Source organism: Budorcas taxicolor, chromosome 8 (genome assembly GCF_023091745.1).
Source record: "Budorcas taxicolor isolate Tak-1 chromosome 8, Takin1.1, whole genome shotgun sequence".
Taxonomy (NCBI): domain Eukaryota; kingdom Metazoa; phylum Chordata; class Mammalia; order Artiodactyla; family Bovidae; genus Budorcas; species Budorcas taxicolor.
This window is the reverse complement of record NC_068917.1, coordinates 67,623,119-67,695,207: the sequence shown is the minus strand read 5'-3', so window position 1 is coordinate 67,695,207 and position 72,089 is coordinate 67,623,119. Positions and strand designations below refer to the sequence as shown.

At 43.0% G+C, this 72,089-nt stretch overlaps 1 protein-coding gene across 3 annotated transcripts; it reads right to left on the bottom strand.

Moving 5' to 3' along the window:
* Positions 1-30,314: 30,314 nt before the first annotated feature.
* NR4A3 (nuclear receptor subfamily 4 group A member 3) lies at positions 30,315-69,849 on the bottom strand. Of its 3 annotated transcripts, XM_052644649.1 has the most exons (9): positions 69,380-69,849; positions 68,642-68,720; positions 65,923-66,096; positions 62,094-63,079; positions 58,352-58,481; positions 57,718-57,890; positions 47,117-47,316; positions 44,313-44,491; positions 30,315-30,759 (listed from the first exon to the last, which is right to left on the bottom strand). In XM_052644649.1, exons 4-9 carry the CDS (start codon positions 63,075-63,077, stop codon positions 30,512-30,514), a joined length of 1,914 nt encoding a protein of 637 aa, XP_052500609.1. In that variant the 5' UTR covers positions 63,078-63,079; positions 65,923-66,096; positions 68,642-68,720; positions 69,380-69,849; the 3' UTR covers positions 30,315-30,511. The 3 variants fall into 3 exon arrangements, with proteins under 3 accessions (XP_052500609.1, XP_052500607.1, XP_052500610.1); XM_052644647.1 differs by lacking the exon at positions 68,642-68,720; XM_052644650.1 differs by lacking the exons at positions 68,642-68,720; positions 69,380-69,849 and adding an exon at positions 64,806-64,877 and having other exon boundaries at positions 65,923-66,091.
* Between the last annotated feature and the right edge of the window lie 2,240 nt (positions 69,850-72,089).

Genomic DNA, 72,089 nt, shown 5'->3' with positions numbered 1-72,089 from the left:
TCCATGATCCCTACTCAGGCCAAAAGGCAAGCTGGTTGTAAGGATACTTTAAAATTTTTTATATATACACTTTGTTAACTATAGAGCACTATACAAATGCAAAGTGTTATTACAGCTGCTACTGGTGATGGAGATGTTATCATTATTACTGACTTTGAAGCTATTGGTCAGCATTCAACAGGAAGAGGTGTCAGAAGGTCTTGCTGCTGCTGCTGCTGCTGCTGCTGCTGCTGCGTCGCTTCAGTTGTGTCCGACTCTGTGCGACCCCATAGACGGCAGCCCACCAGGCTCCCCCATCCCTGGGACTCTTCAGGCAAGAACACTGGAGTGGGTTGCCATTTCCTTCTCTAATGCATGAAAGTGAAAAGTGAAAGTGAAGTCGCTAAGTCGTGTCCAACTCTTAGTGACCCCATGGACTGCAGCTTACCAGGCCCCTCTGTCCATGGGATTTTCCAGGCAAGAGTACTGGAGTGGGATGCCATTGCCTTCTCCAATCAGAAGGTCTTATAAGTAGACAAATGAAGGTTGGAAAGGTTTCTGCCAACTTTTTTGGCTGATTGAGAATTCCTCTGTATAACATCTTTGAGAGTCTGTTGACACCTACTCAGTCACAAAATCCTGTGACAGTGTTGATTAACACGATATTGAATAAGAGATGTTGTCTGCCTTCAGACAGGTCACTTTGATTTGGCTTTGAAATTTGGGCTCAAATATTAGATGAAGACATTTATAGTGAATTTATAGGCAATGAGAGCTCCTGAACTTTTTAGAACAGAGGAGTGACGTGATCTGAATTGCTTTTCAGGCACCCCTGACAAAATATTCAATTTTCAATCACCATGAAATATTTCAGGTTAGCAGATGTTTGAGCTCCTCCACCCTCAGGATTCAGAATCTAGATTAGTGTCCCTCTCTAAACAGACCTTGTTCCTCCCCAAACTTTATGAATCATGGAACTGTTTCCTTCTTTGCAATGGCTTTTAAAAAGCCCAAGTCAAATTTAGCAAATAAATTAGACTTCAAATCATGAATGTGAATCTTCACTTCACCCCTTTCTTACTTTTCCCACATTCATTTTCTTTTTAACCCTTCCCTTGCTTTTAAATTTTTTTGTTGAGTTTAGAATGTATAAACAACAAAGTCCTACTATATCCAGTCTCCTGGGCTAAACCACAATGAAAAAGAATATCATAAAAGAATGTATATATGTATAAAACTGAGTCACTTTGCTATATAGCAGAAATTGGCACAACATTGAAAATCAACTATACTTCAATAAAAAAAATTTTTTTAAATAAAAGAAAATTTTGTTGAATTATATATAGTTTTGTAAATCATCTTTAATCCTTTTTGGAATAAGGGTAAGAAAAAAATAGTTGAAGATCATTTTTTATTTTTAATTTTTTTCTTAATCAACTTCTTGTGAAGAGTATTTAAAATGCCCCCAGGGGAAATTTGCATGGATGAGGCAGATTGGGAAAATAACTTTACAGACGTTACTCTCTGGTTATATTGCTGATCTCCTAACTTTTAAAAATTTGGTTAAAGTCCTGTATAACATAGCACTTGAACATAATGTGAATCTACTGGTAACTGAATATTTTTGCATTTAAAATTTGAATTTTGTTTTCAAAAGACTTTAAGAAAAGATACAAACTTAAGACTACCTAAATCTTTGCTCCTGTGTGTTTAAAAAATTCTATTTAAGTTTAAATAAAACAGCTGATTTACAGCCTATCAGAGCATTAGGAGATAAAATCTGTTATCCCGGGTTTTTTTTTCAAATCATACATATAAAACTGCATTTGAAATGGAATGTAACCTGTTCTGTTACTAAAAGATTTTTATAATGCTAAAATTGCATTGCTAGATCAGAAGAAAGGAAGACAGAAAAGTCTGTATGTCTTCCTGTATTCAATATCCCTTATCATTTTAAAGTTACATTTTAAAATATTTGAAAGCAAGACAATCTTTAAGAATTTGAAAGTATTAAGGATATTTCCTCCATTAAAAATAAATCCCTGTTTAGAGATTGCTTTCAGAGCCAATTTATAAGACCCCCCAACTAAATCAGTTTCCTTGGCTTTCTCACTTAATTCAATTGACTAGGTAATTAAAGTTCATGTTTTTTGTTTCTAGTAGACTTGACTATAGGGCTTCCCAGATGGCACTAGTAGTAAAGAACCTGCCTGCCAATGCAGAGACACACAGGTTTGATCTGTGGGTCGGGAAGATCCCTTGGAAGAGGGCATGGCAATCCACCCAGTATTCTTGCCTGGAGAATCCCATAGACAGAGGAGCCTGGTGGGCTACAGTCCATAGGGTCACAAAGAGTCAGAGACAACCCAAGTGAATTAGCACAGCACAGCACAGACGACTATTTATGAAAAAATTAAAAATCCATTCTCCTTAGGGCAATAACTTTCTACTTGTAAAGACAGAAAGTAAACTTCAGAAGAAAATTCTGAAAGTGGAACTAGAGATGTTCCATATGAAGGCAATATTATTGGAATGAAAACATTGCCTTCAGGGTGACTGCAGGAGCTAGAGTGGGCACTTGCTCAGGATGGACGCACTGCTGAGTTTTACCCAGACTTCTGAGGAACAAATAATTGCTGCTACATGAACTGACTTGGGACATAGAAACAAAATTAAATACCATCCAGTTGATTTTATTATTTAAATTTAGGTTTATTTTAAATCTGATAAACCAATAAATAAATGTGTCTGCTAATAATGCAGCCTAGAATGTAAATGATGAACTTGTTGAATGTCTGATGCATTTGTAGTAAACTCATGTTGCTTCCTGGTCATCCTTGCATTTTTTTCCTACACTCAATAATCTGCCTGAATTTTTCCAGAGGTTTGCATTAAACTTACTTTTCCTGTCTTTGCAGGATCAAATAATTTCCTTTTTCAAGAAGTCAGAACATACGCTTATTTTTAGTGTTCAAGCACCTCTTCTCATTTCTATGATGTCTCAAAATGGCTCAGAGGATGATAGTGTCTGTGTTTCTTGTACATTATGGAATAGAATTTATCTAGAGAGTTGAAGTCATGCAGACTATTTTGAGAGCTCTTTCTTACTCCTCATATATCTTGAGCCAAGGTTCTCTACTACTGTGGTTTGTCTTGACTCTTGATTTCCTATTATGTTTCCATTTGCACCAGAAGAAAACAGAAATCATATTGAAATTGAATATAAAATGTCAGAACTAGAAAATCTATTTGACCAAATTCAGGTAAAGAAACAAATGAGGGATTTGATCTGTCTTATTCCTTGTGGAGGCGAGTGCACTGGGCTTTATGAAAATTAATGCTAGTAAACATTTGAATCATGTGCCAATTCCCCTTACTCTGAATCGATGCTAATGTGCAACAGATTTTTGATAATAATTTGACTTTCTTTGTAGATCTGTTTATAGAGGACAGATAGAAATCAGAGGAGCCAAGTTCCTAATTATAAGTTAATAAACAAGTTTTTTGGTTTACATTTCAGAGTTTAATAGTAAGTGTTCATCTGAGAGAGAGAAAGACATAGAGAAATCCACTCTCACCGTGTTGTAAAATCAGGTTCCAAGATGTAACCCTGGAACATGGAGATACTGGCACTTTGAGGCCTCCCCAGGTACCTAGCAACTCTCTGCCATGGGGCACTTTGATTCCTTCTTGTTGCTAGCTGTCACAAACACCTGCTCTGTAAAGACAGTCCACCTCTTGGTTTGCAAGTTCAGAAATGAACACGGCTACTTCTTAAGAGACAATTTCTAACCATGATAGATCTTTTACTCTGAAGAGCAAACGCCTCCCATCTGTTAACACCTGTTAATCTTCTGAAATGCACCATGGAACAAAGACATTTGTTTTTCTTTAGACATATGATGTGAAAATCCGTTTTTACAGCCATGCAGTTGTGTGGGAAGCTTCAGAAATAAAGAAAAATGACAATAGAGTCACTTACAAACCTTTTAGAGATCCTTCAGATGATGAGTTTGATGCATGTTCCAAGGACTGAACTGTGAGCCTTTTCAACAAGTAGGAAAAAAGGATCAAAGATGCCTAAAAGCTCTAATACCCTTTTAAAAAAAACCCACAAAATATGATTATTGAAAAATGCTATTTGGAACTTTATCATGATTAAGGAAGCATCTGAAAGGAAAGTTGCTTGACAATTTTGGGTTACTCTCCAACTACAAAAATCTGTTTAATGGACTTTAAAATGATTTTGTGTTTGTGTTTAAGAAGTTTGCATTTCAAAAAAAAAAAAAAAGTATACATTTCTATCTGGTTTGACAGCTTAAGTACCAGACCCTAGCCAGATAAAATCTGAAGTGACGAAGGCAGTGCTTCTTAAATAAGAGCAGATTGGAGCTGCCATCCCAAATCACTGCCATCTCTTCTGGCAAGACTAGATTAGCACTAACTCTCATCTGATGAAGGAGTCACCTAAGCTTGGAAATAGCCAGTGTGAATCATCCAGCAAGTACAGGGTTAAACCAAAAGGAGATTCCAGAATCCTGCTCTTTGGTCAGTCCATAAAAAATGGAGAATTTTGTAGAGATGATGTCCTTAACACTTAGATACACTTAAGAAGAGAGCACGACTCTAGTTTCTTTTCTATCTCTGTGGATGAGCTCAAAACAGCCAAGCACTTGCCCTTGCTGACCTCTAAAGGTGAGTTGCTGTTAAGTTTCTTACTTGCTCTTGCTTTACACCTCCTCTTTGTTTTATTCAGCTACCTGACTTTGGTTCTGCTTCTAGTTTTTTGGAATTAATGTCTGAGCTTGGTCTCTGGTCCTTTAGACTCTGGATTTTCCTAACAGATTCCAGTTTATTCTGCTGGCTTTCTATGCTCTGGGCTATCCTAGTTCTTGCATTTCTGAAGCTAGTTTCCAGCACAGCCCACTTGGCAGGGTTACTGGCTATTTTCTCTGTGTCTTCAAGAGTACATGTGAGTGTATAGAGGGCAGTGGGTGGGTATGTGCACATTTTGGATAATCATTCAGTAAAATGAGAGAGAGAGAGATCTAAACAGAAACTAGGGAAGTGGGGGAAGTAATGCATTTGTTACACCTTATTAACTATCCTGAGGTTTGAGGCAAATTCTTAATTGTTTACTTTTATCTCAACTCTCAGATTTTGCTGCCACCTGGTGCTAAAATGTTCTAGGTAGTGGTGCCAAAATAGTTTGACAAACTCCAGAAGTATAACCTAGATTCAGAGATAACACAAGTTAGGATACAGGACACTTAACAAAATAAATAAAAGATATGACATTGAAAAATCCCTAATTTAATATCATACAATCACTTAAGAAATGAATATAGTAGCATACCTGTTAAAGCAAATTTATAAGAATCAATGATAATAAATTACTATGTAGTTCTGAGATGTCACCACCTCTTAGAAGTATGGTCCCCATTTGAGCTGTCACTCCTGAATATGACAGAATACTTAGTGTTATCACATTAACAACAAATAATTTCTCTCAGACAATGCCCCCCTCAACTAAAATGGGAGGGAGCACTTAACTTATACTCTTTGTAAGTCAGCTAAATTTTGAAGAGTCTCAGATTTTGTTCTGTTTTCATCCTTTTATTCCAGAAAGTTTTCATGAGAAGTTCGATGTGTTTGGTAAGAAATATCTAGCTCACTAGCTGGTGACTGAATATAAAAATTGTCCAGGACTTCCCTGGAGGTACAATGGATAAGAATCCACCTGCCAGTGCAGGGGGCACAGGTTCAATCCCTGGTCCAAGAAGATTCCACGTACCAAGGAGTAACAAAGCCTGTGCGGCCCAACTATGGAGCCTGCAGACTGCAAATGCTAAAGCCCACACACTCGGAGCCTGTGTGCCACGAGAGAAGCCACAAGAAGCCTATGAACTGCAGTGAAGAGTAGCCCCTGCTCACCATGCACAGCAAACAAAGACCCGGTGTGGCCAGAAATAAATAAATAGAATAAATTGTTCTAGAAAATTAAGAAGAAAGCAGCCTGTATCTAAATCCATAATGTAAAAAGCTACAGATGTTTCTGTTTCAGTATTTGACACCCTGCATTTTTAACAAGGCTTAATTTAGGGGGATATAAATTACTAAGATAATATAAAATGTAAGCCTTTATTAAACAAATGTGTAATTTGATCCTGAATTTATAAAATTTTATTTTATTTTTTGCCTTTCTCTTCAACTAGTTGGCTAGCTGTCCTTTGTGTACGTGTATGTTATATATGTGGAAGGTGAGAGAGAGCAAGATATGGCGTGGTGTTCACCTAATTTGATGATTATTATTTTGAAGTTGTAAGATTGTAGGTGATATATGTTCTCATCTTAACCTTGCATTGCTTAAAATTTTTTAAATGAGAATGAACCTTAATAGAATATTTTTAAAAGTAAAGAAAAAACGATCAGCTAAATTTTCCCAAGATTTATTTATGTTCCACAGAAACTATTCTTTCCCTTTATGACCTTCATCCATCTACTGTTTCTCCCCATTTTTCATCCTGCTGCTACTGTTCTCCATTGTTTCTCCAGGCAGGAGTTGCTGCTATTGCTCTATTGCTCCTGCGTGCGTTCTGAGTTGCTTCAGTCGTGTCCAGCTCTTTGCGACCCCATGGACTGTAGCCCACCAGGTTCCTCTGTCCATGAGGTTCTCCAGGCAAGAATACTGGATTGAATAGCCATGCCCTCCTCCAAGGGATCTTCCCGACCCAGGGATCGAACAGGTATCTCTTATATCTCCTGCATTTGCAGGCACGTTCTTTATCACTAGTGCCACCTGGGAAGCCCTCTATTGCTCCTATTTTTCCATAATTGTTTGTCCCTATTCTTCCACTCACTGTGTTCAAAGAGATTTTTTTCCTTCCAGCTGATAACATTTCGTTCAATCAACTTTTCCAATTCTACTTTTTAAAGGAAGGCTACCCTATTGGACTCCCAAATATAACTTTGCTCATTTAGCTTTTGAGTCCCAGGTGTGGAGGGATGTTAAAAGAATTCCCCCAAACCCAGGCAAGAGGGCAGTTTGGTAGTGCCATCCACCTGTGGCAGATTATATTTTCAGAACATGATCAAAAGAATAACTCCCACTTCACATGCTCTTACTTAAATGTGACTTTGACCATCCTCCCATAGAGAAGTGGAATCTATGTCCCCTGCCCTAAAAACAGGTGGATTTGTGGTTGAAAGAAGCTACACTATGTGACTTCCAAGGTTAAATTATAATAAGGAATGAAGCGTCTGCCTGGCTGTCTTATGAAGCTCACTTTTAGAACCCAGACACTAAGCAATGAGGAAGCCCGAACTCCCTGAAGTAGTGTGGCCTCAGCTACTGGTTCCTACAAAAAGAATTATAGCATTGATAGCCTAATATCAGTATTTCCTTGATTATTCTAAAATGTGTTGGGATATTGCTCTTTGCCAAACATTACGCTAAATGCTCTACATACTCATTTCAATCCTCTCAACAACTTTATAGAGGAACAATGATCGTCCCTCCAATTTTAAAATAAGGAAAGTAACAAAGAAGTTAGATAATTTGCTCAAGGCAAGACAGGCTATAGAGAGGGATTCAGATGAAGGCGATCTAAGCCCAGAGCCCATGCTCTTAACCACATGCCCCATGTGCAGGACACTAAACAGCTCCAGGCATCAGACCAAGCCCAGCTTTTAAAGACTATTCCAGGGTGAGTGAAGATCTTACTTACATGTTCCCCCTTTCTCTTCCTCACAGCTTCCTATTTCTTCACATAAGGGCACATGAATCTCTACCGCTTCCAGGTGAAGAACATCCAGTTTAACTTTCTACAGAGAAAATAAGCATTTCTCCCAGAATAAGCGACAAAGTATGGAGATGGACAATTTTGGCTGCTAAAACCTAGCCAGGACAATTTATATTATACCACAGTCGGGTTTTAGGCTAAAACACCTGTATTCCCATTACATCACAGCTCTTCTCAAGAACAGGGAGAAACTTGTTTTATATCTGGGTAACTAAAGGGCCAGTCCAGGGCTTTAGCCTCCTGAAATGAAGGGCAATCTGCCTCAAAGTATATTCTTGCAGGGTAGAAACTACTCACAGCAACTTAACAACAGTGCTTTGCATTGATTTTTGCCAATATGACAGGAGTACGGCAGGCTTCCTGGGAGCACCTACAACTCAAGCTCCAGGCCTACTGTTGAGACGGCACTGAGCATTTTGATGTATTCCCACTATAGGTCCACCTCTTCCAGCATGGATGAGAAATAGTTATTTTACTGAAAATCCCGTGGGACTAGGGGAGGAGGTTCTATATATATTGCAAAAGTGTATTTTAAACCTTAATAAAATCTGTTAAATATCTCTGTTCTTTCCCCAATGTTCCATTGTGGACAGCAGCTTTCTTTTCTCTTCAAATATTTCCCCCCTCCCTCCAGGGTTAGTTAGTCTCTAAGCTCACACATCTCTTCAGCCTCTCATTCCAAATCATCACCCAAAAGTACTGGCAGAAGTTGAAATGGGATGCCTGCAGCACTCTAGCTCCACTCAGGTGTGGCTATGAGGACAGTGTTGAGAAATCTTCCCAGTGGGCAAAACTCCAAGCAGTACACCTGGTTGGTTAATTTGCCTGGAAGAAGGGATGAACAAAGGTATTTCTCTACATTAACTCATGAGCAAGTCCCTAAGAGTTTGGACTTGGAAGGAAGATGACTGGAGAATTGGAGGCAGTAAGTTCTGGAGAAGTATGAGGATAGACCTCTTTGAAAGAGTACAGAATATGATATTTGTGTCCCAGATGAATGCTAACCAAACAGCAAGATCTGTTTTGTGGCTGTCAGTATATCTCTTTCCCCAGTCATTCCTGTCCTTGCCCAAGGCACTCATAAATAAAGGGGCCATTGGCTGCAGGGACAAAGGTTGCCCATGTTGCTGACTGATCTGGTTACCTCCGCTACTGGGTCCCTGACTGCCAACACCAAAGACCAACACCAATCAAAGATACGATACTATTTCTCAGGTCACCTGGCATCAGACTGATTATATTGAGCCATTTCCACCACAGATAGGAAAGTGCATTGTTCTTACTAGAATAGATCCTTATTTGGGGAATGGATTTGCTTTCCCTTCCTCACTGATTCTTCCAAAAACACCCATCTCTGGATGGACTTGCAGAATGCCCTCTGTACCATCATAATATCCCACAGAACCTTATTTCTGACCAAGGAACTCATTTTCCCATCACCTGGAAACAGCTTACCTGATTGAATTATGTAATAGCTTTTTTTTTATACAGTAAATCTTAGTTGTTTATGTTCTTTTTTTAATTTTATTCTACTTTACAATACTAGTGCCCAATGAATGGCAAAATTTTGCTCTTCAGGCTAGATGAAGTGTACTTTCGGTATCTTTTGATTAGGAGATGGTTAGCATGTTTTTCAGTTGTGTGAAGAATAATAATGCTTTACAGAAGCATGGTCTTAATGATTTTATTTGAAAATTACATACAGTTTAGGAAATGTGCATAGACACTAAGTTGACAAGAGATGTACTCTACTGGATTGTGATATGTCAATTTGGATAAACTGAGAACTTCATTTCCTAGAATCCCGTTTTTTTCTGTATGAGTTAGAGTTGGCCAAGAGAGGAATTTGTGCTAGATTTGAAAGCCTGAAGTCAACACTTTCTGAGGGTTGTTTTGATCAGATGTGATGATAAACAGATACAGAGGTGCCTTGCAGCCCCACCTTGTCCTTTCCATTAGCTTTTAAACATATTTTTCTGATCTTTAAAAATCTCTCCCTTGACCTCAGGTCCCTTTCCACACGATCCTCTCCTCTTTAAAGCTATGTCCATTTTCACCTTTCTTCTCAATCCTCTGCCACAGGCCTGTCACATTCTTCCCCTTAAAACTTCTCTCTTTGTTCTTCTCCCTAAACTGATTTCCCCTTCCTGGATTTCTGTTACTATTGTATGCTGATAGTGCTCAAGAATATATTCAGATGTCTCCTGAGTTTCATACCTGCTCCTTGCATATCCAATGATCTATTCAGCACAGCCACCTGGATGATAGACAGGCAGCTACAACTCAGTGTCCAGTTCAGTTCAGTCGCTCAGTTGTGTCCTACTCTTTGCAACCCCATGAACTTCAGTATGCCAGGCTTCCCTGTCCATCACCAACTCCTGGAGCTTACTCAAACTCATGTTCATTGAGTCGGTGATGCCATCCAACCATCTCATCCTCTGTCGTCTCTTTCTCTTCCACCTTCAATCATTACCAGCAACAGGGTCTTTTCCAATGAGTTGGTTTTTTGCATCAGGTGGCCAAAGTATTGAAGTTTCAGCTTCAGCATCAATCCTTCCAATGAATATTCAGTACTGATTTCCTTTAGGATGGACTGGTTGGGTCTCCTTGCTGTTCAAGGGACTCTCAAGAGTCTTCTCCAACACCACAGTTCAAAAGAATCAATTCTTCAGCTCTCAGCTTTCTTTATAGTCCAACTCTCACATCCATACATGACCACTGGAAAAGCCAAAGCTTTGACTAGATGGACCTTTGTTGGTAAAGTAATGTCTCTGCTTTTTAATATGCTGTCTAGGTCAGTCATAACTTTTCTTCCAAGGAGCAAGTGTCTTTTAATTTCATGGCTGCAGTCACTATCTGCAGTGATTTTGGAGTCCCCCCAAAATAAAGTTTGTCACTGTCTCTCAGCATGTCCACAACTAAATATGTCTTGCGTGTGTGCGTGCTAAGTTGGTTCAGGTGTGTCTGACTCTTTGCAACCCTATGGACTGCAGCCCACCAGCCTCCTCTATCCATGGAATTGTCCAGGCAAGAATAGTGGGGTGGGTAGCCATTCCTTCTCCAGAGGATCTTCCTGACCCAGGGATCAAACCTGTGTCTTATTGTGTTTCCTGCATTGGCAGGTGGGTTCTTTACCACTAGTGCCACCTGGGAAACCCCAGTACGCTTTACTGTTGCTACCGCTAAGTCGCTTCAGTCGTGTCTGACTCTGTGAGACCCCAGAGATGGCAGCCCACCAGGCTCCCCCTGTCCCTGGGATTCTCCAGGCAAGAACACTGGAATGGGTTGCCATTTCCGTCTCCAATGCAAGAAAGTGAAAAGTGAAAATGAAGATGCTCAGTTGTGTCTGACTCTTAGCAACCCCATGGATTGCAGCCTACCAGGCTCCTCCGTCCGTGGGATTTTCCAGGCAATATGCTTTATTTCCCCTCAAAACTATATCTCCTTCATATATCAGTGAATAGCACCATCATCAACTCAGAAACCAAGCTAGAAACCTGCTACTCAGGTTTCCTGTGTCTTTTTCCTGGATTATTACAGCATTCATTCTTCCTAAAGTTCCAAAGATCCAGCTCAATAATACAACTATAATGTACCACAAAAGTCTATGGTTAATCTTCAATGTAGATCCGTATTAACCCTGAGAATATGGGGCAATAGATCTCCATGTTATGGGAGAAGTTGCAGCTAATAATGGGCTAAGATGAACAGGGAAACACACTTGCACAATAGTGGACATTGTCAGTGTGTTAGACCTGATGACAATTTTATTCTTTCCACAAATATTTATTAATTTCCTACCATGAATAGGAACTATGCCTGCAAGAGATGCTTCCAGGGAATTGAGTCACTGTGTACTTTTTCTGGGTCCTGCATATATATGCAGGGCATACAAAGAGATAAAAAAGTCATTATCTCTATGCTTAAAGGGCTCTCAGCTCTCTTCATCCATGACCCATGTCAAATGATACCTCAAATGGCCCTATCTAATGCCGAGCTCCTCCCACAGACAGTAAAATTCCCTCCAGGGCCTATTATTTCAAAGAATAAATTAATCTCAGAGGAAAATAAAAGGTCAATCTAGAGACATAAGTAAGCTGTTGTCCAGATACAAGGATTCTGGAAAACCACTGTGATTTAAAAAGCTATATGTGTATGCTTAGTTGCTAAGTTGTGTCTGATTCTTTGTGATCCCATGGACTGTAGCCCACCAGGCTCCTCTGTCCATAGGGATTCTCCAGGCAAGAATACTGGAGTGGGTTGCCATGCCCTCCTCCAGGGGATCTTCCCAACCCAGGGATTGAGCCCAGGTCTCCCGCATTGTGGGCAGACTCTTTACTGTCTGAGCCATCAGGGAAGCCTGAGAATACTGGAGTGGGTAGCCTATCCCTCCTCCAGGGATCTTCCCGACCTAGAATTGGACTGAGGTCTCCTGCAGTGCAAGGGGATTCTTTACCAGCTGAGCTACCGGAGAAGCCCAAAAAGCTGTCTGCAAGGATACTTTTTTGATAACATAAAGACCACCTCCTTGGGACATAAGTTAAACTGCAAGCAATCTCAGTAATGAATTCAGCCTTGTACTCAGCCCATTTTCAGAACCTTTGGCATAATTATGAGAAAAAAACCTATTTATTCTGGGACATCACCACTTCGGGATAAATTCCTGGAAGCCATCAGAAAAGCAAATGGAAGATCTTTCTCAGAGTCTCTTCTCTGGATTTCTGAGAAAGAAGTGTTTCATGTTTAGCATGTCAACTTGCTTTTCATTTCAGTCCATGAATTTGCCCTGTATTGAATACTTAGTTCTCCCTGTCCATCCAGAGGCCTGGGTCTCCTATGAGAAGGTAATTCAACCTTTTCTTATGTCTTCCTCAGATATCATCTTTCTCTGAGCACATTCTTCATATTATTTGTCAAAAAAAATAATGATATTTATATAGTACCTTATATTTCACAAAGCTCTTTCCATGTGTTTTAGTTCATTTAATCCTAACAGCATCACAAAGAGGCAGAGCCATGAGGAACCTGAGGCTCAGAGAAAAGAAACCTAAGATCACACAGCTGTTGGATGACAGACCTCACCAAGAACCCAGATATTCTAACTCATATCTTCTTTCAGCTATTTCTCCCTATATTCATCCAGTGACCAAACTCATTTCTGGTCCTGATCCATTTCAAAAGTATTTTAAAATCTGAATACAGCTGTGTTCATGAACACTGATGTCTTTCCTGGGGACTAGCCTTATTGTAAGGACCAGGAAACCCCTCATGAGCCAGGACTCCCAGGACCTACTGAGGGCAAGAAAATACAGTTCTCCTGAGGCGGTGGTTCTCCATTTTGGCTACACACTGAACACACCTGGGGATATTTAAACATTACTGAAGCCTAGGTTCTAGCCCCAGAGATTTATATTTAATTGGTCTTGTGGACAGTCAGGTCATTAGATGTTTAAAAGATTCCCTAAGTGATACTAATTTGCAGCCAAGATTGGAAACATTGCCATAAGGCTTCCACAGGTTTACCTGTTCCTTGCAGGACTTATAGCCTCATTCTCTCTCTTTTCTAAATGCATATTACATCAATCGTGTATGTTGAATAAAATCAAGAACCTACAATAGATAGGATCAAAATGGAGGAGTAGGAAGACCCTGGACTGACCTTTCCATAATGAACTCATAAAAAACTACAACCACGTATAGAGCAACTATTACTGAAAATGACAGGAAAACTGGCAGAATGACTCTCCTGTGACCAAGGCTATAAAGAAGCCACAGAGTCTGGTAGGAGGGAAGGAAAAGTGATCTAGTCGGGACTCACACCCCTACCTGGTGATGCAGAACAGTACGGGATATCACAGGCTTGGGGATCCTCCCTATGGAGTGAGGGGTTAGAGCCCCATTTTAGGCACCACAGCCCTGGGGTTCAACACTGGGAAGATGAACCAGTTTGGAAACCAGTGGGGCTGCCTGAGGGCTGTAAGAAACTGAGACTCCACTCTTAAAGATCATGTGCACAGACTTGCTTGCTCCCAGTCCCAGTGTGGAGGCAGCAAATTGAAACCTGCCTGCCCCTCCAACCTGAGGGCCTGCCAACCGCCCCGCTCGCCCCCACCCTGCCCCTCACCCAACCCACGGCTTCTGCTCCAGCATTTCCTGCTCCACCGCAGCTCTCTGTTAAGGCTGAGGCCGCCACAGCTGGTGAGTGTGCCTGCACTTGGAGGGAGATGAATCAGCTCAGTCCCCTACACAGGCTGGAGACTGCCATTGCTGGCCTGCACTTATGCCAGGGAGAAAAAAACCAGCTCAGTAGCGTGGCTCCAAGCGCTTTGGCTCCAAACCCTCTGACCTCAACCCAGCCTCTAACCAAGCCCAAACACTGGGGACAAAGTGGAACCAGCTCAGTGTTAGTCACTCAGTTGTGTTCGTCTCTTTGTGACTCCATGGACTGTAGCCCGCCAGGCTCCTCTTTCCATGGAATTCTCCAGGGAAGAATGCTGGAGTGGGTAGCCATTCCCTTTTCCAGGGGAATCTTCCTAACCCAGGGATCGAACCCACATTTCTCACACTGCAGGCAGATGCTTAACTGTCTGAGCCACTGGCTCAGAAGTGCCGCCCCAAGCCCTCAGGCCCCGACCAGGCTCCCAGCCAGGGTGGAGATCTCCTTTTGGCTCTTGCTCCAGCCCCTCAGGCCTTGGCCCTGTCCATAATAGGGCCATAGGGCAGGGACTGCCACGGAGCCTGGAGAAACTCCTATTGACACTTGGCTCTGGCTCTAGAGCCTAGCGACTCCAGCCCTCCCTCCCACCAAGGTGGTGACTGCTGGTGCAACCTGGGGGAAGATATGGCCCACACTCTCACTTCAGGTCCAGCTTTCCCACTAAAGTCACTGGAGACCCTCAGATCACCTGGGGATACCCCCCACAAAAGGTCATGCCTTCAAGACCAGGATACGTAACTGTTCCACCTAATTTCATAGAGACAAACAAAGAAAGGTAAGCAAAATGAGAAAACATATGTTTTCATATGTTTCAAACAAAAGACCAAGATAAAGTCCTTGAAAAAATCCCTAATGGAAGAAGAGAGACAAATACTGATAAAGACTTTGAAGCAATAGTGATAAGAATACTAACTGAACTTGGGAAAAGTATAGATGGACACAATGAGGAATTCAGCAAAGTACTAGAGAATATAAACAAGAACCAGTCTGAGGCTAAATATAATAACTGAAAAGAAAAACATACTAGAAGGATTAAAGACAGATTAGGTGATACAAAAGAATGCATAAGTATCTGGAGGATGCCTGCGTGCTAAGTTGCTTTAGTTGTGCCCGACTCTTTGCGACCCTTTGGACTGTTGCCCACCAGGCTCCTCTGTCCATGGGATTCTCCAGGCAAGAACACTGGAATGGGTTGCCATGCCCTCCTCCAGGGGATCTTCCCTGGAGGTGGGATCGAACCCGCATCTCTTATGTCTCCTGTGTTGGCAGGTGAGTTCTTTACCACTAAGGCCTCCTGGGAATCCTGATCTGGAGGACAGATTAGTGGAAATCGCCTAATCATAACAGCGAAAGGGAAAACAAATTTTAAAAAATGAATCCCTCTGGGACATCAAGCATACTGACATTAACATTCAAAACAGCATAGTGCTGGCACAAAAACAGACACAGGGATATTTGGAACAGAAGAGAAAGCCTAGAAATAAACCCATGTACCTATGGTCAATTAATCCTCAACAATGAGGCAAGACTATGCAATGAGGAAAACAGTCTCTTCAATAAGTGGTATTGGAAAAACTGGACAACTACATGGGAAAGAATGAAGTTAGAATACTTTCTCATACCATCTACAAAAATAAATTCAAAATGAACTAAAGATGTGAATATAAGACTGGAAACCATAAAACCTTTAGAAGAAAACAGGTTGCAGTCTGACATCAGTCTTAGAAATATCTTTTTGGATTTGTCTCCTCAGGCAAGAGGTAAAAAAAGCAAAATTAAACAAATTGGACTTAATTCAACTTAAAAGCTGTTGCACAGCAAAGAAAACCATTGGCAAAATAAAAAACAACATACTGAATGGGAGAAGATGTTCTCAAATGATATGTCTGATAAGGGGTTAATATCTAAAATGTATAACAAGCTTGCACAGTTCAATATTTTTTAAAAAAACTGATTTAAAATTGGGCAGAGGACCTGAATAGGCATTTTTCCAAAGAAGATGTACAGATGGCGAACAGATACATGAAAAGATGCTCAACATCACTAATCATCAGAGAATGCAAATAAAATCACAATAAGCTACCACCTCACACGTCAGAATGGCTAATAAAAAAAAAAAACAACAAATAACTAGTGTTGGTGAGAATGTGGAGAAAAATGAACCAGAGTACACTGTTGGTGGGAATATAAACCATCATAGCCACTATGGAAAACAGTACAGAAGTTCCTCAATAAACTAAAAATAGAATTATTATATGACCCAGCAATTCCATTCCTGGGTATGTATCTGAAGAAAACAAAAGCATAAATTCAAAATGATATACACACCCTGCAGCTTTATTTCCAATAGTTAAATTTTCATCAACAGTGAATAGACAAAGAAGATATATTATGGATATATAGAGAGATATATATATAATACAATATGTGTACAGTATATATAGGGCTTCCCAGGTGGCTCAGTGTAAACAGCCTGCCTGCCAATGCAGGAGACATGGGTTTTGATCCCTGGGTCAGGAAGATTCCTTGGTGAGGGGGATGGCAACCCTCTCCAGTATTCTAGCCTGGGAAATTCCATGGATAGACGAGCCTGAGCAAACACACACACAGTCCATGAGGTTCACAAGAATCAGACATGACTTAGCAACTAAACCATCACCACCACCACAGTATATATAATGAAATATTAGCCGTGAAAAGGAAAGAAATTTTGCCATTTACAGAAACATGGATGATCCTGAGTATATTATGCTTAGGGAAATAAATTAGACAGAGAAAGCAAATACTGTATGTTTTCACTTGTATGTGGAGTCTAAAAATTAAAACAAATGACAGAATAACAACACATAGAGAACAAACTGGTGGTTACCCATAGTAAGAGGTGTGGAGTGAAGGGCAAGATACAGGAAAGGAACTGCTGCTGCTGCTGCTGCTGCTGCTGCTAAGTCGCTTCAGTTGTGTCCGACTCTGCGACCCCATGGACTGTAGCCTACCAGGCTCCTCTGTCCATGGGATTTTCCAGGCAAGAGTACTGGAGTGGGGTGCCATTGCCTTCTCTGGGGAAGCGGACTAGGCAGTATAAACTACTAGGTAAAAAATAAATAAGACACTGAATGTAATGCACAGCACAAAGAATATAGCCAATATTTTATAATAACTTTGTGTGCAGTATAAGCTATAAAAATATTGAATCACTATGTTGTACATCTAAACTAATGTGATATTGTAAGTCAACTATACTTCAGTTTTAAAAAAGCAAGAAAAAGCAAAAGAAGTAAAAAAAAAATCTAGAAGATACAGATTAATCTTTGGAGAGTAATCATAATCATTCCACAGAGAAATACTGTTAACAATTTGTTCGGAGAAGGCAATGGCACCCCACTCCAGTACTCTTGCCTGGAAAATCCCATGGACAGAGGAGCCTGGTGGGTTACAGTCCATGGGGTTGCACAGAGTCGGACACGACTGAGTGACTTCACTTTCACTTTTCACTTTCATGTACTGGAGAAGGAAATGGCAACCCACTCCAGTGTTCTTGCCTGGAGAATCCCAGGGACGGGGGAGCCTGGTGGGCTGCCGTCTATGGGGTCGCACAGAGTTGGACACGACTGAAGCGACTTAGCAGCAGCAGCAGCAGCAACAATTTGTTATATATCTTTCCAGAATTTTTCTGTTTATGTACATGTGTGCGTGTGTGTGGTTGCTCAGTCGCTTCAGTTGTGTCTGACTCTTTGCCACCTTATGGACTGTAGCCTTCTAGGCTCCTCTGTCCATGATATTCTCCAGGCAAGAGTACTGGAGTGCGTTGCCATGCCCTCTTCCATTTACATATATGCACATAATTAATAAACCAGTGCTCTTTTATAATCAAAATTATGCATATATACATATATATAGCCATCTTTGCCATTTTCCATATCAAAAGAGTCAAATCAATACTATTTTCAAAGCCTTTATAGCATTTATCTGTACCTCATTTAGCCTTTTGGGGCTTTCCAGGTGGCGCTAACAGTAAAGAATCCACCTGCCAATGCAGGGGACACAAGAGAGGATGGTTCTATCCTTATGTTGGGAGGAGGAAATGGAACCCACTCCAGTATTCTTGCCTGGAAAATTCCATGGACAGAGGAGCCTGGGCTACAGTCCATGGGGTGGCATGGGACATGACGGAGCATGCAAACAGCATTTAACGATAAATGAGTTATTAACAATAAGTCTTTGATGGGAAATAGGTGTTTTCTTTTTATCTCCACATCCACCTCCTTTCAGACAAGGTGACACTTGAAATTCTAGAATCTAGTAAGAATCATCAGATTTTTGTTGTTTCTCTTGGCTTCCACACCAGCTCCAATTTACCTGGACTTTCAGCTTTAGCATCATTCCTTCCAAAGAACACCCAGGACTGATCTCCTTTAGGATGGACTGGCTGGATCACCTTGCAGTCCAAGGGACGCTCAAGAGTCTTCTCCAACACCACAGTTCAAAAGCATCAGTTCTTCAGCACTCACATTTCTTCGCAGTCCAACTCTCACATCCATACATGACTACTGGAAAAACCATAGCCTTGACTAGACGGACCTTTGTTGGCAAAGTAATGTCTCTGCTTTTGAATATGCTATCTAGGTTGGTCATAACTTTCCTTCCCAGGAGTAAGCGTCTTTCAATTTCATGGCTGCAGTCACCATCTGCAGTGATTTTGGAGCCCAAAAAATTAAAGTCTGACACTGTTTCCACTGTTTCCTCATCTATTTCCCATGAAGTGATGGGACCAGATGCCATGATCTTCATTTTCTGAAAGCTGAGCTTTAAGCCAACTTTTTCACTCTCCTCTTTCACTTTCATCAAGAGGCTTTTTAGTTCCTCTTCACTTTCTGCCATAAGGGTGGTGTCATCTGCATATCTGAGGTGATTGATATTTCTCCCGGCAATCTTGATTCCAGCTTGTGCTTCTTCCAGCCCAGCATTTCTCATGATGTACTCTGCATATAAGTTAAATAAGCAGGGTGACAATACACAGCCTTGACGTACCCCTTTTCCTACTTGGAACCAGTCTGTTGTTCCATGTCCAGTTCTAACTGTTGCTTCCTGACCTGCATACAGGTTTCTCAAGAGGCAGGTCAGGTGGTCTGGTCTTCCCATGTCTTTCAGAATTTTCCATAGTTTATTGTGATCCACACCATCAAAGGCTTTGGCATAGTCAATAAAGCAGAAATAGATGTTTTTCTGGAACCCTCTTGCTTTTTCAATGATCCAGCAGACATGACTGAGCAACTTCACTTTCACTTTCACGCATTGGAGAAGGAAATGGCAACCCATTCCAGTGTTCTTGCCTGGAGAATCCCAGGGATGGGGGAGCCTGGTGAGCTGTTGTCTTTGGGTTTGCACAGAGTCAGACATGACTGAAGCAACTTAGCAGCAGCAGCAGCAGCAGCGGATGTTGGTAATTTGATCTCTAGTTCCTCTGCCTTTTCTAAAACCAGCTTAACATCTGGAAGTTCACCGTTCACATATTGCTAAAGCCTAGCTTGGAGATTTTTGAGCATTACTTTACTGGCACGTAAGATGAGTGCAATTGTGTGGTAGTTTGAGCATTCTTTGGCATTTTCCTTCTTTGGGATTGGAATGAAAACTGACCTTTTCCAGTCCTGGGGCCACTGCTGAGCTTTCCAAATTTGCTGGCATATTGAGTGCAGTACTTTCACAGCACCATCTTTCAGGATTTGAAATAGCTCAACTGGAATGCCATCAGCTCCACTAGCTTTGTTCATAGTGATGCTTCCTAAGGTCCACTTGACTTCACATTCCAGGATGTCTGGCTCTAGGTGAGTGATCACACCATTGTGATTATCTTGGTCGTGAAGATCTTTTTTGTACAGTTCTTCTGTACAAAAGAAGAACTTTTGTTCTTCTTGCCAAAGAGGTATTCTTGGTGTATTCTTGCCACCTCTTCTTAATATCTTCTAGTTACCAATTATTCATTATCCTTATTGAGAATCAATGCTCCAGGCACTGAACTAGGCACTTACTATAAGTCCTCTATTTGGTATCTCTCATAAAGCCTACACAATGGCATTATGATTCCCATTTTACAGTCTCAATAGAGTGCCTGAGTTCACTTGTTAAAACTTGGATTATGTCATGTTTTTATCCAGCGTTGTATAGCTCAGTGCCTTTTACTGTGCCGAGCAGAGAGTAGGCACTCAAAATATGGTTGATGAATGAAGGAATAATTAAATCTCATGCCATTTCATTAATTCATCTTATCTCTGGTTGATGCAGAGATTGTTTCTCCAGAGATTTACTTCCTGGGCCTTCATTCTTTGGCAATGATTGCTCACCAAGTAGGGATTTGACGGCTCACGGAAATGCGTCTATGTTTTTTTCATTATCTAGGGCAGTGGTTCTCAAACTGTGGACCCTGGCCCAACAGCCATGCTGTCACCTGTGAGCTTGTTAGAATTGCAGATTCATAGATCCCATTCCAGACCGTTGAATTAGAATTTCTGGGCATGAGTCTCAGGAAACTGTGCTTTAATTAGCTTTCCAGATGATTCCAATGAATGTTAAAGTTGGAGAACGATGGGAAATAAATGATTTTTTTCTATCCAGAGACTTGCAATAATAGTATGGCTTGGCTGATTGGGTGGATGGAGGAGCCATTTACGGAAATTGGGAAGACAGGAGGGAAACATTTGGATGCAGATTTGGGTTTCGTATGTTAAATTTGGAGTACCCATGGGTTATCCAGGTGAAGATACCTGGAGGCATCTGCAAGGACAGAGCAGAGATATAGATTCGGGAGTCGTGGTTGAAGCCACAAATAAGAGTGCTCAGGATAGTGCGAAGCACTGGAGAAGAGAAGAACCATCGACATACCTTAAGTAATAGCATTGCTTCCCAAGTGGCTCAGTGGTTAAGAATCTGCTTACCAATGCAGGAGACTCAGGAGACATGGATTTGATCCCTGGGTCAGGAAGATCCCCTGGAGGAGGAAATGGCAACCCACTCCAGTATTCTTGCTGGGATGATCCCATGGACCCAAGGAGCCTGGCAGGCTACAGTCCATGGGGTCGTGAAGAGTCAAACACAAATGAGGAACTGAGCTCACACACAAGCATTACTTAAGGAGAACAGGGAAGAGATGCTGAAAAAAAACAAGACTCTGAGGGCAGTCATTCTTCTTTGTGAGTGACTTGCATCGGAATGTTTGTCTCATCTTCCCCTCTGGATTATAAACTCTTTAAAGCCCGGGACTGTGTAAACTTTAATAGGTCCCTCAAACAAAAGTACATTGCTGCACAGCCTGTGAATAATCAATGAATTCCTACCAGGATTCTGCTTTGCAGAAATCCAATGTGATCAGAGCCATGAGCAAGATGTTTCCCCAAAAAACCACTTATATAATTTCCCAATGGACAGTGTGGCAGATTAAAAATAAGTGAATAAATAGAGGGCATCATGTGTAATCCACTGATATCTATGCTAATCACATTAATCAGAGTGAATTAATTACACCTGAAAACAGATGCAAAGTTAAATTCCTTAGAAAATCAATTCATTAAACTCACATTGGAATGCACAGTCAACAACCTCCATGTTTAGAAACTATCAGCATGATTTGTGACAACTTCTGATTTACTAACGAAACTGCTTTAAACATTTTTAAAGGCAATTACAATTACTGTCTGGCATTTGATGGAAAGAAATCTTGTCAGCATTGTCCCTCGTGTGTCAACTGTCACAATTTTCTAAAAATTTGGAGGTGAAAAATAGGCAGGCTCTACTATTTGCTAGCCTCGATTAGGGTTAATTCAATGTGTGTCTGCAAATAATAGTGTTTAATGTAATCTCTCTAATTACAGATAAAACGCATTTTCAGTCATGCTCATCACTGACAGTATTTTGGGATAAGTTAAACTGACAGCTGCTTTCTACAGGGAAAGGAAAAAAAAAAAAACCTTCCTTAGGGTTGTCTTGAATTTTTGCTTTACTTTCTCTCTCGGGCATTGAAATTCAGAAAAATATGAAACTAGACACTTCCGCTCTAGACACCAACTTTGAAAATCATGACAGAGTCCATCTCTTGAAAATTTGATATTGTTTCTATCTCCCACCTCCATCAGTGAATATCTAACTTGAATTCACTCAGTAAGCATTTACAAGGGTTTGTGCTGAACTGGGCATTGTGCTAGATACTCAGGATGATTCTACCAAGACTACCCTGCACAATGGCTTCATAAGCCAAGTCAAGCTTCCTACTGTACTGAATGTGATGGTTACAGTGCCACTATATTTACAGCTCTTTCAGATTTAAACTATTCAAGTCACAATACTTTCTGAAGGGTCAATGCATGTTCTTCAATACCAACAGTATAGTAAGACAGTGCTTTCCCCTTTGGTAACCATAAGCCTTTTTTTCTATGTCTCTGAGTCTGTTTCTGTGTCTCTGAGTCTGTTTCTGTTTTGTAAATATGTTCATTTTTATCATTTTATAGAATCCACATATAAGTTATATGATATTTGTCTTTCTCTATTTGACTTCCTTTACTTAGTATGACAATTTCTAGGCCTATGTATATTGTTGCAAATGACATTATTTCTTTCTTTTTATGGCTGAATAATATTCCATTGTGTGTGTGTGTATTATATATATATATATGCACATCTTATTTATCTATCTATTCATCTGTTGACAGATGGAAAAATACAATTTGAGCAAAGAGAAAACAAGTTGCAAAAGAATATATACATTATGATACAACTAATATAGAATTTTGAAAGTGTAACTCTAAACAATAAGTTGTTTACGCATATATATATATATATATATATATGCAATGATAAACCAAAATTCAGACTGTTGGCGAGAACTGAGGAATATTATTAGAGAATCATAGAGATTCCAATAGTTCTTGAATTGGGTGATAAGTTAATAGATGATTGTTATATTATTGTTTTGTATGTAAAAATAATTTTACAATTTTTTTTTAAATTAGTCTTATTTTGTGTATATATGAAATATTTTACTTTTTAAATCAGCTTTGTTTTTCCAGTTTTATATTACTTTAGTTTCATGTAGGTTCTTTTGGCAATGTAAGAAGCAAAAAAGCAAATATATAAGGATATACTCTTTATTTTTTTTAATAAAAAAACCTAAATATGTACATATGGACAGTGAAACATATGAAAGCAGCTATGAGAAGGCGATGGCACCCCACTCCAGTACTCTTGCCTGGAAAATCCCATGGACAGAGGAGCATGGTAGGCTGTGGTCCATGGGGTCGCGAAGAGTCGGACACGACTGAGCAACTCCCCTTTCATTTTTCACTTTCATGCATTGGAAAAGGAAATGACAACCGGCTCCAGTGTTCTTGCCTGGAGAATCCCAGGAACGGGGGAGCTTGGTGGGCTGTGGGAGCTTGGTGGGCTGCCGTCTCTGGGGTCACACAGAGTCGGACGCGGCTGAAGTGACTTAGCAGTAGCAGCAGCAGCAGCAGGATAGTATACTCACATGTCTTTTTAAATATATACTTAAAAACACCTTTGTAAAATTCTGAACAATTGATTAGAAACTAGCAGGAAAAAATGGGCAAGGGTGGAATAATCAGAGTGAAGAAATTAGGATTTTAGGAACAAAAGGTGGAAATTGTGTTAGGAACACATATATATTCAACGTGCAAAATGAAGGCCTGGCTTCTGGGAAGAGAACAACTCCGAGACTGTCAAGGACTGCCTGGTTCTCTGCTTGGTATAGCACCCCTCTTCAGGGACACAGAAAGTAGGTTCTGGGGATGAGGAGGCCGCTCTTTGTGCATTTAGTGATCATGGTCAGAAGGGGACAGAGAGGTGACTCTAGAATCTGAAGGAGGACAACTTTGAGGTCGTTGATGAGAGAGCCTGAGTGTGAGTTTTAAATCAACTGGAAATTGGGAAGTTGGCTGGGTGCAAAAGAGTTGTGAAGCGTTGAATAATTGAAGTCCACTCTGAGGACAGAGAATATTTGTATTTAGAGGGGGAAAGCACAAGAAAGGAACTCCAACAGTGGAGCAGAGCTTTCTTATTACAAGGCTCTGCAGTCTAAGGCTGCTGCTGTTGCTGCTGCTAAGTCGCTTCAGTCGTGTCCGACTCTGTGCGACCCCATAGACAGCAGCCCACCAGGCTCCCCAGTCCTTGGGATTCTCCAGGCAAGAACACTGGAGTGGGTTGCCATTTCCTTCTCCAATGCATGAAAGTGAAAAGTGAAAGTGAAAGTGAAGTCGCTCAGTCGTGTCTGACTCTTAGCAACCCCATGGACTGCCGCCTACCAGGCTCCTCCGTCCATGTGATTTTCCAGGCAAGAGTACTGGAGTGGGGTGCCATTGCCTTCTAGGCTAATGAGGGACAAAGTTCCTGGAGACCAAATGGTGGATACCTTGAGTCAAGGAGGCTGAAGAATTAGTAGGACAGGTGATAAGTTTGACAGAAAGAGAAAATGAGGTTGTGACAGAGTATAGGCTAGTAGCTCTGTGCTTGGGTAGAGTTTCTTACCACTTGCTGATGAGTGAGGAACTCGGGGTGAAAGATCTCTGTGCTCAGAGAGGAGGCACGGGTCTAAAGACTAAGCTCCAGGAAGGCTGCCAGAGGTTTTGGAGCCATAGAGACACTCATTCAAATCTCATGGGGTGTCAGGCAAGGTACTCAACCTCTCCTAGCTCCCTTCCCCATTTTCAGACAGGGGATAATGACACCTCAGAAGCAGTGAGCATTAAGTGATGTCATAGATGAGCATTTCTATCAGGATAGCTGGCACACATAATAGATGCCTAATAAGCATTGAGTCTCCTCTTCTCCTCAAATCAAATACCCTTAGAACCCCAGCCTGGAGGATGACCAGCATCATGGCAGGTGCTCAGGTTAAGGGACCAGTGATCCCTGGGCTCTCTGTTAGAGCCATGAAATAGGCTGAGATTTTAAAAAAATAAAACAAAAATCACAGTGTGCTTGCAAAACTAACTGAATAGAACACACAAAAGTATTGTTTATAGTAATGTCACAATGCAGTTCAGGATGACACTGAAGAATAATTTTCTGAAGTATCTTTTGAAGAATTTTGTTCATGGTGAGGGGTATCAGATAATAGATGGCACAAGAACCACCCTCTTTGAAACCTGATGAGATTTTCAACCTATTGGGCAAAGTATAGGCTTTTTCAAATATTTGGACAAGATGATGGACTATTTAATACTATCAGATTTTAGTATTCTGTTTTTTTATTTTGTTCTTTTCCATTTTTCTCCTGGTCTTAGAATAAAAGTTTATAAGTAGCTTGGTCATGAAACTACCTGATAGAAAAAAATGGGGGAGAGTCTGAAATCAGTGCCTAAGGCAAAAAAATCACATATAATCAAGATTATCTTTGAAAATAATTTGCATTTTGCTTTTTATAAGCTCAAAAGTCAACATTTAGTCAAAAGATTTGAAAGCAAAGTGTTGAAAAGATAATATTTGTACATGCATGTTCACATCAGTATTACTCACAATAGTCAAAAGGAGGAAGCAAATCAAGTGTCCATTGACACGTGACAAGGTGTGATATATTATTTGTTATGGAATATTATTTAGCCTTAAGAAGGAAGGAAACTCTGACACATGCTATAGCATGCCGAATCTTGAGAACATTATGCTAGGTAAAATAAGCTAGACACAAGAGGACAAACACTGTATGAGTTCACTCATATGAGGTACCTAAGTAGTCAAATTCATAGAAACAGGAAGAAGAATATTCGTTACCAGGGCTGTGGGAGGGAGGAATAGAGAGTTATTGTTTAATGGGAACAGAGCTTCAGTTCTTTAAGAAGAGTTCCGGGGATTGTTTAAACAATATGTGGTCTTAACATCACTGTACTTTTAAAAATGGTTAAAATGGTACATTTTATGTGTGTTTTACCACATTTTAAAAAATCAATTAAAATTGTGCACAAAAATAACAATTCTTGTGTTATCGTTGTGCATTTAACCTATGGAAATTCATCCATAGGCATATGCCCCTTATCTAAAACTAATCTTTCTTGCCTCCTTCCCCACTCAAACCAGACTTTTGCCCCTAGAGTCCCCAAAGAAAGAGCTTCTCCACTCCCCTTCTCTTTTATCCCTTTGGTCCAGGCATTGACATTTGAATTTGTATGCCAGATGGTGCCTTACTGTATCTTTCATTCTCTTCTTACAATATTTTATCGTTGAGGAATGAAGGTACTGGCAAGAAGCAGAGAGAGGTGTTTGGCTCGTAGACCACACACAGCACCTAGATGTCACAGAAAATATTTAATGTATGAACCAATAAAGAAAATCATGAGAACTCCCACATTTCTGTTTTTGAGCTATCCATGCATGAAAAAAATCCATATTTGGAACTGTGAGGTTAGGTTTGACATAAATACACTTCCATGTGTAAAACAGATAGCTAATGGGAATCTCCTGTAAAGCGAGCACAGGGAGCTCAGCTTGGTGCTCTGTGATGACCTAGAGGGGTGGGATGGGAGTAGGGAGGGAAAGCCAAGAGGGAAGGGATATATGTATACACATAGCTGATTCATTTCTTTGCATAGCAGAAACACAACATTGTAAAGCAGTTATATGCCAATTAAAAAAAATTTGTTCTCATTTGGAATATATATTTGGGATATGCTAAGTCATTTTAGTCATGTCCGACTCTTTGCAACCCTGTAGACTGCCAGGCTCCTCTGTCCATCAGATTCTCCAGGCAAGGATATGGAGTGGGTTGCCATGCCCTCCTCCAGGGGATCTTCCCCACTCAGGGATCGAATCCGTGTCTCTTAAGTCTCCTGCATTGGCAGTCGGGTTCTTAACCACTAGCGCCACCTGGGAAGCCCGTATGTTTGGGCCAGTGTTGAATAAAAGTTGTATTTGCATTGCCCACAGGGGCGTTTCTAAGCAATGTAGTAGGTAGTAATGGCTTCAGCAAAAATGCAGAGTACCAATCAATCTTTGAGAACTCTAACCCCGATTCTTATAAATTCTGGTTCACAAATGATTGATATCCCATTAATTTGAAACAGAAAGAAATCCTTTACATGCTTAAATGATATTTTTAGGCAACAAATTGTTAACTCCACTATATACAGTTGAAAGCAAAAGCTTCATACACTGCATGTTTGTATCTCCTCCAAGCACCCAATTGTGCTTTGCTTGCAGGAAGTAATCAATAGATAGTTATTGAATTTAGAATGTCCCTCTTCCCAATCAGTGAAGTTTAATATATTTCTGATTCAGAATGCCTATTAATTTTTCAGCACTAGTAAGCCTTTAAAAAATCCATTTGAGATATGTTTAAGAGTTCACATGGGGTTGCAAAGAGTTGGACATGACTGAGTTACTAACACTTTCACTTTCTTCACTTTAAGAGTTCACAGCAAATACCATTATATAAATGATTAAGAAAATACCGTTAAATGAAGCATGCTTATTCAACAGACCATAGCCATTGATAAAATGTAATTTAATTTAATCATTTAAATTTACATTGTTAATGTACAAGAGCATTTCTTTCAAACACAAGGTTAACACCCACTAAAGAGCAATGCTGTTAGAGGAGCAGAGACACTTTGGAAAACTCTGCTGTCTGAAATGGAAGCAAGGCACTCTCCATTAACAGCTGGTGGATTCCTGATTTCTGCCCACAGAAGGCATATTAGCACTGAGAGAGCTCTCCCACAAGGGAAGATCACCTGCTTTAATTCTTCGCTGTCCTCTTCTGAGCTAGTTCGGTCATCCACTCTGTATAAACTTGTGTGTCAACATTAAGACCAAAAAAAAAAAAAAGAGAGCTGAATTGATAGATGACTTGGTGGGCGTTTGGGGGGCTCTCATAGTTGTGCTAACTATGGAAGACAGAAGAACACTGGCTATAATCTTTATTTTCAGTACTAGTGTCTGGACCTATAACTAAAAACCTTCTTCATTCCTTCCAACCAATCAATATCGACTAAAAAGTCTTTTCCTTAAATCCAGTGGGTGTAAAAAGAAAAAGCGACAGCATTTCTCTAGGGCTCTGGTTTTTTGTTTTGTTTCTCCTTTACAGACATGACAAAAAACAAGGATTAACATTCTAAGACTAACAGTGCACAAAAGGGTTATATGTATGCACAGCATTTATAATTTATTCAAATTCAACTTGAATTTGGTCTGAAGCTACCTTGTATGAAATGTCAGCTTTCCTGATATTTAGTAATGTCTATTGTGTCTGCATATAAACTCAAACAATTACTGCAAAAGTACTACTTTATTCATGGTAAAATGTAAGTATTAGTGGTTATTTTTAAAAGCCTGTTTTCCTGTAGATGCAGTAAATTAAGTAAGAAGACCACGGAAAGAAGAATTAGGTCCTAGTCTTGATTTTGTTACCAGCTGTTTGATCTTGCATAACTCTGCCTTTTGCTGGGCCTCAGTTCTCTTCTCTATGAATTTCAGGGAGGGTTGAACTAGTTGACAAGTCAGGCCCCTCCAACATTCCAAGATCCTAACATTCCAGATCCTATCATCTTGATATTAATATAAAAATAATCTCTCACAAAAGCTCACACAAACATAATACAAGATCAAATATCAGAATGACACTTGGAAAAAAACATATACGATTTGCTATCTGGTCTCTCCTTTGCAGCAATTAGGCAATCATTTGGCATTTGTTTGATTGTATAATTTAATGACAATATAAACAGCATAGTTTTGTTATGTTTCCTTTAAAAAGACTAAAGCAAAAATGATTTAAAGCTAAGAAAAACTACTATGACATCAGTTTGACATTCAAAGTTTGTTTCTTAGCAAAATGGCCAAAGATATTTTGACTTGATACAGAGTATATATATATAATATAAAGTTACTTTTAGACCTAAAAATCTTCAAACATTATTTGAATTTAGCAAAACATAAGCAAAATTTTAATATCAAAGTGCTAAACAGTACTGCCTTAAAAGTCACTGCAAATGAACCATAAAATAACCGCATGGAAAGTAACATTTATTTTACAAATGGTTAATAAAAAGACACATTATAAATATATATGTAACCTGCTATATTTATATATATATTTGCTTATTTAATTTCTAAGTGGTGTATCCAAGTTCACCGTGAACACCCCATTTAAGTACTCTGTAACTCAGCTTCCAGGAGCTGGTGGTCTTGCAATAAATACAGGCAAAGCTATTACAATATAACGTGCATACAAATGTTTATACAAATAAGGACACTATGCAACAAATTATCTCATAATAATATGGCATTAACAGTATAAACATACAAAAGGGAGTACGAACACGGAATGTTGAAACGCAGCCCACTAATTCTTTCTAGTACTTACATTCACACTATTTTTTTTATAATAAGACTTGCCTGTTCTCCAAAATTGTCTCATTAACCAATAACAAAAATTAAATTATATATACTTTAAAAAACCTTATTATCCCTGGTGCTTACCCTGTATGATCCATTCCTACTTATTTGCATGTTCTCATCTAGGGTTCAATATACTTGAAACTTATTGAATGCTCCTGGGGCTTCTGAATGAATGCCAGTCAGTTTCTATAATTGAAGCAAGTTTAGGGAACTCTGGCAGGATTTACAAAACATGACAAAAAAGACGCTGTGTGGCAATCCGTCTTATAATCTGAACCCTCTTTAGGACAGTTGGACAGTTAGGGCAGGGGTCTGGATCCATCAAGAATGGCCTAAAATCTTGGATGGACCAAACCTGAGAAGGGTTCTACAGGGCAGGTGGACAGAGCCTCTGCTAGGGAAATTAGCATGTGTCATTTGCTAACATGACTGCCTCCTTTTTATTTCCATACAAAATAAAGGAGAGTTAATGAACAAGACTTAGTAAGACAGCACTTTAAAAACTGCACTTGTATATGGAAGCGAACAGCCATTATCATTTTGCTATGTCTGATGTATAGGTAATCCTCCATCTTTCACCATTTGTTAAAATAAAGGAAGAAAGAAACTAAGAAGAGGAAATTTCTGCTTTGTTTGCACCACATACATACCCTTGATACAAGAAGTGTATTCTAAAGGGATCAGTCTCAAGACACATCCTACCCTGGCGAACAACCCTTGGCTGTTCTTGTTTTTAAATACAAACCAACTATAATTGTATCCCCCAAAAAGAGTTTTAAAACAGTTATATTATCCTTTTTTTTTCCTGCTGGGATAGCATTGTCCAAAAGTGCTTTGTTAGCAATTTCTTAGAAAACCCTCATGAGCTATACCCACCTCCCACCCCAACCCCAAAACCTAAATATAAAACACAACCCCAACACAATACTCTGCAAGTTTTCTGGCTTTCAGATGTAAGGAAAAGTGCCAGAAAAAAAAAAAAAAAAAGTCTTTCATTTCGACAGGAGCTTGTTTTCTCTCTTAAGGAAGGACAGAAAGTGGTAGGTGTCCAGACCCCCTCCCTCTGCTACTTAGCAAGCGGCTGCTAGCAGATGAGGCAGCTCCCTGCTCAGGCTGCTCCTGCTCAGAAAGGCAGGGTGTCCAGGAAGAGCTTGTCGATGATGGAAGGTGGGGACACCAAGTCTTCCAGCTTCAGGTAGAAGATGCGCTGGAGGCCCAGGGTGCAGATCTTCCGCAGTTCTACCAGGGCACGCAGGACCTTGGGCTCAGTGGGCTCCAAAGCCTGGCCCTTACTCTGGTGCTCTTTTAAGCTGCTTGTGATCTTGTTGCATAGCTCCTCCACTCTCTTTGGTTCTTTTAACCCATGTCGTTCTGTACAGGGATAGAAAAAGGAAAATTTAGGAGACAGTTATATCTTAAAAAACCCTGAACCCCTAACGGAGGCCTGTGTCCTGTTCTGCCAGTTGGGGTGGCATTTTACAGCCACAGTGCCCTCCCTCTTAGAGGTAGTTCATGGCCTTTAGTATCAAATGCAGCTTCCCAGGTGGTGCAAGTGGTAGAGGACCCGCCTGCCAATGCAGGAGACATAAGACACGGGTTCGATTCCTGGGTTGGGAAGATGCCCTGGAGGAGGGCATGGCAACCTATTCCAGTATTCTTGCCTAGAGAATTCCCATGGACAGAAGAACCTGGTGGGTTATAGCCCACGGGGTTGCAAAGAGTCGGATACCACTGAAGTGACTTAGCACGCATGCACACAGTATCAAACAGCTCTAGGGACTGAATCTCAGTCCTGTCACTTACTCAGTGTCCCCCAGAGTCCCTTAACTTCTAAGCCATGATTTCCTTACAAAATGAAGATAATAATCATACCCAATTCAGACTTTCTAGGAGGACCAGCTTGGGCGAATAACACAGATGAAGCACACAGTTCCCAGCACAGAGCCACAGTGAATGAATAACAGGGTGGTTACTATTTTGCACACATTATCTGACTGAGGTCTTACAAAAGCCCCACGAGGAAGCAACTTTTTTCAGAGTAACACAGACATACATCCAGGTAAATGAAAAAATGTTGCCGTCCTGACAGACTCACTTGGTAGTGGGGGCTGTAATTTTCCATTTGCAAGTGCAAAAGCTGCCCCGATACAAAGTGCATTCTTGTGTTTTCATGCTAACCAGCATTGAGAAGAATCTAGATTTTTTCTTTATCCTCTCCCTCCCCACTCCCATACTCCTACTGACCTATACCTGGCACATGTTTCTCGTCTGTGGAGATGGAAAAGTCAAAGAGAAGAAGAGGAGGACCGGAGGAGGTGATGCAAGTATTTCATAATGTGGCAAGACATGAACACCAGTGATCTTATATTTTATAAAATAATATATAAAATTATCCCTATGTTAAATAGTATGATCTCTTTTTTTGTAGAGATGGTTAAATGGTTTTCCCAAAGTCACACAATTGCTAAGAACTGGGATTTGAACCCAGTCTTCTGAGGCAGCCTCTGTCCTCTGGCTCCAGAGCAATGTTGCATCTCCTATGAACAAAAAGGAGCCTGACATCCAGTGCCAATCAGCTTGCTCTCTCTCAGTGTGTAGATTTCAGAGCCTCTTTCCTGAAAGAAGACGTTGGCCTCTGTTATCTCAAAGTTTTCATCTCTCAGTATGTGCATGCTAAGTCGCTCCGTCATGTCTGACTCTTTGAGACTCCATGGACTGTAGCTCACCAGGCTCCTTTGTTCATGGAATTCTCCAGGCAAGAATACTGGAGTGGGTTGCTATTTCCTACTCCAGAGGATCTTCCTGACCCAGGGATCAAACTCACGTCTCTTATGTCTCCTGCACTGGCAGGCAGGTTCTTTAGCACTAGCGCCACCTGGGAAGCACTCTTTCTCCCAGTATGCTGTGCTGTGCTGTGCTTAGTCATTCAGTAGTGTCTGGCTCTTTGCGACCCCATGGACTGTAGCCCACCAGGCCCCTCTGTCCATAGAATTCTCCAGGCAAGAATACTGAAGTGGGTAGCCATGCCCTTTTCCAGAGGATCTTCCTGAATCTTCCTAACCCAGGGATCAAACCCAGGTCTCTTGCATTGCAGGCAGATTCTTTACCACTAGTGCTGCCTATTGTCGACCTCAAGAGCAAAAAATCTGGCTGCAAACTTGGCTGCAAATTGCAAAAGCTATAAAATGTTCATAGTCTCTGACCAAGTAATCCCACTCTTGGGAACTTGTCTGAAGAAAATGTTGAACAAAAAGAGTAAGACTGTATGCATGAAGACACTTGGGGTGGCATCACCTGGAATCTAGAAGATTTGCATAGATGAACTTATTTGCAGGGCAGGAGTAGAAATGCAGATGTAGAGAACTGGCGTGTGGATGTGGAGGATCGGGAAGGGGAGGGTGGGATGTGCTCGGAGATTAGGTTTGACATAAATACATTACCATATATAAAATGGATAGCTAGTGGGAAGCTACTGTATAGCATGGAGAATTCAGTTTGGTGCTCTGTGATAAATTAGAGGGGTGGAATGGGGATGAAGAAGGGAGGCCCAAGGGGGAAGGGATATGTGTACAAATGCCTGATTCACTTTACTGTACGGCAGAAACTAATACAACACTGTAAAGCAATTAAAAAAAAAAAACAGAAGAGGGTACAGTGAAGAAAAATAGGGAAAGTGTTGAGTAAAAACAGTATGTCCTCATAATGGAAGATTCTGTAGACATCAAAAAGGACATGAAGGCTGTGAAGCAACATGGCGAAATATATACATTAAATGAAGAATGGAATACAAAATGGTATCTAACTTGTGCTACCATCTATGCAAAAATTATTCTGATATCTAGAGAAGGGTAAATGGAGCGGGAAATGGCAACCCACTCCAGTATTTTTGCCTGGAAAATTCTATGGACAGAGGAGCCTGGTGGGCTACAGTCCATGGGGTTGCAAAGAGTCAGACACAACTGAGCAACTGAACACACACAGAGAAGAGTGAGTGGAAACGGAAAAGTGAAAATATTCATGAGACTGTCAGATCACTCTTCTCTTTTAAAATATCCAGGTTAATGGTATTGGTATAACAAACAATGTTAAAAGAGAACAAACTGGGATTTGGTCCTTTGTGAAACCTTTTCGTTGCTGTAACATGATCAAACAGTCATCCTGCTGATAGCAAATTCTATTAAATCCTGAGATATATCAAATTAGGTTCATAATGCAGGGAGAGATGCTTTTCCCAGAATAAAATACCAATCCATTGATTTAAGCTTTCCCTTCCCTTCCGTGCCTCATGTCTTGCACTATATTCAGGATCCTATATTCATTATCGGAAGAAAGAAACTGAGCAATGTGTGGGCTGGATTTCAGGAGGGGGTTGATTATGGAACCCTGTAACCAGACTTTCTCATGGCCAAACTCACAGTAGGTGCCTCAGAGTTTTCCCTGCTCTCCAACCAGTTGTGACTGCTCGATAACTATGGCAACCATTATTTATTCAGTGAATTCAAGTGGAGATCGATACCTCCTGCCAGCTGGATCAACCCTAGGCCTGGAATTCCTTGAGGAATTCAGAGACACTCCTGTTAGAAGCCAAAGGCACCTTCTTTGTTGTGTTGAACAGCTACTGGATTTGTGGCTTCTTTACTCTTTCAAAAGGGTTGAAATAAAATTCAGTCTCCAGGCAAACTACTGCCAGCAGTCAGTAAGATTTTTAAATCACTAGGGAGTCACTAAGTGTCTGAGACCTTCCCAATAATCTGAAATTCCTTAAAACCCCAATCGCTGACATTTTAGTTTAAGGGAATCTCCCTTTCTTCTTGCAGCTTGGTAAACATGGCTGCAGAGCTTATATACAGAGAGTTCATAAATTGTAGGGGAAATTAGACATTTGGATTTTCCCCCTTCCTATATACAGATTTCAGTTTAAGATCTTTGTCCACCATTAAATAAAGCAAGCTTCTCAGTATTTCTTGCATTTTGATCTACATCATTTTTATCCAATATGTATTTCAACTCAGCTTCCTGTATTCAAAACTTTAAAATACAGATTCTGTAAAGACTCTGCCTGCCAAAGCAGGAGATGCCAGAGATGTGGGTTTGATCCCTAGGTTGGTAAGATCTCCTGGAGGAGGAAATGGCAACTCACTCCAGTATTCTTGCCTGGAGAATTCCATGGACAGAGGAGCCTGGCAGGCTCCAGTCCTTAGGGTTGCAAAGAGTCAGAATGAGCATGCATGCCCCCACATATGGATTTATGTGTCATAACCATAGAATATATGAATTGGAAAGCATTTGAGTCATTTAGTTCAAACTCTCTAAGACAAGAGTCTCTACTACAAGATACCACAAAGAGAGTGCCTGACACCAGCCACACTGGGAGTTCACTTTTATACCCTGATAATAAAAATATATTTAATAGTACTTTACATTACATTCTAAAAACTTAGATTATTTTATTGTTTTATTATTTTACTCACCATAACTCTATGAACTAAGCAGGGCAGAGATAATTTTTATTCAATGAATAAGAAGGTTAGGGCACAGAGAGTTAAGTGATTTGCCACAGTCAAAGTTAACATGTGGCTAATTTTTTTCATGCCAAGTTCAGAGATATTTCTATTATACCTGGTTGCCTTGAACATTGTTAGAATGTCCCTTCTCTTCCTGAGATGAACTCAGCCTCCCTGTACCTCCCTCCTACTTTCTGTGTATCTAATTAGCTAATTGACTAATTGCTTCTTTCAACAAATATTTGAGTATCTGTTCTGTGCCCAGCAGTGTTATAGCCACCGGGGTTAGAACAGTGTACAAAGCCGAGCAACAACTTCCCTGGTGGCTCAGACAGTAAAGAATCTGCCTACAATGCGGCAGACCTGGGTTTGATCCCTGAGTCAGGAAAATCCCCTTGAGAAGGGAATGGCAACCCACTCCAGTATTCTTGCCTGGAGAATCCCACAGACAGAGGAGGCTGACAGGCTACGGTCCATGCGGTCATAAAGAGCTGGACACCACTGAGCAACTTTCACTTTCTGTGCCAAGCAGAAAGTTATAGCCACTGGGGTTAGAACAGTGAACAAAGCGAACAACAACAGATTGCACTCCTAACCTGCCTCGTGTTAGTATCTAGACACTGCTGGATTCCTATGCATTCTAGCTAGCCATGCAGTAGACATCTCTGCTAGGAGAGAGAGGAAGGCAGGGAGGCAGGAAGGCAGGCAGTGGGGAGAAGGGAAGGGAAGGAGGGAAGGAGAAGGTTTCGAAACGGAGAGAGATGGGGAGAGACTGATTGAAAAAACGAAGCTATTTAGCTTTGTGCTCCTGTTCTTCCCTCTTCACCAGGTTAACATGTATTCATCCTGTAGATTACAGCCCAAACATTTCTTCAAGGAAGCTTCCCTTTTTACTCCCAATCTAGATCTTGTTCTCCTATGGCATTTTCTCTATTTTTTTTTTTTTCCCCTTTGAAGGATATAACAGGTTGAAATCAGATTTTTTTTGTGACCAGTGCCTGCTTCTTCCATTAAATGTAAACCCCATGGACTGCTGCTCACTTTCTCACTATTGTATGGTTATTATTTGCAGTTTAACAAGAGGTCCAATAATTTGCATGCACGTGAAAGTTGGAGAAGCTGTTGTTAACAGTCAATCCCAGTCCCCATAAGATGTTTGATACAGTATACGACTAGCGTTCATTCAATCTCTGTACATCTCACTACTCAAGGAAGGAACTCACTCCCCATGGCTGCTTATCCCAATTTCAAATAGTTCTGTCTTTTAGGAAGCTTTCCTTAAGTTGAGCTAAATTTTGCCTTCCTACAGTTTACAGTTCTGCCTCTTAGGCCCACACAAGAAATGCCAAATCCTCTTCCTCATGGCAAGGATCAGGGGGTAAGGAAAGGAGTGATGGTACCATTAGTAGCCTCAATAAGGAAAAGTAACTTCTTTTGACTTTGAGCAGGTCTTGGCACAGGCCAACTCAGTAACAACAATAATATAGGCCCAGCCAAAGGGGAAGGAGAAGAGAGCACCTGGGGAGAGATGTGTGTGTAACTCAGACACCCACTAACAAACAAGACTTCCTGCTCGGAGTTCTACTTCTTTCTCTGGGAAGTCATCTCGCTGCTACTTTTCATGTCAGAACATCCTTTCCTGACGGGCAGTCCCATAGACGCTGAGCCCACACTGCTCAGGAAACCACAAGTCAGTCAGCACCCTGTGCTCAGGCTATAATAGTGCATTTCAGGCTGTCTTTGATTTATTAGAGCAGGTGTCTGTCTCCCCAGTGAGACCACAGACTCTTCAAGAATAAGGGATTTTATGCCTGGCACAAATCAGATGTTCAATAAATATAGAGTCACTCTGAATTAAAATAAGGTAGTTCTCAGGAATTCTGACTATCTTCTAATAACAGAGTGGTAGACTAAAAATAAATAACACAGATTTTCCTAATTTGGGACACTTTCTGCTATTCTCACTTAACCCATTCATTCAAGCAATATTTATCTTATGCCAGATACTTTTCAATGCTAAAGTAATTACAAAGATGAATAAACCTCTCCCTTCCCTTAAGAAATCCTGAATCTAGCTGGAAAAGAAAGACACAAAGAAATTGCTTGATGTGATGTGCACAAATAACTGTAGGGAAGCATCAACATTTTGGGGGGCTTCAAAGGTGGTGCCAGTGGTAAAGAATCCACCTGTCAATGCAGGAGACATGAGAGATGTGGGTTCGATTCCTGGGTCGGGAAGATCCCCTGGAGTAGGAAATGGTAACCCGCTCCAGTATTCTTGCCTGGAAAAACCCATAGACAGAGGAGCCTGGCTGGCTACAGGCCACAGCGTTACAAAGAGTCAAACACGATTAAAGTGACTTATGGATTCTTAGAACTGCCACCTCTTCTTGGAAGTAAAACGTGTGCCACTTAGGGTAATAATAAAAAAGATTTGTCAAATTTTTTTTTCTGTAAAGTACACATTAAGTCATTGAATCTTTATAAGAAACCTACACGTAGACATCATTATCCCTGTGAAAAAGGAGAAAACTGAGATTCAGAGAGGGTAAGGAACTTGCCCCAAATTGCACAGTTAGGAAGTAAGCATGGTGAAGACTTGAACCCAGTCCTCCAATCTCCAACTCCCATGACATCTCTTTCCACTACTGTTTTTTTTTTAAAATATGATCCTGCCAAGTTTCACATTTAGTTTTCCTTGCAATGTAGCTGATGGCTATATGTGACAGAAAAACAGAGTAACCAGGTAACCAGTTTGAGTGAACAGGGGAGCTCTGAGAAGACAGGTGCTACTGGGTTCTGCCATGTCACTGTTTCACTGCTTTCTGCCCCCTCCTCAATCTCAAGTTCACGTTCCCATAAGACAAAAGAGAAAGACTACAGAAAGAAAAGAATAGTTCCTACCTGATGGAAGACATGAGTAGGGAATGAAAGCCATGGGGAACATTGATTTAATGTGGTGTCTTGCAAAATGGCATTTGGGCACTCAAGATTCTCTCTACTATCTGGTCTAAAACTGCCTTTCCAATCTTCTTCCCTTTTCAGTCTATGTGCTGTGCTTAGTCATTTAGTTGTGTCCGACTCTTTGCGACCCCATGGACTGTAGCCTGCCAGACTCCTCTGTCCATTGGATTCTCCGGGCAAGAATACTGGAGTGGGTTGCCATGCCCTCCTCCAAGGGATTTCCCAACCCAGGGATCGAACCCAGGTCTCTTGCATTGCAGGTGGATTCTTTACCATCTGAGCCACCAGGGAAGCCCACAAATCCTGGAGTGGGTAGCTGATTCCTTCTCCAAGGGATTTTCCTGATCCAGGAATTGAATCCAGGTCTCTTGCATTGCCGGAGAAGGCAATGGCACCCCACTGCAGTCCTCTTGCCTGGAAAAGCCCATGGGCAGAGGAGCCTGGTAGGCTGCAGTCCATGGGGTCGCTAAGAGTTGGATACGACTGAGCGACTTCACTTAAACTTTTCACTTTCATGCATTGGAGAAGGAAATGGCAACCCACTCCAGTGTTCTTGCCTGGAGAATCCCAGGGACGGGGGAGCCTAGTGGGCTGCCGTCTCTGGGGTCACACAGAGTCGGACACGACTGAAGTGACTTAGCAGATCTTGCATTGCAGGTAGATTCTTTACCAGCTGAGCTACCAGGGAAGCCCCTTTCACTCTATGGGAAATGCATTTTATTCTGTGGTTAGGTCATAATCATAAGCCGTAAGATAAATATTACATAGAATCAATACTTTTCCCTGAAAATTCTTTAAATTTTCCCAGAGTACAGGACATGCTCTCAGCTCTCACCATCAGAAGCAGGGAGTCCTTGGCCCACAGTGGATTCATGTCTTCTTTTTCATGCTCTTTCTAAGATATAGCATCATCAAGTGCAGTAGCTTGTACTCTTTTAGTTTTTCTGTTCTTCCTACTGAGATTACATATAGGATTTAAAAGACCTACTGTATAGCATAATGGCCTATATGGGAACAGAATCTGAAAAACAGTAGATATATGTATGTGTATAGCTGATTCACTTTGCTGTACATCTGAAACTAACACAACACTGTAAATCAACTATGCTCCAATAAAATCTTTAAGAAAAGGAAAAAAATTAAAAAATACATAATGCAAATCCAGCTCCTTGCTTTTCCCCAAAATGTGAAGAGTGCATAGCCATGCCCCTGCTATGCAGTTTCCTCCACTGCACAGCTGAATGTCCTTCCTCTAAATGGTCTCATTTCTCGATGCCATCTCCTTGGGAAGCCATGCATGACCAGTACCTCCATTTTCCTTTACCCTCAAAGTGCTAGCAGTAATCTGAACTTCCCCTGCCCTGAATCAATCCCTTTTAAGCACCTGAGCACTCATTAACATACACTGAGTTCACTATATCAACACATATGACTTCCTAGTAGACCATACACTTTTCTGCTGTGAATTCTGACAGCAGAATTCACACATGGCTCATCTTTGCATCCCTAGGGACTGTCACCATGCCCCACATATAGTAGGGCCTCAAAATTTATTTAGTGAACAATACTTATAAAATGGTAATTCTATACTAAGTTTTTATTTGGGCGGGGGCTTCTTATTTATTACACATAATTAACTGCAACTAGCTATCACCCCATTGGTATTCTATCAGAAGCAAAGTATTTCCATTACTCCTATGTCAGGAATATAGGAGTGGTTAGGGTAGATAAAGTGAGGACGTAAAAACATGTGACAACCACAACTGTGGGGAACTTCCTTTTACTGTGCGAAAGGAGAGTGATCTGAAAAAAACCATTTCCTGCCCCACCTCGCCACCTAGTTTTTTTATCAGGGCACAGAGACAGAAGTGGAGGAAGAGAAAAAAAATAAAAAGAACTAGGAAGAAATGTCATGTCTGTACAAACTACCAATGTGGTACAGATTCTTAATAACGTTTCCTGGAAGCAAGACTGGTTAAATGTCTAAAACCCCACTTCCTTTTGATAAGTTCTGTGTGGTTTGGAGCAGACAATTTGGGGACAAATTTTCACCTGCCAATAGCCCAACTGATATTCCACAATCACCTTTTATGATTGATGGAGCTTTCTCAGAGGTCAAGATTTCAGGGAAGCCCACGTTCAAATGAAAATTAATATGCATGACAATGTGCACTGCTGGTGCTCAGGCACTGCCCTTTCTGCCATTTCCTGAAGTTTTCACACATTTCAACCCCTCTCCCAACCAGCAAATCACAGAGTTCTGCGAGATCCAGAAATGAGAGAAAAGGCTTTGTTTTTCTTGTGTATTATAACTACAGCACCTATAACAACCAGCTCTGCACAGGCCGTGGGACTGACAGCAGGACCTGGAAGCACCCCATCAAGGACTGGGCCCTTTGTCAGTGCCTGGTAAGTGCAGCCGAATTTCTTTAATATCACTGTCTTTCTTCAAGCCACTCTCCAGCATCCTAGGAGATATTCACCAAACACACTGCCTTCTAAGGGTACCATCTGTTTCCTCATGCTGCCCAGTTTGACTTCGGACTGCTGGGGTTTGTGGAAAGGGCAGGCATGTGCCTGATTTGAGGGAGTCCCTGTCACCATCCATCCAGGATGGAAGATAAATGGAGAGAGCACCTGTTCTGAAACCAGTTTGGCTATATCACAAACCTAGTTATCTGTCATCCTTGCTGCCACCAGAGGGAATAGATATTATTATCTCCATTTTACAGATGGGGAAACTGAGTTCAGAGAAATGCATTTCTCAGTAGCATGCACTTATTAAATACGTGATCCCGGATTCAAACCTGGGGTGGTGGTCTCCAAAATCCCTGTAATTTCTGCCATGCCAACCTGTTTCCTCCCTGAGCAAGTCTCCACATTAACGGGCAGAGGCTGAGCAGCTATAGGTGGCTCAGTGGCAAAGGATCTAAGAGACGCGAGTTTGATCCCTGGGAAGATCCCCTGGAGAAGGAAATTGCAACCCACTCCAGTATTCTTGCCTGGGAAATCCCATGCAAAGAGAAGCCTGGCGGGTTACAGTCCGTGGGGTCACAAAGAGTTGGACACAGCTTACTGACTAAATAGCTGCAGCAGCAAAGCATCTGTAACTACTGTACACACAGCAAACTGCAGGCAGAGACGGGACTAGCGCCACCTTCTCCTAATTCCTAGTCTGTGTTCTCCACACTGAACTGCCAATCTCTCCAGGCTGGGATTGCCTGGCACCCACATGCTGTGACCTCACTGTTGTCTATTAATTTCTACTTAAAGGGTGAAACAAAAAAAGATGTCAGCCTCAGGACCGCCTCTTAAACCAAACTTTCATACCTGGACTGGCTTTTTCCCTCTTAGTCTCTTTCCTGCTAAAATCTGTGCTCAAAACCAGCTGTCAGGGTCAGTTCAGTTCAGTTGCTCAGTCGTGTCCGACTCTTTGCGACCCCATGAATCGCAGCACGCCAGGCCTCCCTGTCCATCACCAACTCCCAGAGTTCACTCAAACTCATGTCCGTCGAGTCGGTGATGCCATCCAGCCATCTCATCCTCTGTCGTCCCTTTCTCCTCCTGCCCCCAACCCCTCCCAGCACCAGAGTCTTTTCCAATGAGTCAACTCTTCACGTGAGGTGGCCAAAGTATTGGACTTTCAGCTTTAGCATCAGTCCTTCCAAAGAACACCCAGAACTGATCTCCTTTAGAATGGACTGGCTGGATTTCCTTGCAGGCCAAGGGACTCTCAAGAGTCTTCTCCACCATCACAGTTCAAAAGCATCAATTCTTTGGTGCTCAGCTTTCTTCACAGCCCAACTCTCATATCCATATGTGACCACTGGAAAAACCATAGCCTTGACTAGACGGACCTTTGTTGGCAAAATAATGTCTCTGCTTTTGAATTTGCTGTCTAGATTGGTCCTAACTTTCCTTCCCAGGAGTAAGCGTCTTTTAATTTCATGGCTGCAGTCACCATCTGCAGTGATTTTGGAGCTGTCAGGGTAGACTTTTCTAAAATGCAAGCCTGGCCATGATGCTCCTCTCTGTGGATCCCCACTGCTCTCAAGATAAACCCCAACCTTCTCATCCAAGTGTGAAAGGTTCTCCATGCCATGCCTCACCTTAACCTATCACACCTGTCTCACTTCCCATCACTCTGGTTTTTAGACCTGAAATGTATGACAGCCACATTTTCAATGGCTTTAGCAAATTTATATTTATGCCTAGAATTCTCACTCCTTCCATTTTTGCCTGGAGATATCCTATGTTTTTGTCAAAGACCAGCTCACGCTGCCTCTTTTTTTTTTTTTTTCTGGTTTGGGTATATTTACATCTTAAAAAAATTTTTTTTAATGGAGTGTAGTTGATTCACAATGTTGTGTTAGTTTTAAGTGTACAGCAAGTTGACTCTGTTATACGTATACATGTATTCACTCTTTTTTAGATTCTTTTACACTACCTCTTTTGAGATGACCATCTCCCACCATGGGTCTCTCAGCACTTGTACCCACTCTCACGTCCCCACCTTGGCACTCAGCACTTCGTATCACATAGATTCTTTTGCGTGCTCTATCTCTTCCAGGGATATGTGTTACCATCTCTGAAAACCCACTGAATTGCAGCACAGTGCCTAGATCAGGGAATACTTGTCGATGAACTATACTCAAAACCCACTCCATAGAGATGTGCAATGTGTTGGCTTTATTTACTGAAAGCAAAGGTTAGCTGGCTCTGGTTTTTGTGTCTGTTTTTCTAAATTAACTAAATTTCATACTTTCTAGCTTTGAAGATTTAACTGTCCTAGGAAGAGCTGAATGATTTTAAAACTGAACTGGAGAGCTTCAGTTGAAAGCTAGCCTTTGAACCAGGTTCATTCCAGTCCTGCTGGAGTGAAACGTTTGTGCCTTCAATGTGTTTATTTTCTTCAGGTGCTCCCTTATGTGTGCCATTTGAAAGACCTCTTAATCAAATCCATCCTCTTGGAGACTGTTTTTCTTTTTTTTTTTTTTTTTGGTCAATGGTTTCCTTGGGAGCCTCTGGCAGGGAGACTTCTCATTCAGGACCAAAGACCAGGAGGAGTCACTTTCCACTTGGAATCCTGAGGGAACTGGTGTCCTGTTCCTCCCATTGCACACACCTTTACTCTTCTTGGCCTTTATGTAAACCATTAGATGATGAACCAGATTAGTCTGTTAATGTACTCAGACACATCTCACTGTAGCTATCAGGAGATGTCCCAAGGAGGTGTGTGTAAGCATATTTCTGATGCATCAGAAAAAAGGGCCCATGTGGTCCCCTATGAAACGCATCACCAGCCAAAAAAAATGTTTTCCATAGCCAAGAGCGTGTCAAGAATCTGAAACTTAATCCTCAGTCCAATGACCTAGCCTGTACTTGAGTCTGATGAAAAGGATGGGAGGTGAAACCCACTCTGGCTAGCCTCTTCTGGAGCCTCCATCTACTGTCACTACCTCACCAGGCCCCAGTTTGAACAAGAAGGATGAGATCGAACAGGAAACTCTGAAAGTATGAAGAGGGAGAGGGAAGCTGGGGCCTCAGGCAGCTATAGGGAGATGGTGTTCCCTTTCTTATCCACTGTGCCTTTGTTTTTCTTTGTCATTCTGCCTTGGAATCATTTATCTCCCAAAAGATAGACAGGAAGAGACATCTAAGGGGAGAAAGGCATAGTAGAGAAGCTGAATATGTTCTAGGCTTCTGGTTTAAACCCTTAAAGTAGTTGAGTTGAACCAGTTTTGCTGTATATGAATACCCATTTTCCTCAGTCCTCTGCCAATTAAAGTTGCTAAATAAAGCTGTAAATAAATAAATGTGTGTTTTATGTGCACGTAATTCTTTGGTTTTACTTTGGGTTACTACCTAAGGACGGGGGAGAAGCGAAGACCTACCCCTCTGCCCCACAGGACCAGGCTGGTTAAGGTAATCTTCCTTCAAAAGCTCCTGTAAAAGTAACCCTGAAGCAGTGAGTCCAACTGTCCACAGTGACCCTGTGGAAATTTAGATTTTCATATTACTGGGTTTCCTGACAATAACCAAACCCACTGGGAATTCTCCTTCCTGGAAGTTCATGACAATAAGTTGCAGTTGTGTGTCTCTTGTTTTAGACTATGATAAACTTAGTGGGGGACTTCCCTGGTGGTTCAGCGGTAAAGAATCCACCTGCCAATACAGGAGGCGTGGGTTCGGTCCTTAGGTTGGGAAGATGCCCTGGAGAGGGAGACGGCAACCCACTCCAGTATTCTAGCCTGGGAAAGCCTATGAACAGAGGAGCCTGGTGGGCTACAGTCCATGGGGTTGCAAAGAGTCAGACATGACTTAGCGTCTAAACAACAAACTCAGTGGATTTCAGCAAAGTGGGCCAATCATTTCCAAAGCCAGAATCAAACATAAGCCAGGAAAAGAGAGAGGGGGAGACACAGTCCCTTCATGTCATGTCAGGGTGGTGCTTACCTGTGACCATGCTCAGTGCTGACAGGCATGCTAAGGCTTGGATATCAAGGTTCAGGCTCTGCAAACTTAAGGAAAAGTCTTTAATGGAGTCGAGCCACTCCCCAAATCCACGAAGGCACTGAAGTCGATGCAGGACAAGTCCATTGCAGAACACAAACTTATCTTCAGCAGTGTTCGACCTACGAGAGAAAGTCGTCGGAGGGTGAGGATAGAGACACAAAAATAGGTCTGTTCAATCTGTCCAGTGGGATAACGTCATAATGCACTGGTACCCACACAGCTTTGGGCAGCCTTCACAAACCCAGCATGGTGCTGTGAAACCTGCCCAGACACCCTCAATGAACAACCCTGGGATAAACAACCACTGCTAGTGGTCTGCTGACTTCCCTGGTAAGCCTCAGACCTGGAGATGCTCGGAGTAGGGCGTCTGCTCTCTTAGGGTTAGAAGCAGTTTCTGGCTTGCCCTGGGGATGCTGGAAGTGAAGCCCAGTGCCCTGTCTCGCTGTGCCTTGAACACGAGACTGTTCCCTTCAGTGCTCCTTCGCCAGGACTTCTCTTTCATTTTTTTAAATGTCGAAAACTGATAAGGCCCGAGGTTAGACACTACAATTCCATCATGCAGACTCTAAAAACACCAAGTCCTCTCAAGTGCCAGAAATCAATCATAAACTGAACAATGGTCTAAAGTAAAAAGGGTCCTTGTTTTCTACTACATTCTCCGCTTTTAGCAGTGGGGCTGTAGAGGGCTATTTCTCAATCCATCATGATAGTTTATATTATGTCCGCAGTGATCCCATTCTTTTCTCATGGACGGAACCCTGGGACTTCTAGTTAGCACCACTTCACTGTGGAGCCTTGGGCACTCCTTTAATCTTTCTGCATTTCCTTATCCTTATCTATAAAACAGGAATTCTAATTGCTACCTCCAAAGAATGTTGTGGGAATTAAATAAAATAAAGAATCTGAAAGTCTATGCACAGTGCCCGAATACAAGAGGAGCCCAACCAGTGTTAGGTATAACTAATTCGGAATTTTAGATGGACCTTAACTCAATCTTAACTCTCCTTTAATTTTCAAATCTCTTGCCACATATTTCTCTCTCTTGACCCATTGCAGTAACATGTTAATGTCTTTTTAACAGTGTTTTTTAGAGAAATAACTTCATTCATTCATTCATTCACTCAGCAAGTATTTCTTGAGCACAAAACCAAGGCCATTCCTTAGCTGGACACTGGAGAAAACCTGATGAATACGGCCTACATGGTGTCTGCCCTCATGGAGCTGATTACTGACTTAATCCTTTGCTGCCTGCCTGGTAGATAATAGTCATATTGCTGATTCAGCTTGGCTCCTGCACATGCAGGATTGGCTATAATTATGCTTACTGGCAGTCTAGTTGTAACTCCACTTTGGTCTCTCCCACAGATCCGTCCACACAGGCATGCATGCACAGGACAGAATGATTCAATCTCAGGGTTTAAAACCTGGACCTCAGACCAGTGGCGTCAGAATTGCTAGAATATGACTTAAAAATGCAGATTTCTAAGTTAATATGTCACACTATGATTATATATATTTTTTCTTTTCCCCCATATTTCTTCTGATTTTTGCTTTATGTATCTTTGTTTCTTTGTTGTTAGGTGTCTAATGGTTTATGATGTCTATCTTCTTTGTGAACTGTACATTTCATCATTAAAAATATTCATCTTTCATTTAAAAAAATTAATAAATACATTAAAAAAATGCTGATTTCTAGACTTGCTTCAACGTAGATCCAAACCAAAACAGCTGGGAATGAGGCATGGGAATTTGCATCTTAAATGAGAGTTTTTGGTAACATGATGTGAATACTGGGGAGTGGGCAGCAGGGAAGAGAAAGAGGGGAAAAGTGATGGTTTTTCCTACAATATTGGTAAAACGTTGGTACCGTCTCCTACAAATATATAAATGAAAGGAAGCAAGGAAGATAGAATTTAAAATGCTACATGTGAACTTTATGGCAGAAGCTTAGATTCCAGGTTCTAGCTTTTTGAAAAATCAGTTTCTGTTTGTTTTTGATGTCACTGAGTGCGGTGAGGTGAACCAAATTTATTGATCCAGAAGCTACTCTTTTAGAATAAATAATGAAGGCTGCAAAGCTGTGGGAACTCTTTAGCACCCCCTCTGGTGTATCAGAAAGTAACACTAAATAGAAACCTGGGAGGTAAAGGCAATGCTGAAAACACTTGCTCCCAGGAAATACCTTATGTACCATGAGACTCTTCCTGGAATCACAGAATGATGGCGCTGCAAGGGGCTTTGCTGTGTGTCGTGCTTAGTCGCTCCGTCGTGTCCGACTCTTTGTGACCCCAAGAGCCAGCCAAGCTCTTCTGTCCATGGAGATTCTCAAGGCAAGAATACTGGAGTGGGTTGCTATCCCTCCTAGAGGAAACCTTCCTAACCCAGGGATCAAACCCAGGTCTCCTACAGTGCAGGCGGATTCTTCAACAGCTGAGCTACCAGGGAAGCCCATCAATTGCCAAATCCAACCTTTTCATTTTATGAAGAAGGAAACTAAATTTCTGGTGAAGCAAGTGACCTGCTTAGGGTCTTACAACAAGTCTGTTAAAACTAAGACTAGAACCCAGGAGACCTGGCTACCAGCCCAGTGTTCGATCCACTGCTCAGTTTTTTAATGCCTGGTCATATTACATATGTCTTTCTTGAGCAAACTTTTCACCACTGACTTAATTAAAAATCCAGCAGGTTTCAAACTTCTTCAAAGGAAGGAGTGGACGAAAGGAAGATAAAAGAATAGTAATTACCTGATGGAAAGTCTGAGAACAAACAGCTCCAAAAAGGCTGATTCTATAAGTAATGTCTGATCTTCTTTGGGAAGATCAGTAAATCCGGGAATCTTTTCTGCCCAGCTTCTGGATACATCAATGGAAGCTGTTAGAAGGTTGTAGAACTGTTGTACATGCTCAGCATCTGTGCCCGCAGCAGCCTGCTCAGTGGGACAGTACTAGAATGCAAATAACAGAGAAAGAGAGCAGCGTTATCTCAGTCCAATAGGGCTGACAGCATCATTTGCTAATTGGCTCTTGCAAGATTGTCAATGCCTTCTCTTTTCAGGAGGGCTTTCTTTGACCGCCAGAGCCCACTCTTACTGTGATTGACAGCAGAAAGTGCTAGAAATTAGCATCCTCCCTGGAGAACCTCAGTCAGTGGGTTGGTGGATAAATAACCAAGCTGTGTATCCCTTGGGCGGGGTAACTACAGTTCAATGCAGGTTCTACACTGTCTCCTAGAGTCTTCCTTTGGGACCAAGTGTCAGCCGCCCACACGGTGTTTTATGTGATGCTGCACATTTCATTGCTTGCTTCTCTTAGTCCTCATCCCCCTAATTTCCAGCACCTTCTAACAAAACAATTTGCACTAAAAAAAAAAAGATTGTCAATGCCTAAATCTTTACTCTTGGGTCCTAGAGTTTATAAAACCTTTTTGCACTCATAGTCTCATCAGATTCTCATGATAGCGCTGTGACATAAATAGATTGGACTCTGTTACCACTTAATAGGCAACGAAATTTGCTTAAGTCCCATGAGTGCACTGGTTTTCAGTCCTGACTGCAATCATCTGGGGAGCTTTAAAAGACACTCATGTCGGGTCATATCCACAGAGATTCTAATTTAACTGGTCTGGGATGGGGACTGGTCATCGGGAATTTTTAAAAGCTCCCCAGGTGATTCCAAAGGGCTGCCAGTGTTGAGAGTCACTACCCTAGGGGGTTGTCTTTGTGAGCCTCCAGGATCCACAGAGTCCCTAAGGCATAGCTGTCTTCAAACAAGATGTTTAATTAGTCCCTGGTTCTCAAACTGTGGTCCTTGGACCAGCAGCATCAGCAACACCTGGGAATGTGTTAGAAGCAAAAATCTCCAGCTCTGCCCCAGACCTACAGAATCAGAATCTCTGTGGGGAGTAGCCCAAGAAACTGTTTTATCAAGATCTCCAGGTGAATTCTCATGCACAGTGAAGTTTGAGAATCTTAGAATTAACCAGTTTGAGAAGATGAGTGCTTACGGTTGATGAATTTCTGAGAGATAAAACAAAAAAGGAGGGAGTGGGGGAGGAATGAGTCCTTGGCACGGCCCAGGCAGTAGGGTGCCATTAGACTCAGGACTTGTGGCTACTTAAATGAGTGAAAATCCTCTATCACACTAGCCATATATCAAGTGCTCAATAGCCACCATGTGGTATAGAATGTGTTCTGTTGGACAACACTGACCTAGAGGGCTCCAGGAGAAGGAAGGTGCAAGCAGGATTAAAGTCTCTACCCAGCTTTTAGCTATGCTGGTGGTGTCAGCGTTTTGCTTCAATCATTGGAGGAAAATCTTTCCTGCTCCCGGCAGAAAGATTGATACAGCAAGGTAATAATCCAGGGACATCCAACAATAGAGACTTAAGAGATATGCAAAAACCTTCATGTAAATGTGCATCATTGCCATCACAGAAACACAGCTGATGGTGCTTTTGTGTCTCCTTTCTCAGTTGATCTTCCAGGGGCATGGATTTTAATCCTTATTTTACAGATGAGGAAACTGAGACTCAAAGAAGCTCAGAAAGGCGAACAGACTTTCCCAAGTTACATAACCAACGGTGGTACAGCCAAGACTTAAACATGCCTCTGTCATTTCCAGTCCCACACCTTCTGGCTATTAACAGTTCTGATATTATTAGCTGGTGGCCTAGGATAGTTTTTAAAAGTATTTTGCTTTGATCAATGGAAGACTAGAGTATATGTGTATATGAGAATATACTCTGTAGTAAAGGTGGCACTTCAAAAAAAAAAATATTTTGCTCTCCATGTATATATTCATCTGGTCTCATATTTTGTCACCACCGTGACTGGCACATAATTGACTCTCAGTGACTAAACGATAACCATAACAAACCGTTGTTGAATATTGTTCAGTGAAAGAACAGTCAGGGGATGGAGGACAAAAAGCCAAAGAGCAAACAGGCGCTCACTGTAGAATTCCATAGGTCTGAAGAAATAAGGCCCTTGTCTGAATTGGGTCTCCCCTCATCCCACTGTGTTTTCCCAAAAGGCATCATGAAATAACAAAAGAAACATCAGACAAGGAGCCCAGTTACTTCAATCATAGATTTCTCTTGGCCCCTAATTTGTGAAATAAGGTAGCTCTGCTACTATAGTTATCTAGGGTAAATTACTTAGCTTTTCTGAGCCTCAGTTTTCTCCTCTGTACAATGGTGGTACTATTTTCCTCAACATTTTGTTGCAGTGATTAAATGTGATAACATATGTGGAAAACCTGGCACATAGAACATATTTAACACATGAAGACAGTAATGATACTGATAATGATTTTGATATTTAGAATTATCACTGTTCCTCAGCTCCCATATTATAAGATGAGGGATGAGGTTGAACTGGAAGGTTCCTAATTTTCAGCCTGACTTTCTAGGATCCCATAATATCAGGTCCAGTCCAAAGTCCTGGCTCCTCTATCCCCAATAATCTGCCCAGGGCCAGGATTCTATTAATATGAAGCCCTGGATGTTCAGAGTTGGAATGGGAGGAAAGTAGGGTAGAAGGAAGCAGTCATCTCTCCTTTCCTTGGATATTTAAGGATGACAGCATGATCTGGTGTCACACGGACACTCCCCACCACCTCCTTTTAGCACATGTACTATTAACTGGAGGAAAGTGGGGAGAAAAAGATTTTAAACTTTCTCTTCTTGCTAAGTCACTTCAGTCGTGTCCGACTCTGTTCGACCCCATAAATGGCAGCCCACCAGGCTCCCCCGTCTCTGGGACTCTCCAGGCAAGAACACTGGAGTGGGTTGCCATTTCCTTCTCCAATGCATGAAAGTGAAAAGTGAAAGGGAAGTTGCTCAGTCGTATCTGACTCTTAGCGACCCCACGGACTGCAGCCTACCAGGCTCCTTCGTTCATAGGATTTTCCAGGCAAGAGTACTGGAGTGGGGTGCCATTGCCTTCTCCGTTTCTCTTCTTACATGAATCCAATTCCAAATGTTCCCCACAGGCAGCATGAAATTCAAGGCAGCACCATGTTTAGAAAACTGATAGTACTACATGTGAAACTCTCAGGTAACGGAGAGTTGAGGAAAGAATGTCGGATCAGACAGCAAATCTCGGGTGCCTCCTCCAGGCTTTGACACTGACTTGCTGTGAAGCCCTAGATTAGGCACTTAGCTTCTCTGGGTCTGTGTCTGTCTCTGCAGTAGGAAGTGACTAGACTAGCCAACCTCCAAGATTCCTTTGGCTCTTGTAGTCAGTTGTCTTTCTGTCATTGATTTCTAGTTTAATTCCAGGGTGGGTTTGATGGTAGACACTGTATGATTTCAATTCTTTTACAGCCCAGACCATCATCTATCCTGGTGAATGCTCCACATGATGGCTCTTGCATTCAGTGATTCTGAATGTTGCTAATCACATCAGGTATGATGGTATTGCCTAGAATTTGATACTAATTCAGCCTTATTGTTTCAAAGTAGGGTGTTAAATGGAGAGAAAAAAACTAAAGAACATCAAGGAATGGGACCTAACAGCTCCCTCCTGCACTGTTGTCCCTGAAAGCAGGGCTCACAACTCAATAATCTCCCTGCTTCCAATATTTGCTCAGAAACCTCCAGAGCACTTAGCTTTCACCCAGGGTCCTCTGCAGGCCTCTGCCCCTGCTGGGCTCACATTTCATGCATCCTGAACACGGGGAGATGCAGTGGCTGCCTGTGTATGCAGTTTTTTTCTGATGGAGTCCAGCAAGGAGGAAAGCCAGCAGGACCTGTATGCCAGACTCCAGCCAGATTCTCTGGGCTTCACCTGCAGTGATTCTGGTTCACATTCCAGAATTCTGGAGCCAAACTGGATTCAGTCTGAGCCACCAGTAACCAGTAACTAGGAGGTGACTGAAGGGTTAGCATCAACTTCTGGGGGTGAAAAATAAAATCAACTGTCCCCTCTATTGAATATAAGGTTTTAAAGACATAGAACAAAACATATTAGAGTCTCTCTCTGTCTGGGCTAGCAGTTTATAAACACCTTGCCATGAAATGCTGAGCATGGAGTTGGAAGAACCAGACCCCAAACTCTGCTTCTGTACTCCCCTATATCACTCTATCTCTGGGCTAAGCAGTTTGGGGTTCACCAAAGAAAATCTGGAATAATTTGTTTATTGGTCATTCTAATCAGATATAGACCAAATAGAGAAAGACCTCAAAAGTGAATCTTTCTTCTTCTTTATGCTAATGTTGTATTCCAGCCTTTATGGATAATTGATCCATCAATAATCAGATTTTACCACTACTCAAAGACACAGGATTGCATTTACTGATAGCTAATGACTAATGCAGATTTCTCTGAAGGACTTAGATTGAGAATCTAGAACTGCAAGCAACAAATATTATTTAAACTAAATGAGTTGACACATTTCAAATGGTAATACCATGTATGTACAAGTCAGATTTCAGCCACAGCCAGGCCTAAAATAAATTTTGCAAGACCTTTGGTGAACACCAGCCCTAAAATTTAGCAATGTGATGTTTTCATAGCAGGGTGGAATCTGATACTCACTCTATCTCACCGTCAGTCGAGGCTAAATATGTAAAATGTCTTAAGAACATTTTATTTTCCCTTACAATGTTACTTTTCCCTGGGTCCTTATATTTCAGATGTTACTATTCTATGAGCCAAACTATGTATAAATAGTCTTAGGATCTTACACTGTAAAAAGTGACACTTTAAAAACAGGCAATTAATACAGTTTTCCCCAAATTTCTTCTTTTTTGATCTAATTGCCTCCCTTCTCTAAAAAACAAAAACAAAACCCCCAAACCCTCCTCTCTTCCCAAAATGGCATCACTGCAGTTACATATGGGTTTATTTTCTGTCTCCCTCACTGGCCTGTAAGCTCTATGAAGACAGGAGTTGCATCTTGTTCAATAATGTGTCCATTGCTCTGAAAGAACTGTTCAGTGAGTCAGTTACTTTCTGTTAAATTCACGTCTTTTGCTCATTCCTTCTCAATGGCCAGGCAGGTTGGGAAATAGGAGATTAGGCGTAAAATTGAATTTTTCTTATTAAATTATAATGATGGTTCTTAAACCTTAGTGTGCCAAGGAAACATCTGAGGCCTTTTTAAAACTATAGAGTCCTGCCTGCTTTCCCCGTCCCCCAGTTCTGAGTCAGTAGGCCTGCCTGTAGCCCCGGGGATATCTGCATTTTAAGCAAACACCTTGGCTCCTTCTGATACAGGCAACCTGGGTACCACACTTTGGGAAATGGAGACCTGTACTGATAGGGGAATTGTAGCAGGTATAATGGTCACAGGGTCAGGGAATGAGAAGGCTGGAAGGGATTGTGGCGCTGCATTTAGTCCAGTCTCCTCGCCATTCATATGAGAAAACTGAGGCCCACCGAGGGGCAGAACTGGCCTGAAATCATCCAGTGCGTTAGTGGCAATTTGAGAGGGTCTTTGAAGTAGCTTTAAGAAGGATTCTGCAGAATCTTCATGTAGTTTATACTTTGTAGGTCTAACACGTGCCAGCTACATTGTCTCTTAGGCTATTTTGTTAACATATTTAAATGCCACTTGCTGGTGCCTGGTTGTATCTGTACTGTATCTTGTTTTTGGAATCTGTTACAGTGCTAAGTGATACTCTTACCAGAAAACATCCTAGTTTGCTGGCAAATACTTAAAATGACCAACAAATGAGGATGTGAAGTACACTTTCTCATTAGTAATTACACAGGCTCTGAAGTCAAGTCTGGTATCTATATATACTCGTAATGCTAAATTAAAAGCAACTGTGGGGTAGAGAACAGCAACATTTTGAGGCAAAACAAATCAAATCTGACATGTTTTGACTGCACTGATATATAATGATCTGAGCTCACTTTTGAAGGAGAGAAGTTTGGCCCAAAGGAGAAGAGAAGGTCTCAGCGCCAGGAACGTTTCACAGAGCGAGGAGCAATCTTTCTGGCCTTGAAAACACCCTTCCCTCTGTGACTTGGAACAAGTCCTCCACCTCCCTGTCCCATAAACCAGGAAAACACTCACTTACTACCTTAAAGGCACACAGGCTGGGACAAGAAGATTAGAATGAACCTGTCTGGCAAATGTTTTCTCATTTCTCTGATTCACTGGGGGAAGGTAGCATCTTTAATAAATTGTTTTGGTCATGTTCAACTGTCTGACTCAAAACCGACAGTGAATATCCTTATTTAAAATGTAATAAATTATGTCTACCACTATCTTATGGTTTAAGCAGAAATAAATGAAGAAGATACTTTCATTTTTCACTTGATTCACTTTTAAATGGTTTGCCTTTTTCAAACCATGAGTATATGTTATTCTTATTGTAATTTTAAAAATCTAATAAAGACTTCTATTTGAAAAAAAAAAAAACTAGTACATTTCCATTACACAGAAAGGCAATATGGTGAGAAACATACTCTCTTGAGGGGTGAGATTTGGGTCTAACTGCCACTGACTTTAGGTAAGCCACTTAATCTTTTTAAACTTTTATTTATTCTTCTGAAAATATGAATGTTGGATTAGATTACCTCAAGATCACCTCCAGTTCTCTGAATTCTTAAATAAAAACTTTAAAGAGAAGGTAATATGAAAACTGAGTTACAATGAGTGATACTTAAAAAATGACTGAAACCATAAATTATACCACATAAACTAAATATATGTGATGGTACCTGGCTCAGAGTAGACTTTCAATAAATTCATTTTGCTTCGTTCACTTTATGTTAATTTTTTTTAAGAAAATGAACAAGCAAATTCAATCTTGTGAAGTAACAAGTTACTTAACAACACACATTCTTATATGTACATGTATATCTATTCACTTGCATTTAGGGACAATAAGGTAGACCCTAGAATCAAGAAATCTTAGAGCTGGGAGGAACTTAATATCAGCCAAAACAACCTGTCTCCTTGTGAGGAACCCTTAAAGAGTTCTCCTTAAGTTTCTTCACACTTCCATAGCAGTTCTTGGAGCCAATACAACTCTTTCTTGTCCTCAGAATGGACTGGAAAGGCCACTTCCTTCACCCTCTAGATCTGCCCTTGGGAGAACAGTCCTCTTGGTAACATGGCAAAAGTGTGACCTAGTCCCATCATTCCTACTCTCTTTCTGTCTACATATTACCATTTCCTCCAACTATCCCTTTCAAGTTTTTAAAAACAGTGTATCCATTGCCCTCTTAAATCCCAGCTTGGAACTGAACTCCATCCTTGAAGTGTGGACTGACAGCACAGAGCCCATGGGGCACCACCAAGTTAGTCCTGGTCCTATCCTTCTTCTGCAGAGGCTGAAGCTAATTTAGCATCCCTCCTTCCACTACCTAAACACACTGGTGGTTCTTACTGAGCATAGGGAATAAACTTCTGAGATCTCTCAACATGAACCACTGAGAAGCTAAGTCTCTCCCATTTAAAAAAATTCTAAATGCTGAGCTTCACGTTTATTTTTGTTAACTTTCTCCATGATGGTTTCATCCATCCTGTTCCAACCTGTCGAAATCACTCTGAATGTTGATGCTGACATCCATCATATTAGCGATCCCTCCCAGCTTTCTGTCATCTGCAAATGTGATCAGCATGCCTTCTATGCCTTCATCCAAGTTTTTGATGAAAACTCACTGTATTTTTTAAAAAAGACTTTTAATTTAATTGATTTGAGTCCAATTTTTGATAATTTTGTAAAGCTATCTAAAAGCAGGAGAATCCAAGCTATGAGGTTCGATCTGATTCCAAAACAATGCAATTAAAATGGATATGCTTTGCAAAATTGAACCAGGCCCCAAAGGTAGTATCATCGTGACCCAGACTCTGGCATGGTCAATCTGCTATTTTGGACAAAGCTAACAATTAAATTGGATAAATGTTTGTTGATGAGGATGATGACTCTAGTCTAACACACTGAATGGTGCAGAAGCAAGCAAACACAGTGGATTGATTTTTCAGTGTGGAGACAGATCCCAGCTGGGACAACTCAAAGTATGGGACAGGGTTCACCACTAAATAACTAATTAGGCCACGTAGACCAATAATTGGATGATTTGTGCCCCCGCCATCATCACTTTGTGGATTAAATTCTTTGGACTGGCCATAGTCATTGCCAATGCCCTAGAACAAGGTCAGATTGTGTGTTGTAGCCTCAGGGAAGGCAGTGCCAAGAAGTTTCATTAATTCAGATAGATTGCATAAGGGAAGGCCAGAGTTGGTTCATGGAAAAGTCTTTATTCCCAAACACTTTTCCATCATCCATTCTCACTGAAACCAGAGAGGCAGGAAATTGCAGTCTTAGGAGCACAGACTTTGTGGGGCAAATTGGACCAACTGGCTTCTAATTCTATCTCAGATACATATTAGCTAGGTGACCTTGGAGAAGGAAATGGCAACCCACTCCAGTACTCTTGCCTGGAAAATTCAATGGATTGAGGAGCCTGGTAGGCTACAGTCCATGGGGTTGCAAAGAGTCGGACAAGACTGAGCAACTTCGCTCACTCACTCACTCATGTGACCTTGGGCAAATCAGTTCTTTAGGCTTTCTCACTTTTAATCTCTTCATCTATGAAATGGCAACCATCACACTTACCTTAGTGGTTTTGCTACATAGCACCTGACATATGTAGTGTTTATACTCATTAAAGCATTCAACAAATGACAGACTAACGGGTATGGTCAAGGAGATAACATACAGGGTACTGAGCTAAACCTCTGACAAGTATCTTATTTAAATTTTATAAAAACAATCTTGGGAAGTAGATATTATTATTATTATTCCATAACACAGATGAGGAAGGTGAGATATTAAAAGATTTAATCAGTTGCTCAAGGTCACCCAGCTTGGAATGTATTGGTCATTCCGATACATGACGGCACTGGAATTTTACTTGAAGCCTGCATGGTTCCAAAGCCTTAGCCCTTGAACCACTGCATTATTCAGTTAAACTATTATTTGAGACTTGACTGCAGTCAAGAGATGCTACTTGTAATCAGAACAAGAGTCCTCAACCTTTGATGCTAAGGACCTACCATGCTTCTCATAGAGAGTCTTGTGCTCCAGAGTGCAAAGGAGGCCTCACAGCCTAAAAGGAGGGAGGGGATGAAGGGAGGCAGATCACAGCAGGTAGACCAATCACCCTTTCATTTCCGTCAACACTACAACCTAAGAAGAGGGCAACAGCAGACACACTCACACTCTTAGCCAACCCTTCAACCAGAAGTTCAAGATACTGATTGGACCTGGAGAAGGCAATCTGGTAATTGCTACCAAGCCAAATCAACCAACTGGGGATCCCTTGACTGGTTTCTCTCTCCTCTGTGTGGAAACTGTGTTTGTAAGTTTTCTTGTCTTAGAGTGGGAGTAACTATTCTTACAGTTTATGGTTCTTTAAATGGTTGTTAGATGAGACGAAGTACCACGATGTCTAGCATGTAGAAATGGCTGAATAATTATGATCTTTTTCTTTTCTTTCTTTCTCTGGTGAGACCCTGCCTTACTAGAAGTTTGCTTTTCTAAGTCTCTTTTAAAATTGTCTTCCAATAACATTTATACATTTGCTCATAAAATCGTTCTTCTTCATGTTATCCAAATTTCTGGGAATTTTCAGGTTTCAAACTGATGATATTTCACTATATCCCATATCAAATAAAAGTGTTGATATATTTTGGTTGACGTAACAACACTGGTGGTCATTTACAGTTTCAAATGTTTTCTCAACCATTGTTCCTATGTGACTGATGTTCAAAACATCCCTCTGAGGTTAAATATTGTAATCTCCACTGTAAGGATGAGAAAGCCAAGAGCAGGAGCCAGGTGACCCAGGCAGGAAGCAGCAGAGGCAACATTCCATCCCAGTCCTCCTTACACCTCCTGATGTCAAGGCCAGAGTTTGCTCCTCTCCATCAATGGTCTAATCCCTCTCCATAAGCAGTAGGTCAATCAATGCCAGTGCAACTGGGTAAACTGTTTAAGGATAACTTGAGGCTTACCCAGCTGGTTTGGTCACAATATGAAAAACACAGTAGTCATGTTGTCTAAAGCACAAAAGAAATGTACAAATTGTAATTCACCTGTGCAGATTTTCATTGGCACAACCATCAGGAATCCTGCAACAATGGGTATGACAGGTGCAGCACTGTCAGGGTCATTTGTTAAGGCATTTAGAGATTCAATAAGGCAAAAATTATTTGGTGCAATGGATGCACTGGAATTGCTAAGTGAAGTGAAAAAATAGAGAAAAGATATGAAAATGGTTGAGCACAGTGCCAGACACAAGTCATTCAATCCAGGCTTATTACTAGCATCATGAATAGAGACCCTGATCATTCACTCAAAAGCAGGATATCATAAAACTTACTCTGGAATAATCAAGATCTCTGGGCGTTGAGTCTGTTAAGGCTCGGACAAGGGCATTCATCATACAGATCGGAGGAGAAGGTGGAGAGGGCTGAGAGGCTTCCTGCTGTAATGGGCTCTTTGGTTTGGAAGGCAGCCGACCTCTCCTCCCTTTCAGACTGTCTGTACGGACAACTGATACCAAGAGAAAAAAAGAAAAAATGTCTCCAAAGATATCCACAAACAGCCATAAATCACAGAAAGGAAACAAAACACTTTACAGTTGAGCAAATCGTTAATGAGACTGACTGTTTAAAAGTGGAAAAAGTTTGGAGTAATATCCCCACAATGATTTAATGAGAGTTGAAACAGCCAGCATAACAGCCACCCCATACGTACATTTGGTAATGAATTAGCCCTAAAAGTCTCCTTCTCAAATAGAAGAAAGATGTATGTACACAAGCTCTCTATTGATTTTGAGAAATTAGAATAAGCAGACCTCTGCTATTTTTAAATGTAAATACACCATAAAAATAGAATGCTGAAAGGAAAGGGAAACTAGGAAAATTCACCATCCCAAATGTAAATATTAACTTTTTTCAGGGATATCTGAGAATATTTACAAGCAAGTTGGATAAAAAGCATTATACCCATACCTTCTTTAACCATTCCGACACTGAGACACTTCTGAAATCGACAGTACTGACATCGGTTTCGACGTCTCTTGTCTACGGGGCAGTTTTTATTTGCCAGGCAAACATATTTTGCATTTTTCTGCACTGTTCTCTGAGGAAATACAATACACAGATAGTCAACTAATAGTTTCTGGAAAGAGGTAGGACCTGACAAGATGTATTTTAATTACAATGTGAAAAGCGACAGTGCAATTCGTATAATTAGATAAATTTAATTTCCTAACACACTAGCCTGCAGGAAAAACAATTTTATTAGTGTTAGCTGCTGACAATGAAAATCATCTTGGATTGTTCTGAAGCAAGTCTCAGGAGACATCCAAGTCTGAATGATAAAATCATATCTGAAATTACCAGGTCAACATATCATACCTTGGAGGATTAAATTATCTTCACTTTTAATATCCCCTTGGGAACAATTTTCTACTTGGTCCACTCCCCTGATTATTGCTGACCTTATTAAAATAAAATCAAAATTATCTGGGATATACTTTGTTGCCTATCACTATTGTAAGTCAAATATCACAGAAAGCAGCTTTGTCCACCAATAGAGATGAAATCATAAAGAGCAAAAATGAGGACTTCTCTAGGTTTAACATATAGGAAATAAAGTTTTAATGCAAAAACAAATCACTTAATCAGCCTTTGCAGTGTATTTTATTTTTAAAAGAATGGTAAACTGTCCATTTCTGACTTTTGAAAGAAAAGATTTAAAACTGGATACTAAAAACCACTATCACATCCAAGAAAAAACAAACAAAAAAGAATGAGGTAAAGGAAGGAATATGAGGGCCATATATTTTCAATGAAAATTCCCATTAATAGGTTATGTCATAAATGACTATTGACATGAACAAAATAGCCATATTGTAAAAGATGCAACATTAAACTTGGGTCTGGATATAAAATAATGTTGTATTCTTCAGAATCACATACAATTTTAAAATGAAACATGAAATAATAAAAGATATTTTATGCTCCAGATACAAGAGAATGCTTGATTTAAAAAATTAAAATAATTTGTGCAAATGGATGTATATTCACCACTCATTCAGAAGTTACCTGAATCTATTCAACTCTAAATAGAGCAGAAAGGTGAATTTATTTGGTAAGCCTGGGCTACATGAAAAAAAAAATCAAGGTAATCTAGGACTGGTGATCTATTTTGTGTCTAAAATTCTAGATTTACTTTCTATCTTTTTAAATTTTCAGCAATTCTCAATCCTCTTGTATCCGTTTTTACTCTATCACCTTTTAATTTCATTTTAAGGGATCGTTTCTAAACTGCTTATATAAAATTTAAAGCCAGATACATTTTCCCTGCTTTAGCAGGTGATTTTAGTTCAAAATGAGAAATTTCAAAAATACAACATACTTCTGATGTTTCCAGCATTTAAATTTGCAGCAGTCTGTAAGGGTAGGAAACCTGTGTTTCCGGAATGAAGCTCTCTTTCATTGTAATTAAAAGCTCTCTTTCAAAGTAATTTTAGAAAACTGTATTTCTTATCATCATCCGCAAGGATATACCAATTTGAGTGCTGGTGGCATTTTGCTTCAGGTATATGTTTTCCCAATAACCTGAAACCTTCCTAACATTTGTGTGTGCTTGCACAACTGTTTAAGGACAGGGAGAGATCGTTATGGTTCAATCACTGAATTCCCATCATTAACTGCACTTCATGTCACATTTTTAAAGAATTCAATTTAATGGTAGAAAGCCACTGGGTAAAACCTGCTCCTGCTCCCTTAATTAACAGATCCGTGTGTGGGGTGGTTCTCCCCTATCCTACCCCCACCCATTCAAGTATAGATTTGTTTTCGAGGTATTGCTGTAGAAAAAGGATGCTTGTTGGGGAACACAATTGACATTTCTAGACCAGAAATGTATTATCACTCCTGCATTTAGGTCAACTCTCAATTATTCAGGGGTGGTTATATTTATGGATTACTTATACTTCTCATAATTGTTTTTCTTTCTTTTCCCCCTTCTGGCTGCCTGTTTCACTGCCTTTTAGCATTTCCACTGAAACCGTAAAAATCAAATCTGCTGAAGAAATGCAGTTACTTGACAGAAAAAAAACGGCGAAACTGACGGTTCTACATTTAAGACATCATAATCTAGCATACCTCTTGTATGGTGCTTAATATACTGTAAAATCTTTCCACAAATATTTTCTCATTTGTCTGCAGAATTTAATTAATCATATGATTCCTATCTCCAGATCAAAAATAACTGTTGCTTATTGGTATGTATGCCAATGTACACATGTGCATTTTTCATAAATATTTTGTAGTTTTCATTCACAATGTACTATTCTTTTATGACCCTTTAAAAATTATATTTTCATAAATGTTTTATCTCATTTAAAACTAACATTTCTTCTCTGCATTGTATTCACTTGATAGGGAAACTGAGGTCTGGGAGGAAGTGTCTACCCAACATCATAAAATTGATAGGTGACAGATCAAGGATTCCTTTCTGGTTGTTCTGACTCATAATTCCAGCATGCTCAAAGATCCAGCCTATTGGCCTCCCAAATCCTCATTACCCAGTCAGCATCTAGCTTCTCCTCTCTCTCCACCCTGGCCAGCGCTGGAGCTTAGGAAGTGAGAATTGTCGGAGAACGTTCTTGGATTTGCAAATACCTGATGCAACGACCAAGGCAGTGAGAACAGGGAGGGTGGTGCAGAATTAAGTGTCTGGGGTTCAAGAGCAAAAGTAGAGCAGTAAGAGAACAAGGCCTCTTCTCTTTGAGTGGTGCAAAGAGCACTGAACTCCAGAGTAGCAGAAACTAGCTGGAACTGTCCCCATGTGCCACTAAATCACCTCTTTAACCTTCAATATCCTCATGGGTAAAATAAGGGGGAGACTGAAGACCCCTCCCACTATAAAATTCTCCTTTGGGTCTATGAGCTAATGAAGAGTGTCCACACTTGGCCTTGTGTGTGGCACAGAAGTGGAGCAGATTGATGAGACTCCAGCTTCTCTCTTCTGCAAGGGGAGCTGCCCCAAGCTTCATTCCCCAGATGTCCCTGTCTCTTCTTCAGCTGTTGAACTGTGAAGAAAGCATGCACTTTGGGGTCAGGCAAACACCAGTTGGCATCCTGCCTCCATCTTACTTTCTGAGTGTGTGTCTAGGGGCTGTTGAGTAACTTCTCTGAGCCTCCATCTCCTCATCTATAAAACAAGGATAATTAATTTAAACCCTCAAGATGCTGTTCATAAAACTAGCTAGTGGGTGGCCAAAATTCAATCTCAGTTCTGTCTGATCTAGAGTCCTAGCTCTCACTAGGAGGATTAAATGAGATACAAATACCCAAGGCCTGGCACACAAGGCTCTATTCCTTCAGACATTTGGGATGGATAGAAGAGGAATACAGAGAGATGTGTGCATTTTTGAGATCACAGATCCCTTTGCGAATCTTCTGAAAGCGCTCTCCAGAAAAAAACTGCAGCCGGTAAAGCCCAGTCGGGAAGTTCACAGTCTCTGCAAGCCCACCTGGGGCAGCCTCCTGTGATGGACATCAAGTTAAAAGGCCCCAAGAAAGTGGGTGTGAAGGTGTTAGTAAAGGCTACAGGAATGCGCAGTGACATCACACCTCTCTAATGGTCAGGACCGGAAGGACCCGCTCAGATGCTCTCAGCGGGTGGCTGGGGAGGCTGGCAGTGGAGGGGAGGGGACCCGGGAGGAGGCGAGCGGCTCACCTTGAAGAAACCCTTGCAGCCCTCGCAGGTGCGCACCCCGTAGTGCTGGCAGGCAGCGTTGTCCCCGCACACGGCGCACGTGCCCTCGCCCGAGGCCGAGCTCCTGCTGGGCGGCGACGGCAAACTGGGGCTCTCGCCCAGGAGGCTGGACGCGGTAGGGGAGGCCGTGAGGCCCAGCGGCGGGAAGGCCAGGGCGGGTGCCCTCTTGGCCAGCGGCAGCCCGTACGGGTGGCCCTCGAGCCCGGCGGCCTGGCTGCCCGCGGCGGCGGCTGCGGCGGCGGCTGCGGCGGCGGCTCCCAGCGGAAGGCTAAGCGCGGCGGCGGCCGTCGGGTCGTAGCCCAGGTGGTGGCCGCCGGCGGGGCCCGGCGCGGGCGGGTGCGGCGGCGAGGGCTTGAAGTGGAAGAGTGGGAAGCGCGCGCCGGCCACCGTGGGCACCGCCTTCATCGGCGGGTCGAGCAGCGTGCCGGGCGCGATGCAGCCAGGCGCCGAGGACATTGCATCGTCCCACATCGCCCCAGCCTGCGAGGGGAAGCCCGGCGTGGTGGGGGTGGACGGCGGGGACTGCTTAAAGTACATGGAGGTGCTGGGTAGCACCTCGTCCTCCGGCCCGGAGGGGGGCGGAATGGATGGCTGCTGCTGCGGCTGCTGCTGGTGGTGGTGGTGGTGGTGGTGCTCATGGTGATGATGGTGGTAACCGTGCGCGCGATCCTCCTCCATCTTAATCAGCGGCCGTGGCCCCGACGGCTGCATTTGGTACAGGCAGGAGGGCTTGAGTTCGTAGTTGCTGGAGTATCCCTCCATGAAGGTGCTGAAGCTGGGCAGGGACGTGGTGGCTGTGGCAGTGATCTCGGTGCTGCCAAGGTCCATGGTCAGCTTGGCGTAGTCAGGATTCATGATCTCCGTGGTGTAATCCGAGCCATATGTTTGTGCTGCATAACTGGAACCTGGCGGTGAAGGGCTATACTGGGCTTGCACGCAGGGCATATCTGCAAGGAGAGGAAAAAGGAACTCTCAGAAGCGTCTTCCTAGCTAATGGGTGGCAATGGATTCGTTGCTCTCTAATATGGGAACTAGGAAATGACAGTCTTTCTACCTTTCTAGCAGCATAGATTCCTTCCTTCCCTCCTTCCTTCCCTCCAGTGCTCGATCTTTCTTTCATTCCTTTTTTATTTCTTTCCTCCTTCCTTCCTCCCTCTTTCCCTCGTCTTCCCCACTTTCCTCCCTTCCTCCATGGGCAGAAAACTGAATCCTTCAGGAACTGCCAATGGGGTCACAGGCTGTCAAAACCTAGCCTCCTGGGGACCTCTGTGTCCACCTTCCTTCCCTTGCCCTGTCCTCCATTAGATCTGGGAAGTTTTATGTCTTCCCTCAAAAGCCCAATTGTGTTTTAAAAAGTGATTTTGAGCCCTGGAAATTTAATGGAGTGACCTCAGCTATCAATTTAGGAAGACAAGAAGAAATCCAGTGAATGCCCTGTTGGTTTATTTTGGGAGAAAGAGACCACTACTCCCCCACCCCCCAAGTCAACTCTGATTTGTAAACAGAATGTTAGTAAAAGAAAGTAAAATAGTTGTCCTACTTGGGACTTACTGGCCCAGTGACATTCTAATATTTTATGAGTGCCAACTGAGGCTACCCACACACTTTGTGGTTGCTTTCTCCCACCCCCTTCCTACTCCTCCAAACATGACTGGCAGCCTGCTCAAACTGGACCCCTGTTGATGATTTCAGCCAGCTAGGTGGTGAGGTGGGAACGTAGGCCCAGGAAATGGGCTCGAGGGAGTTTGCACCATCTGCAAAGAAAAAGATCAGCAGCTGCAACAAAACACCCACCAAACCCGCTCTGTGCCATATACACCTATATATGTGTGTGTGTGTGTGTGTGTGTGTGTGTGTGTGTGTGTAGGTTCCCAGGGGGTACTAGTGGTAAAGAACTCAACTGTCAATGCAGGAGACATAAGAGATTCGGGTTCGATCCTTGGGTCAGCAAGATCTCCTGAAGGAGGGCATGGCAACCCACTCCAGTACTCTTGCCTAGAGAATCCCATGGACAGAGGAACCTGGCAGGCTATAGTCTACAAGGTTGTACAGTCAGACACGACTGAAGCAACTTAGCACATATATGTAAGCAAGTGTCAGTCACTCAGTCGTGTCTGACTCTTTGCGACCCCACGAACTATAGACCTCCAGGCTCCTCTGTTCATAGAGTTTTCCAGGCAAGAATACTGGAGTGGGTTGGCCATTCCCTTCTCCAGCACTATATAAAAATGTATATGTAAATATATATTTCTCCATCTAAGTAATAAATATATTAATAGCTGCTTAATAACTACACTTTGGTTATAATAAGTGAGTTATCTACATATTTTCTTATGATAGAAAAGTTAGGACCTCTAGAAAAGAAAACATTTTCTTAATAGATTTAGTTTCCCTCAGCCCCAAAGCACTGATATCTGGAGTACTTATTATTGTTCAGAGAGGTTGAACTAATGAGAAAGCCCTAAGACATATTGGATCCAGTGGATAATGTATCTAATTATTTCCTCTCTTTTATGGCTAAATAGAAATAGTAAACTGGGCAGTTTCTGGTGGTTGGTTTTTCTGAACCAAAGGAAAACCATGTGCTTAACGTCTCTTTGGAGTCTACGGTGTAAAAGGTGTGACTAATAGAAAAGCGAATACTTCACATTTCCTTTGACATCTTTCTCTTACCCACATTTCCAAATCTGATTGAGTCATACATGTATGGGATGAAATCTTGACTTGAAAAAAGGTGTTGAGGGCCTGTTGGAAGAAGCAGTGATGAGGAGAGGCCAGTTCAAGCCTCTATTTTCCTAGCAAGGCCCTACAAATGATCATTAGTTTCAAGTTAAAAGAGCACTTACCCTGTGAAATGAAAGGCTAGTCATTAAAAAAAAAAAGAACGTTGCCTGATGTTTCATTTGTTCTCTTCCCTTGGATTTCTCTATGACTCTTTTCTATCATTCTTCACCAGTCCCTACCTATTGTTGTTCTTTGTGACTTTCTGAGGTTTCCAGATAGAAGATGAGCTTGCTGGGACTGAGTTCTATCTCTTTGGCTAGGCACCTGGTATCCCTTTGTTGTTGTTTAATCACTAAGTCCTGTCCAACTCTTTTGTGACCCTATGGACTGTGGACCTACTAGGCTCCTCTGTCCATGGCATTTCCCCGGCAAGAATAGTGGAATGGGTTGCCATTTCCTCTTCCAGGGGGTCCTCCCAATCCAGGGATCGAACCATGCCTACTGCATTGGCAGGTGGATTCTTAACCACTGAGCCACCAGGGGAGTCCTTTACCAAATGCAAACAGAGGTGCTACAAGCTAAGCCTGCAATCCTTTCTTTTGCCCAACTCAAATTTACTCCTTGGTTTTCAGCTCTTTCCCTCTGAGCTTCAATAATCCAAATGTCTGCACTCAAATGATTTTGGTTTTATACAAACAAAAATGCTTTGTATTGTCCGAAATGATCCCGTAACTCTTAAATGCCTTAGCATTTAAAGGAAAGCAAAAATGAAGACATTAAAATGTATAAAGAGATCCCAATCTATTGGTGTATGTGCATTTTTCTTAGGAAAAATATCTGAGAAATGCAACGCTTAATTTAATCTGGCTGCTCCACTAGGTAGCAACAGCCTGTGGTATCCAGAGGAGCTTCGTGCAAAGAAGCCACCTGTGCCGTGAAATTCGCGGCCAGCAGTCACTCACTGTCCTGGCGCTGGGTAAGTCCACCAGCCTGCTTGTGGGTGTGTGGCTCCCCCACCCACACCTCCCAGCCCGGGAAGAATAAGGGGTCGTGCCTTCAGACCTACCTGGAGGATATCTTGCGCGCTGAATGGTGGGGCTGGGGGTCTCTCCAGCGGAGGCTGAGAGTGGAGGAGGCGGGGACGTCCGGCTGGGTGAAGTGGCTGCGGTGCTGCCCGGCTCTGCTGAGGGTCCAGTCTCAGCGATGGGGCTTGCCGGGCTGCGCTCTTCCGCAGTAGGCTCTGAGGGGACGGGGGGCGGGCACCAGGAGAAAGGATAAAGGTCACAGTGAGACTATGCTGGGTCACCGAGGCCTGGACTGGGCGTACGGGGGTGGGGGTGGTAGGGATCTCTAGAAATGACAAAGAATTAAAAGGCTAAGAAAGCTATGTTTAAGGTGATCGGAGTCCCTGGGCAAAAGGCATCACAGAGTCGTGGGGGAGCCGAGGAAAGGTTGTCCGCACTCACGGCGGTTTTGTGGTTCTCGAACCCAGGCTAGAAAACGCGCAACCAGTTGTGGCCCAGAAATTAATCTGCCTGACCCCCCAAGTGGTTCCGAGCTAGCGATGTCAGGAAAACCGAAGAATGGGAACACTTGAGGAAAGAGTTCCGCCGGAATCGGAGTCTGTGAGTGTATAGGAGCGGAAAATATTTTCCAACTTCACCTGCCCCCACCCCTCAAATACAAATTTTACACGTTGCGTAGGAAATGCACAGGGTCCGGAACGAATGCATGAATGCCCCGAGGAATTAAGAAAGTCTGCGCTTTTCATTCTAAATGCTAATGGAGCTTCGCTTCTATTAGCGGCGAGTTTCGGGGTCCAGGGGTCAAGCAAACAAAAGGGCGCAGTGGAAATAGGCTGGCGCTGGAAGCACGGCACAAGGCTGTTGGCGTTTGCCGCTGCTGGTACCAGCGGAGGGAGGCCCCCTGCACCCACGGGCGGTATCCCAGAGAGTGGCGACTTCGAGGCTCGGGGTCATACGGCGACCCGGAGGGGGCACGACCCGGAGGGGGCACTCTCCAGAGGCCGCCGAGAGCGGCTCTGGGGCAAGTGTCTCTGCGCAAAGCCTTAGCGAAACTTTGTACCTGGAAGCGCATTTCGGTGGGCCTCGGGAAAGGATCCCATGGCCCCAGTTCAGTTCAGTTCAGTCGCTCAGTCGTGTCCGACTTTCCCGCCTATAGCGCCCCCTTTGCCCGGACCCACTCATAGCTATAAGAATGGGAACCCGCACCCGAAAACAAACCGCCAAAATCCCAAAAACCTCGGGCGTGCGCGGACCGCGGGTATCGAGTAAGTTTTGTCTCCCGCCGCCCCTGCGCCCGCGGCTTGCCTGAAAGGCAAGGGGATCCGAGCCCCCAGATCCGGGAAGCCCTTGACAGCCAGGAAGTGCGGGATTCCCTTGCCATCCCCACCCCCACCCCCACCCCCACCCCCAGCTGATACTACAGAAAGCTTGCGCTCGCCCTAGCGCAGGATCTTCCCACGGCTGTAACGTGCGCTTCCCGTCCTTCCGCATCTTCAATGGGAGTCTCCAGCAACCTCCCACCACCTCCTCCAGGTGCCCACGTTCCCGCCCTTCTTTGGGGTCTTTCAAGCGGAGTCGTTCTCCAAGGATCGACCTCTGGCTAGGGTGGGTGAGGGAAGCGTCTCCCCAAGGAAGGGGAGGCTTCCCTCGCGCGCCCAGCGTTCGCGGGGGTGGGGTGGGGTGGGCAAGCCACACCACATCTCCTACAGCCGAGCCTAGTGCCCCTCGACTCTCTCCGCGCCCCTCTCTCCCCCCGCCCCGAAACGACTGGTTACCTAGGCAAAGCCTCCGCGCCTGGAAACACGTTGCTCCGCTCCCGCTCGCGGCCGCCGCGGCCGGGAACACGGAGCCTCGGGGTTGTAAATTAGGAAGAAATAACTACCTCTGTCAAAGCCCCTTTCTTTCTCGTAGGCAGACGAAAGGAACACCCCCGTGTTCCCCTCCCCGTGGTGGAGTGTGTGAAGGAAACCGTGAAACGCACCATTGTGACCCGGGCTCCTCCACGGAGTTTCCAACCCTGGGGAGCGGGGGCGGAGGTGGGGCGGGGGCAGCAGGAGTGGAGGAGAGGTCGACAGAAAGGGAAAGATAGAGATTCTCAGAAAGACCGAGGGAGAGGAGGCAAACCGCGGGGGAGAGTTTCTGCGAGCGCAGGGTCTGAGGGAAGGGGGTAGGGTTGGGTGGGAGCGGGGGTGGGAGCGGGTGTGAAGGCTGCTGTGGCCCAAGAGGTATTTGATAGTCACATTATGAGCATCGTAAGATAAGAGAACTCTAATAAACTCAAACTTCATTGACTGTGCTCAGAAACCATGTTGGGCAGCTTTTCCTTTACCCAACTCAGTTCTGTAAAATATCTCTCCTTCGTGGGAATAGAAGATTCAGGATTGAGTTCGCGATGAAATGACTGAACGGCGCTCTGTACCTCTCTCCCGGCACTCTAGGGCTCTGGGATAATAGCCTGAGATTTCTGATTACCAAACTTCTTGCAGCTCTTCCCTTTAGACAGTCCGTGGGCACAACAGATAAATGACAATCTCCAAGAACGTTCTTTAGAATCAAGGGACAAATGCCTTCTACCTCACGATTGCCCCAAGCTTCCAACAGGTTTGAGAGGTACCCTTGGAAGTCAGTCTCCGCAAGCTGCACTCGCTTGACCGTTCTCCTCTTACCACCGAGAACTTTCATTTCTATAAAGAGTAAAACACTCCGAGCAACTTCTCCAAAAGCGCGAATTCTGTCAGTTAAAACATGTCTTACCCATACCAAGTCAAGGCCCAGAGGAGGGGGGGACACCGTCTCCACGCATGTTGGGGCACGGGGGTCGGCAATTACACCCGATTACCTACGAAGGGAAAAGTGTACACGGGCAAGTCGGCGACGCCACGCAGACGTGCCTGGTGGAGCCCCAGGCTCATTTCAATACAATAAGCCACATTCCTACAATTACGCCCTCTTTCCTGAGATCCTCCGAACCCGGCTGCAAACTCCGGCCAGGTCCCCTTTCCTCCCAAGCTTCCTCCCAGTCAACCATCTCGGAGTCACCATTAGGTAGATTAACTTGGACCCACTGGAGCCCCTATTTCCAATTCTAGTTAAAAGGCAAGAAAATTACTGCCGTTCATCACAGGAGCTGCAACTCCCTGCCGCTGCCGCCGCCGCCGCCGCCGCCTAGAGCATCATTACCATGACAACTAGAGCCGAAATACCCTGAATTACATCGCTGGAGCTGCTACTGCACAAATCCCGGTCCTCGTCTTTGTTAGAGGCTTTTCGCCTCTTCGGGTAAGGAGAGGAATCCCACAAGCTCCCCAGGCCCGCTACCGGGAGGGAAAAGTTTCAGATCAGAACCCACCGGCGACTCCGCGAGCAAAGCCAGAGCGAGAAGGCTGCGGCGGGGGGGAAACCCCAACTCAAAAAGTTGTCAATTTCAGAAGCTGAGCTTCCCAGAGCGCCAACTTTTTTAACAAGTCCCCCTATTAACTGAGCGAATCTCATACGTACTTGAATGCTGTGGCGGTTCCGTCTTTAGTGCGAGTTTCTAGAAAGCTGCCCCGAAATCTGCACTGGGGGGGAGTCAATGTTGCTGTCCCGGAAGGGCTGCGGTGTACAAGTCCAGCGGCTCCCAGAGGCAGTGAGCTGCTGGCAGGGGATGCTGCTATCCCGACTCATGGGAGAGCGCCGCCGAGGGGTTCCGCGGGCGTCCTGTCTCCGGCCGCGACCAGGGGATAGGATGCCGCTTCTGTTCCCACCTCCACGGCCACCGCCGGCGCTGTCAGCGTTGCAAAGTGAGCCCGGGAGGGGAGTCCGACTGCGGCGATGCGCTGCACCCGCGAGGGCGCAGGGCGAGAGGGGTGTGAGCGCACGGGAGAGAGTAGAGTGTGTGTGAGGAGCGTGTGTGCGCGCGTGTGTCTGTGTGTGCGAGTGAGGGAGCGGGTGTGAGCTTGTCTATGTGTGGGGAGCGGAGGAGGAGCAGGAGCTGGAGGGGTGGGGGGCGGGAGGCAGGAGACTCCGCTCTCCCGGCTGCGCGTTCGCTCGCTCTCTCGGCACGTCATTTATGCCACAGGAGCCCTAGCGCCCTCTCCATAGAGTGCCTGGAATGCGAGACGTCAATGTGACGCCATGGGACGCTACGTCACCCTCCTCCTCCCTCCTCTGGCCCAGTCGGTTCCGCGTGTGCGAGGGAGGGGGTGTGTGTGTGTGTGCATGTGCGAGCACGCGCGCGCGCGTTCCCCGGCCATTCTCAGGGCAGCACAATGGAAACTGTGCGGCGCAGCCAGTCCTGGCGCGGGGACCTTTCGGACTAGTGCTGCCAACCCCTTTGCAACCGCGCGGCTCGCCCGGTCGCGAGTCGGTAAGAGGGTGCAGCGGCCCGCCCGCAGGTCAGGCGGGACCGCCCAGCTGTCAGGCTCGGGTGGAGTAGAGTTGGAGGAGTGCTACTGGCACGCCTCCGAGGCTGCCCCGGGGCAGGGAGCCAGGGCGAGGGGGTAAGAAAGAGGACAGCTCTTCCGAAAGCGAAGGCTCCGCCAAACAGCTTCTCTGAGTGACCTGGCAGCCAGTGCAGGAGTCAGGCACCAGTCCGAAGACTCCCTGAGGTGCAGTTGCGCTTTCCCCAAGCAACAGCCTAAAGCTGTTTACGTCTCTCGTCTCTCTGGCTCTCGGTGCCTAGGCTTAATCCCTCTCCTCCTCCGGTCATTTGCTGGGTGCGTGTTTTGCACAGAGATACCGCTGGCTCTGGGAAGATAAGGTTTTCTTTCTTTACACTTAAGGTGTGAATTTCCTAACTGGACCATATAACCCAATTTAGTGCACATCCACCATCCGCGCGTGCTGTAGCAGCAACTACTTAATGTGTGTAAAACAAACACACACGTGTTGAACAGCTGAGCGGGTCTGACTGCTGCAAATCACCCTCTCCCCTCAGAAATGGAGCTCTCACTTTTTGCACTTTCACTTTTTGATGGTTGTAGATGGGCCTCCCCTCCACCTCCCAAATTAAACATTTCGAAATCAATCAACAGGATTTATTAGTCAGTCCTTCGTTAGGGGATTTGTTCTGGTCTCCCGAGACGCGTTTGTTATGAAATGGTGAGCTGAAAGCCTGGGAGATTCTGTTACGGAGAGCAGTTTCTTCCTGGAAGTGATGAATAGAAGTGTGAATTTCTTGCTGAAAACAATAACATTTTATCAGAGTTAAAGTCCCCTAGCTCCATAAGTTGCAGCTGGATGAAAGGAACCACTTTAAGAAATGAATTTTTGAGGAGGAGAAAATATTTGAGTTAAACTATGCAGACAAACATGGTCCCCATGTGGTCCGCTTGAATCAGACGTGACATTTATGTTTCTGACCTGTCACAATCTTTGCGTTTGTGTTGGGGGTAGGGTGGGGCGGAGCACACAATTCAGAATCGAAGGTTCGAGCTAGCACAAGAAACTTGAAAACAAAACTAAAGTTTTATATATGATCTGGGTATATTTCTTCGCCTCCACTTCCACTTCAGACAGGGTGGTGTGGAGAAGACCTGGAAGGGTGCTACGAAAGTTGACCTAGAGGACAGGAACAGAGTCTCTGCACTGCCACAGGTTCCAATCCAGTCTCGGAAGGAAGGAGGGCGCTGCTACACTGCATCCATTCAAAGACTGGCGGGTGGTGGGGGGAGCAGGACCTGGAGCCGCGCAGCACTGACGCACGCAAGGCGCGTGATTGACGCAGGCGATGTTACTAAATTCGGCGGTTGGCCCGGCCCCGCCGCCGGCGCGCGCCGCAGATAGCGGAGTAGGTTCCCCTCGGTCACCCCCGCCCCTTCTCCATTCAGCGCAGCGCCTGGGCGGGGCGGGGCGGGGCGGGGCGGGGCGGGGCCGGGTGCGCGCGGGGGCGGGGCGGGGCGGGGCGGGGTGCGCGCGGCCGCGCCGGGATCCGGCCGCACCAAATATAGTCGGGCCTGGCTATTTTTAGCCGGGCCTCGGGCGCGAGCGCGCCGCGTGAGGGGGCGCCCTGACCCCGCGGGGAGTGCGGAGGGGGCGGGGGTGGAGTCGCCATCTTGGACTCGGCTCGACCCCGTCTGGTGACCGGCGACGCTGGGCCAGGCTCGGCGCAGGGGGTCGGGGTGAGTGGGTGTGAGCTGTGGGAGAGAGTGGGGCGCGCGGGCTGTGACGGGAGCGGAGGGCGAGTCAGGGCGCGGAGACCGCCATGAGGGGTGACTCGAGGGAGGGC

Coding starts and splice junctions, on each gene's coding strand:
- NR4A3 (XM_052644650.1), bottom strand. CDS start 64,836: ATGTATGACTCAATCAGATTTGGAAATGTGG. Junction 58,482..62,093: donor GCTGCAAGGGTTTCTTCAAG/GTGAGCCGCTCG, acceptor GTATTTCCTCAG/AGAACAGTGCAGAAAAATGC. Junction 47,317..57,717: donor GAGATCTTGATTATTCCAGA/GTAAGTTTTATG, acceptor TTTGCATTCTAG/TACTGTCCCACTGAGCAGGC.